General features: G+C 42.7%; 3 protein-coding genes and 1 pseudogene across 11 annotated transcripts; 2 read left to right on the top strand and 2 right to left on the bottom strand.

Moving 5' to 3' along the window:
- Window positions 1-36,563: 36,563 nt before the first annotated feature.
- On the top strand, window positions 36,564-42,931 carry LOC126998581 (WD repeat domain phosphoinositide-interacting protein 4-like). 2 transcript variants are annotated; one of them, XM_050860405.1, is made up of 8 exons: window positions 36,564-36,888; window positions 39,032-39,106; window positions 39,266-39,455; window positions 40,014-40,194; window positions 40,526-40,734; window positions 41,044-41,145; window positions 41,468-41,586; window positions 42,152-42,931. In XM_050860405.1, the coding sequence occupies exons 1-8, from the start codon at window positions 36,822-36,824 to the stop codon at window positions 42,259-42,261; spliced, it is 1,053 nt and encodes a 350-aa protein (XP_050716362.1). In that variant the 5' UTR covers window positions 36,564-36,821; the 3' UTR covers window positions 42,262-42,931. The 2 variants fall into 2 exon arrangements, with proteins under 2 accessions (XP_050716362.1, XP_050716361.1); XM_050860404.1 differs by having other exon boundaries at window positions 36,567-36,888; window positions 39,263-39,455.
- A 525-nt stretch (window positions 42,932-43,456) lies between these two features.
- On the bottom strand, window positions 43,457-53,841 carry LOC126998582 (voltage-gated hydrogen channel 1-like). 3 transcript variants are annotated; one of them, XM_050860407.1, is made up of 6 exons: window positions 53,679-53,841; window positions 52,066-52,243; window positions 51,372-51,566; window positions 50,810-50,945; window positions 50,330-50,531; window positions 43,457-49,957 (listed from the first exon to the last, which is right to left on the bottom strand). In XM_050860407.1, exons 2-6 carry the CDS (start codon window positions 52,234-52,236, stop codon window positions 49,924-49,926), a joined length of 738 nt encoding a protein of 245 aa, XP_050716364.1. In that variant the 5' UTR covers window positions 52,237-52,243; window positions 53,679-53,841; the 3' UTR covers window positions 43,457-49,923. The 3 variants fall into 3 exon arrangements, with proteins under 3 accessions (XP_050716364.1, XP_050716363.1, XP_050716365.1); XM_050860406.1 differs by lacking the exon at window positions 53,679-53,841 and adding an exon at window positions 53,507-53,661; XM_050860408.1 differs by lacking the exon at window positions 53,679-53,841 and adding an exon at window positions 53,357-53,492.
- A 2,663-nt stretch (window positions 53,842-56,504) lies between these two features.
- LOC126998688 (uncharacterized) lies at window positions 56,505-58,358 on the bottom strand (annotated as a pseudogene).
- Window positions 58,359-60,722: 2,364 nt separating this feature from the next.
- Window positions 60,723-70,791, top strand: LOC126998579 (dehydrogenase/reductase SDR family protein 7-like). 6 transcript variants are annotated; one of them, XM_050860400.1, is made up of 8 exons: window positions 60,723-60,823; window positions 64,994-65,135; window positions 66,655-66,767; window positions 67,512-67,684; window positions 68,021-68,240; window positions 68,340-68,424; window positions 69,230-69,390; window positions 69,689-70,791. In XM_050860400.1, exons 2-8 carry the CDS (start codon window positions 65,110-65,112, stop codon window positions 69,901-69,903), a joined length of 993 nt encoding a protein of 330 aa, XP_050716357.1. In that variant the 5' UTR covers window positions 60,723-60,823; window positions 64,994-65,109; the 3' UTR covers window positions 69,904-70,791. The 6 variants fall into 6 exon arrangements, with proteins under 6 accessions (XP_050716357.1, XP_050716356.1, XP_050716358.1 ...); XM_050860399.1 differs by lacking the exon at window positions 60,723-60,823 and adding an exon at window positions 61,490-61,698; XM_050860401.1 differs by lacking the exon at window positions 60,723-60,823 and adding an exon at window positions 61,781-61,802.
- Window positions 70,792-71,518: the final 727 nt, after the last annotated feature.

Raw genomic sequence — 71,518 nt, 5'->3', positions numbered from 1 at the left:
CCGTCCAGTGTCCGTCCAGTGGGTGGCCGGACGGCGACCATGATAAGATTCACACCTTGACCTCATACCTGGAGTCAGGCCAAGACGCCACCCATACGCCGACCGGTGACCGACAGGCAAGGACCAGTACGCGTCCTGTCGCAATGAGGGTGGTGGTGGTGGTGATAGTGGTGGTGGTGGTGGTGGTAGTCCCTCAATCACCTTTTTGTGTGCGGCCGCCGTGACGGAGCTGACGGACGGACAGCCGCGAGTTAATCAATCAGCGGCACACGTGGGAACCCTCTGAAGTGTGAGGGCTTGCACTGTACACGATTCTCTTGCCGGCATTAGACACGGACGCACGGATGGCTTTACACCTTGCACGTGTTGTAACAATGGGGAAGAGGAAACACTTGAGCACTTTATACGTACATAAATAGGGGTTCGGTCCATTTTTTCCCTATTATAATTTTCGCCATAGATTTATGTATTCACATCTAACGAATTCGCATCTAACGAGTGATTTTTGGTACCTATTACTCGTTAGATGCTTCTATTTACTCATCTTCATCTTTTTATCTCCGTCTCTTCCTCTTGCTGCACAATGAAATCAGACACGAATAGACAATTTCAAACGGTAAAAATAGTCTAACGAAAATGCGATATAGTACTGCCTAACGCATAAGACAGAAATAACAAAGAACAGCGATTAGCGGGCTTTTTTTTTTTTTACACCTTTTTTTGTTGCCCTTGAGCTGTTTCCTTAGCTGTAAAAAAAATATATATTACAGAAGTGAAGAAAAGAAAAAAAAGAACATCTCACTACCGTTTGACACACTCGACAAAAATACGCATCCGAACCTTGTTACAGATGTGGCAAAAGACAATCCTGACATCCAAAGACAATCCTGACATCCAAAGACAATCCTGACATCCAAAGACAATCCTGACATCCAAAGACAATCCTGACATCCAAAGACAATCCTGACTGTAGACCAATGTTGTCCTAAAAGCTGCTTCGGTTATCATGCCTAACTTTTCCAACCTTTCATGACACGGCCCGTACGTTAGGCGGCCTGTATCCGAGGTCAAGAACAAGTCCACGAACACTATATTTCATCACTAAATATATCTACGACCTTGACTTTAAAGTAATATCACAAACATATCACAAACATGCATCTCACCAAGTTTGTGTAGTACGTCCCGCCATGCAGCGTCAACAACACACACACACACACACACACACACACACACACACACACACACACACTAAACCACCCCCACCCCCACCCCCCATTCACCTAACCCTCTCACGCCGCCAAAATCCCGCAGTTCGTCCGGCAAATTCCCGCGGCCCAGCACTTCTAAACCGGCGGGATCACAGTCTCATACTCCCACACGGCGATAATCCTACAATTCCGAACCCACTCAATTCCACACCCCGGACACACGAGTGGGAACAACCAGGGGGAGGGCAGGGAGGGGCAAGTCGGGTCCCTGCGCCTATTAAGAGCGGCTGCACCACGTTAGCTCGGCCGCCGCCTACAGACAAAAGACTCGTGATTGACTTGTGTGAGAATGCGTAATTGAACTGGGGAGGAGCGTTTTCAGGTGGCGAGAGGTGCTGGGAAGGGTGTGAAGGGGACACAGGAAGGGAGGGAAGTAGGTATATATGTTGTGGTAGAGTGATATAGAGGTGATGACTTGAGGGAAAGGGAGAGGGCTCTTGAGTATAGATGAAACAATGTTCTTTAGGTGGCAAGAGGCGATGGGAAGGGTGCGAAGGGGACGGAGGAAGGGAGAGAAGTAGGTATATAGTTTGTGGTAGACGGTGATATAGAGGTGATGACTTGAGAGAAAGCGGGAGGGTTCTTGAGTAGCCTATAGAAGAAGTAAGTTATCCAAGTGGCAAGAGGCGATGGGAAGGGTGATGGAAGGGGACAGAGAAAGGTCAGTGAGTATAGAGAATGTTAGGGGTAGGGGTTAGGGATGTAGGAGTGATGAGTTGAAGGGAATAGGGAAAGCTTTGAGTATAACGGAAGAAAGCTTAACAGGTGGTAAGGGGTGGTGAGATGGGACAGGTGACGGAGTAGAGAAAAGGGCAACATTGGGAGATGGACAGCACGGACGAATAGGAAAAGGGTGGATGATGCTAAGCTGAGGAGAAGGAAGAGAGTTTGAGTCAAGAAGAGGAGGAAGGTTTCAGGGGGCAAGAGATGATGGGAAAGGTGACGAAAGGAAACGGACTGGATAATGGCAGTGGGCAGGACAGTGAAAGTATTGATGATGGGATAAGGGGAAGGATAACAATAAGTACCAAAGGAAGGAAGATTTACAGAGTGAGTGATGGAGGGACAGTATAGGGGTGAGTCAGTAATCCAAGCCATTAAACACATATCCAAGCCTTTTGAAACCCGAAAACCATACAGGAAACAGAGACACACACAGCAGAATGACATACACAGTAGTAGTACCACCAAAATAATCGATTTAAGAGATGGCTCACCGGGATACCATGCACTTAGCTTTTTCATCCTCCCGTAAAGCAAACACAAGCCACATTTAAACTGGATTAGAGCGAACACACGAGCCGGAGCAGCTTAAAACAAAGGGGGATACACACTGGAGGAAGAGGAGCAGGAGGAGGAGGAGGCTGCGTACATAGCTATCAGGGGGCTCGCTGGCTGGCTCGCTCCCTCACATCCCCCTTCCCCAACCTCCTCCTCCTCCTCCTCGCGGCTGGCTCGGCTCCACGCAGGCATAGGTAACGCGCTTCCCCCAGCACACACACACAACAACGCCTTCCTTCCCTGACCCTCCCTCGCCTTACACGCTTCCGCCAACCCTCCTCTGCACTCTATAGCGTTCTGGTCCCCTCCTTCCCTCCCTCCCTGCTTCGTACACAGTGGCGACGGGAATGGTTGTGGTGGGGTGTTTGCTACCTCTCTGTGTCTGTTTGTTTCTGTTTGCCTCTGTCTCTGTTTCTCTGTCTCTCTTGTTTTTTCTCTCTCTCTCTCTCTCTCTCTCTCTCACACACACACACACACACACACACACACACACACACACACTCCCCCCTACACGCAAACAAACACGCAAACAAACACCCACACACACACTAACCCACAAAAACAAACATCCTCCCCACATACAACATAAACACCCCAGACACACACAAAATACACCCCACCCCCATCTACACACACAAACAAACACCCCATTCCCCACACCCCCTCCCCGAACCCACCCCACCCACCCCACACACTCAGACACAGGAATGGTCAGCCAGCAAGTCCGACCAGGTTCAAAGCAGGCGCCGAAGGAGTGGCGTCCCCGGAGAACGTGGCTAAAAGGCACAGGCCGGCATTACGCTAAGCTACTTTCCTCCTGCTGCCCAACAAATACGGATTTCTGATTTATGCTTTATGGTACTGGGCCGAGGCGGTGGTGCCGGTGCTCCGGGACGCCGCGCGGAGGCCTCTTAGTCACCGCGAGCTGATTCTATCCCCCGTTAGTCCTGCCACGCGCGGGTCTTGTGCCGGGCGCTCTAATAGGGATTATATTGAGGAGAGCTATAGAGGCTGTGCTTGGCCTGGCTTGGTTTGGCTTGGCTTTATATGTGTGTGTCTACTCTCCCCGCCTGCCTCTCCATCACTGCCACCTGTTAGAGATTTTGTTGTGAAGATGAGAAGCCGTATGTCTACATTTGCATGGTTCTTGTACTGCCATGGTCATTTGGATCTCTCAAAGTCGTCACGATATAGAGTTGTTTATTGAGACTATCGTGGCCATTAGGTGCTCGCAGATTATAGTCACGAAAAATAAAGTCAAGTGCTGAGGCTATCATACCACCAAGTCCTTTTTAATTAAGCCATTCCCATGTATAGTTGCCTACGTGTTGAGACTGTCACGACCATCAAGTCCTCGCAAAGCTGCAAAGTCGCCCCTCATTTAAAAGTGAATGGAGAACATTTTCATCGTTTTTTTCTCTTTCTTCAGAAGCACCGTGTTGCGGGTGTTTATTATTAATTTTCTTTTATGTCCACTCCTTGATCTGCATCCTCCTATCAATAAAAAAAAGTGACGTTAATGATTATGACAAAGGAAGTGACGGATGCTCGGGACTGGGAACGGAGACGCAATGATATAATACTCGTGCGAGCTTACAGGAGCGATGTGGCTCGTGCCTCTGGCCTGGTGATGCGTGACTCCCTCTGTGAGCAACGCTATTTTTGACTCTTTCAAAATCTACATTACACGAATTTTCATGGTTTTTAAACCAGCGGCAAATCTCGTAAGTGTGCAGAAAGCAGCTTAAATTACTTTCTTCTCCCACCAGGAAAGGCAAGGGATGCGACTTATGATTTTTACTTATGAAAGAAACTAGAAGAAATTCGCAATACAAATGTGTATAATATATGAGCAGAATCAGTAACAAACTGTGTATACTCGTGTCTAAATATGTTGCCATGAAAACACAATGCAACATATTCATTAAATACATCATTCAGCGCAAATAATCATCATTCTTAAGCTGCACTCGCGCGCAAAACAAACAAGGACACACACACACACACACACACACACATATATATATATATATATATATATATATATATATATATATATATATATATATATATATATATATATATATATATATATATATATATATATATATATATATATATATATATATATATATATATATATATATATATATATATATATATATATATATATATATATATATATATATATATATATATATATATATAACCACATATACACACACGTAGGTACCTCCACAATTCGGCAAAGAATTGTGTTGTGTGCGGGAAGCGCAGCCTCGCCTCCCGTGGCCGCGGCTTCAAAATGACCAACATCAACCGGAATTCACAGAGGACAGTTGCTTCTTTGGACGTGGTTTTAGCGAGTGCGAGATGGCCTCCACGCTCAAGCCTCCGGGATTAATGTTCTGGTAAGTAGCTTTTCAGACAACGCTCCAACTTTCATGTTAGATTTTCATTACGGATTTATAGATACTCGGGGATGAAGCGTCGGACGTAAGCCGGCCTTGCTGTCTGCTTCATTAACGACTCGGCGCCGCGGCGGAGCTCGGGTCCCGGGCGACGCCGCAGAGCCGACCTTACACATACGGCTCTCCTCCATTCATGTTTACTTGGCCGGCATCAGGGAAAGCTTGGCATGATTCTTTAATCAAACTTTGTGGCATTTTCATTGTCTTACAACTTAAAACTAATAGATATTTAGAAGACTCGGAACCAATAGTTACGGAAAACAAGCAGCGTCTTATGATCCTTAGCAAGAACACACTGACTCCACAAGGCAAAAGGACACTATAATAGTATCCCGTTAATGGTTTAAGGTGCCGATTTCGAGCTATTTTCTTTTATTCAGTGCTTACATTCTCTCCTGAGCCTCTAGATATTTACTCTTCCTCGTCGTTGTAACTTATGATCCATCAATAACAAGCCATCAAATAATTTACAATTCTTTTGCACGGAACGTGGACCAAAGCCGATAGAACTGCATGACAACACATTTTTGGCGCAGTCTCGTGATCTGCAGGAAACACGACTACATTTTATTTAGATTGTCTGCGTGTGTTGGCGTGCATCCGGGTACTCCATCATGCATGGTGTGAGTGAATTGTTGATGAGAAAACTCTCGTTTCGAAGTAGCTACAACAGTGATGCAAAGATTCCGAGATAGCAAAGAGCATTGTTTCGGTTAACTGTGTAATGGCGTGTGTTACAGTGATACATCGTGACGTGGGTGAGGCGGTAACAGATCATTACGACCCAGAATTTTGGATGTCCTAGGTACGCAAGCCTCTCACTTAAGTAATCCACACAAACCATTTTGCAAACACTTGCATTCTGGAGTTGCTGAACATCATTTTGTCTCCAGTCTTTTCGAGTTTTCGTGTTTCATACTCGGCCCTAAACCTTGAATTTTGATCTGGTGAGGAGTTACATCCCAGCAGGTTCCTTCATAGGGGGTCATTTTTAATAGATAGCAAATTGTATTGCCCACAGGTTGAAGGGAAATCGACAAAGTGAGGCAAAAGTGCATTTCTTCGCCTCCGTAATAAAGGCGTATGTAGGCATGGCGCCGGACGCTTAACTAAGCTTCGCCTCACCACGCCGCGGCACGGGAAGTGTGTTATTGCTGGCATGACTAAACTAAAAAAATATCAGTTCACATTTTCGTAACGCTGACTTGGGCGAAATGGAAGGATACGGCAAATTATACTTATTACAGTAATAATAATAATAATAATAATAATAATAATAATAATAATAATAATAATAATAATAATAATAATAATAATAATAATAATAATAATAATAATAATAATAATAATGCTTCCTTCCGCAGTGTCGTTCAGCAATGTTCGGGTTTTTACAGGAGCTTTCCCTGCACAGTGGCTGAGTGTAGCGGCGTGAATTGAATGGTACGTAACATCGTCCTGCACCACACTCACCAGAACTTGCTTGCGAATTCTGCAGACGCCGTGTTTTAAGATATAACTTGAACTATGACGAGAGTATTGCTTCATTTTTGCTTTTGTCTCTGTGAGTGAATTGTCTGCCTATAAGAGAGAGTGCATGTTGCTGAATCGTACCGTAACTTCGCCCACAGCTGCTCTAGACCATGCTTACAAAATCCGGAGGTCTCATAGATGTCACGTTTTAAAATATTCCTTAAATTGTGACGCTTCCTCTGTCTCGACTCTTATATACAAACACTGCGTGGATAGATGCGCGTGCGTGTGTATGTAAGAGTGCAGTATAGTATAACCTCGCCCGGTACTCTAGCGGAATACGTTAACAAATTCTACCGTGCTTCGAGAGGCCACATTTAAAAATAGTAAATCTTAAAGAGTGACGTGTCCAGCGTTTCGAGTCTTCAAAGCGAATTTTCTGCACCGGGGAGCGTGTAAGCAGCGGCATTGTCTCGCGTGCGTGGAGTAAGTAACCTCGCCCAGTACTCCCGCGGAATATGTTTACAAATACTGCGGTGCTTAGGGAGATCAGGCCACCGAGCTACACACACACACACCCCTCGCCTTCCCACGGCCCTCCCTCGCTAATGCCAGCATGTTATTTCTTCTTGTTATTTTGTTCTGCGTGTGTAATCCAGAAGTCACAATCGTTGGAATCTCTGCTTTCTCTCTTTCCCCTCTGCCGGGGCTTAAGCCGGCGAGGAGGAGGCAGAGGAAGGGAGGAAGGATGGATGGTGGTGGTGGTGGTGGTTGTGGTTGAAAGGGTGATAGGATGACCGAAGGAAGGAAGAGGTGGTGGAGTAGAGAAGAAGGATGCTATGCTGGGGCAGGTTAGAGAATGTTGCGAAAAAAATTAGTAGCTGCAAAAAAAGAGGATGAATGGTGAGAGTCGAAAGAGTAGATACAGCAGCAGCAACAGCGGCAGGAGGAGGAGGAGGAGGAGGAGGAGGAGGAGGAGGAGGAAGAGAAGGTGGAGGAGAGTGATGTTATACGTGAACTAGGTTGGAGAATGCCCTAGACTAAAAGAGGAAAAGAACAAACACACACACACACACACACACACACACACACACACACACACACACACACACACACACACACAGATCCACCTTTACCGCACCACTTCCTCTCTACACACTACCTTCACTATCTTCTTTATTCCACATTATCCACTTCCCTACTTAACACTGTCTTCACTATATTCTTCCTTGCGCACTACCCAGACAGTCCCCATCCGCTTTCCACTTCAGGATGTCCCCCACCCCTAACCCTCTACCCAGCGATCACCTCCTTCCCGTCCCCGTCAGCACCTTCCCGTCAGGAGGTTCCCCGCAGCCACCACTCACTCCACTTCCCGCCGTCAGCGCTCCATTCTCTCGCCATCATTGCCGGTGATCCTGAGTAATGCTCTTACCGACTCCCCTCTCCCTCTCCTCCCTCCCTACATCTTCCCTCTCCCTCCCCTCTCCCTCTCTCCCTCCTTTCCTCTTCTTCCCATTCCCCTCCCCAGCGCCTCTTAACATTCCCTCTCACATCCTCTTATACTAAAAGCATAGAAAAAATAACATAATAATTCTTGTGCTCGAATTTACTTACTCGCCGCAGAAAAGCTGAGGTCGGATGAGAAATACCGAGCCTTCCCAAGCCTGGCGTAAAGTTTAGTCGTGGATTTTACTTTTTTTTTTTGTTTACTTATATTATCTCGGTGTACTGTGTTTTTTTTTTCTTCTATTCCAGAGCTGATCTTATCCTCCACAATATTCACGCTGCGTCCGCCTCGCTCGCTCGCCTTCCCTCCTCTGTTTTGATATTCCGTGTTTTTGTAGTGTATATTTTGAATGAATCGTTCCAGCGGCCTTTACAAGCAGGATATCTTTTTTTAATGAAGTATATATTTCGTGCGAACCACAGATGAATAGTAATTTGATATCAGGCACTCCCTTCTCGCTCCTTTTTCCCCTCCGAATATTCATCCTATTTGCTCGCCAGTATTCATGTGTGCAGCAAACGCCACAGACAGAAATGTTGTGCAAAGGCGCCAGCGTGTTGTCAAATATGTATGTAGGGATGCTGGCGGCGGGAGGGCGCTGGTGAAGGAGCGGCGCGGCATAAACTGTGTGTGTGGCGAGTGATTGCTCAACTGTGTGCTTGCAATAACATAAGCGAGACCTATTCGTGTGGGTGGCGCCTGATGTTTGTTTTTAAATTACATGGGGCAGTTCAAGGGAAGAATAAAGATAAAGTCCGTTAACGCTACTCCTGCAAACAGTTGGAGTAGCCGGAAGAGGGTCAAAATCGGATGGTTAGGTGTCTTGAGGCTCCCCTCTTGAAAGCGTTTAAGTCGTAGGCTGGAGGAAATACAGACAAAGGGTTTCTATCTCTATCATAGCCTGTCTTAGTTATACGAAGGAGTCTCAGGGCTGCGTTGGCACGGGATGTTAGTGGAAAGGTATGTCACCGACTGGATGGCGGGGGAACGGTGGACTAGATTTCTTGAAGAAGGTTTATGACGAGATTTGCTTATCAGAAGCTGATGCCTAACGTGGCAGTATGCCATCGTTCCAGAATCGAGATGCACCCTTAGTTCATAGTTGAGGAGATCCACGAAAATAACACAAGATGCTCCTGAAGAAAAAAAGAAAGAGGTTCCGCCAAATATTAACGAAAACCAGGTAATTTCTAAGTTTTTTGTTTTTTTTTCACAACAAAGGAGACAGCTCAAGGGCACACAAAAAAGGAAATAATAATATAAAAAAAAGCCCGCTACTCGCTGCTCCTAAAAAGAATCCAAAGAGGTGGCCGAAAGAGGTGTCTTGATTATCTCCTCTTGAAAGAGCCAGAGTGCTTTGAAGACGGATAAATAATGGCTGGTCCTGATGTTCCTGAGTTCCCCCGCAGAGGGGTGAGTGCAAGAAGATAATTAGTACGTCTAATAGTGATACGGACAGCCGAGGGTTGGGCTTGAGGAAGGTCTTGTGCAGCGGGAAGGAGGGCGGCATGCATGTGTAGCAAGCTCAGAGGAGCAAGAAGCATGAAAATAGCGATAAGTGATGATGTCAAGGGAGACACGCTGCGGCTAACAACACTTAAAGGAGGGGAGCTGATGAGGCGGAGAGCCTTGACTTCTATGTTTTGAAGATCTGTTCTTAAGCAAACCCCTTATGCTTTACGCGGTTGTTATATAAGGTATATGTGTTGGAGAAATGACTGGACAATCTCAAAGCACAAAACACGCGCCTTCCAAGACACTGAAGCAGCAACACATGAGAGCCGATATTTTGTGTATACTATAATAATATCATAATAGTATTACACGAAATAGCATTATTTGTAGGCGTTAGTCGCGGCACAACAAATTGATATTTAAAACTGCGAACACATTTAAATGCTTTCTACTGTAAAATTCCGTGAAAAATTAATTACCTGAATAAAAATCACACCATTACGTCCAGCATTTCAAATATGACGGCACATCAATATAAAAGTGCCGCGACTTTTTCCATAAAACCTGCTTATTAACAAGGAATTTTTAACGAGCCCAACATTAGGCGGCGGGGAAAAGGGGGAGAAGAAAGTGAAAGGCTGTTTTTATAGGAGAGATTAGAAGGCATGGAACGAGGGGAGAAAAAGAGGGGAAGAGGAGTAAAAAGTAATGCCTACGTAGGGAGTGAGAGACCGCAAGGAGGGTGGAGGAGGAAGGCGGATAAAGGAGAGGGAGGAGAGGTGGTGGAGTGGGCGGGAGAGAGGGGAGAGGAGGAAGGGAAACTAAGGGAGGGCAGAGGAGTGCAAGGGGACGAAAATGAAAGGAGAGGGAAGGGAGTACAGCGTGAAGGAGGAAAGGGAGGGAAGAGGAGGGAGGAAAAAGAAGGGAAAGGAAAGGAAGGGATACAATAATAGAAAAAAGAAGGGGAAAGGAAAAGAATGCAGGGGAGGGAGAGAAGTAAAGAGCAAGAGAGAGAGAGAATATAGGAATAGCGAAGAATATGTAGCAGAAAGAGGAGACGAGAGAGAGAGGAGGAGAGGAAACGGAAGGGAAAAGGAGAAAAAGAGAGAAAAGGATAGGAAACAGGAGAAAAGGAAGCAAAGGAGAGGAAGGGGGGAGAAGAAGAAACGAAAGGGAAGGAAAGTAGAGAAAGAGAGGAGTGGCAACGGGAGGAAAGGAAAGACACGAGAAGAGGAAACAGGAGGAAAGGGAGGAAAGGAGAGAAAAGAGGAGAGGAAACAGGAAGAAAGGAAGGAAAGGAGAAACACGAGGAGAGGAAACGGAGGGAAAGAGAGAAGAGGAAAGGAAACAGAAGGGAAAGAAAGGAGAGACACGAGGAGAGAAAAGGGAGGAAAGGAAAGACACCAAAAGAGGAAACAGGAGGAAAGGAAGGAAAGGAGAGGAAGGGAGAGCAGCGTGTGGGATCGTGAGTCCATTGGGAATTATTGTTGGCGGAAACGTCATCCTCTGGTTAATGTTTTATGAAAGTGGGGCGGGGCGGACTAGGCTTGGACGAAGGGGAGGAGGGGGGACTAGGGCTAAGTTGGGCGGGTGGAGGGAGGTACTGGACGGCTGAGGTTGGGTTGGGCTGCGTGGGGCTTGCGGTTGGGTTGGGTTGGGACGCGCTGGTGACACTTAGCGGCCATTTGCTGTCTGATTCCCTTGGCCCCGTAATCCCGTGTTGATGCGACGCCCCGACAACAACAACGTCGCAACATTTTATTACAACGAACCTAATGGCTGGACGCGTGGCTCCGTGTTGGCAGCGGCGGCGGCGGCGGTGGTGGTGGGGGAGATGGGGGGTAGTTTGTTCTTACGTAATTATGAAGTGACAAAGCAAGGTGTAATCCCGCGGTGAGTTGATGCATGTGAATGAATAATTTCAGTGTGTATATACATAAATAACACGAAAGAGAATATAAGAATGGTGGACTGTATGTATTAGAGAGAGAGAGAGAGAGAGAGAGAGAGAGAGAGAGAGAGAGAGAGAGAGAGAGAGAGATATGAAGAGGGAAAGGAAAAGAAGAAATAAAAGGATAGAAAAAGAAAGGGAAACGAAAAGTGAAGGGTAGTATGTATGTATGTATGTATGTATAGGAAGGAGGTGAGGTGTGTCTTACGAGAGAAAGTGGGAGACGTGGGTGAGGGAGGAAATTATTAACTGTCTTCTAGTTTCTTTTCATCTCCTCATTGCCTAGGTATCCACTGGCATGTACGTGTGTATGTATGTACGTGTATGTATGTATATATGTAGGTATACACAGCAGGTGAGGTGATGGATGGAGTCTTGTGAGGGATTGGGAGAAGGAAGAGAGTAAGGAAAAATGGATATCTTTTATTCTTTTTTTTCCCGTTCTTAATCCCTTGTTATGCCGTCCGTGTCAGAGCAAAAGTAAGGGTAATGTTAAGTGAAGGAGGTTATAAGTGCGCGTGGCCTCGGTGCTCATCTCCGTCGCACTGGCCCTTAAGTACTCCGCCTCGTCCCTTTCTATTTCCTAAGACACCAAAAAGCTAGTCATGTGTTTTACTCGTACCCTTTGTTGTCTTTTCTAAACGTCAGACTGGATCGCTATTACTCTTACTACTATTTGCGGGCTTTTTTTCACTATTGTTATCATTTTTTTTTACCCTTGAGCTGTTTCCTTTGCAATAAAATATATAAAAAATTCAAACATGCTTCAATGTATAACCAAAAAAATAAGGGGGAAGGGAAACGAGAAAAAATGTTAGCTTTGAGTCTATTTATCCCTCCCTCTCTCCCTCCCTCAAACATGCTTCAATCTATAACAAAAAAAATGGGAAGGAAAACGAGATAAAATGTAAGCTTTGAGTCTATTTATCATCAGAGGAATAGTGTTTCGGTGACGCTAACCCCGCCAATCGGTCACGGCGGATGGAAACTTGCAGCCGATTTTAATATCACAAAGTCATTTACCACGCCCGCTCATATTAAATTAACGCATTTATTTTCCGCGCTTTTTATCGCAAATACTGCCGGCGACAAAGGGCGAGAATGTGTCAGAAAATTATATTAACAAGTAACTCCTTTCTCTCTCTCTCTCTCTCTCTCTTTTTCTCCATATCTTCCTCCTCTTTTCTTTTTTTTCTTCTCTTTCTATTTACTTTTTTTATTATTCTACATTTCCTTCTTCTAATAGACAATGATCCTGACTGCCCTTGAAAATTAATAAATACACAAATCCCCTATATCTTTTCGGAGGCTTAGATTCTTAGGAGTATAAGCAAGAGATTCTAACAGGGCGGTTCATTTTCAATCATCTGGTAACTGTTATTTCAAGTTTAGTTTCCTACGGTGAAGCAATTCATACTCTTGCAACAGCACGTTCAACAAACTCAAGTGTTAGTGGAGCATTTTCTTTGTGTGTTCCTACAGATTCACAATGTTCGTTCAGCAGTCAGTCAGTCATTCAGTCACTCTCAGTCAGTCAGTTCTTCGGGTGTTGTAACAGACTCAGCTTAGGTGCAGTAGTCAGTAACGTTGCAGGGTAGTTAGCGATGTGCGTGTTGAATCAGTAACGTTGCAGGGTAGTTAGCGATGTGCGTGTTGAATCAGTAACGTTGCAGGGTAGTTAGCGATGTTCGTGTTGAATCAGTAACGTTGCAGGGTAGTTAGCGATGTTCGTGTTGAATCAGTAACGTTGCAGGGTAGTTAGCGATGTGCGTGTTGAATCAGTAACGTTGCAGGGTAGTTAGCGATGTGCGTGTTGAATCAGTAACGTTGCAGGGTAGTTAGCGATGTGCGTGTTTCATCAGACTCAACGTTAGCAGTCAGTCAGTAAGTTCATCGGGTGTTGTAACAGACCCAAGTTTAGTGCAGTGGATCAGTTCCGTTGGATGTTATGTAGTCAGTGTCAGCTCTTTTGTGTGTGACTCATAAACAAACAACCACAGAGATATGAGGTAAAACACAACAGGGAACAGAGAGCAAGTAGAGTCAATACAACACACACCAAACACTCACCAGGTAAAGAACACACACACCACGTAGATAAGAGGGAGCAGATTTCAACACAGGGCAGGTAGAATGATTTAAACACCTGGTAGACTCAGCAAAACACACATCAAACATTCACCAGGTAGATAAAGAAGGACGCACACCAGGTAGAGCCACAGATAAAAACACACCAGCTGCAACAGACTCAACGTTAGCGGGGTCATTTCTCGTTGTTGTCCCTCTTACGTATAGATAACCCCCCCCCCCCTCCCCTTCGCCTCCTAGCCAGCCGATTAAACTCAATACAAATCATGTAAAACCGCCTCAGTTTTGGTGCAGTAATAAGTTACACTGGGTGTTAATGTGTCAGCGCCTTCGTGTGTTGCAGTCATCTCTTTTCATCAGTGTTGTCCTTCTCGTGTACAGATAAACATCGCCCTCCGCCTGCCAGCCAGCCCATAACACTCAATATAAAACAGCCTCCAGCGCGGGCCCTGTAATGAATCGCCTCCCCTTTGCTATGCTCCACCTCACTTCAACCTTCAGCTTCCCCTCACTCTAGAGTCGCCTAGTTTTCAGGCCGAACGCTTCCCCTCAAAGCTTCCAGGACTCTGAGGGGAGGAGGAGGAGGAGGAGGAGGAGGAAGAGGAGGAGGAGGAGCAACCACTTCATCCACTGGAGAGCTTACGTTATCCTCGCCAACACCTCTGTTGTGCACGATGTCCAAATTGCAGGGGGCTCAGGGTTAATTCCCAATTGAGAAGCCACGGGCCCGGCCAGCTCTGGGGGATTAGCTCGAGTGGTGAGACGCGGCGATGGGGGAGTGGCGCGCCGGGCAGGTAGATGCGGCGAGCTGGTGAGTGGCGCTGCGAGGGGAGTGAAGGGGAGAGGGAGGGGGAGGGGAGAGGGAATAAGAGTGAGAGGGGAGGGAGGGAGAGAGGGATGTGAAGGATGAGGAAGGGGAAAAAAGGGAAGGGGAAAACAGGAAACGGATATTGGTGAGATAGATATATGGATAGATACATAAATAGATAGATAGATAGATAGATAGATAGATAGGGAGAAGGGGTGTGGAGGATAGGGAGGGAGAGTGAGGGACGGAAAAGGGGAGGAAAGGGAAAGGGAGGGGAAAAGAGTAAAGAGATGGTAGGTAAATAGACCGATAGACAGAGTAAGAGAGATAGATAGAGTAAAAAAGATTGAGGTGAAAAGTAAAGGAGAATGGGAAGAAAGATGGGGAGGTGAAGGGGAGGAGAGAAAATGGGAAGTGAATGCTACAAGGGAGGAAGGAAAGAGAAAGAGAGAGGAAGAGAGAGAGAGAGAGGAGGGAGGAAAGTGAAGAATACAGCATAAGGAAGAATGGAGAGAGAGAGAGGGAGAGAGAGAGAGAGAGAGAGAGGGAAAGGAAAGGGGAAGCGAAGGGAAGGGAAGGAAGGAAAGTTGGGAGCGGGAGAGAGGAAGAGAGAAAGGGAAAGAGGGAGACAGAGAGAATGGCATTGATAGAGAAATGAAAAAAGCGACCGAAAGAACAACGGATGATACTACACAATGCAGGAAGGGAATGTGTTGTGTGTGTGTGTGTGTGTGTGTGTGTGTGTGTGTGTGTTGTTTTAAGCCTACACCAAAGCCACGTAACTTGGTAAACACACACACACACACACACACACACCCACACACACACACACACACACACACACACACACACACACACACACACCAATCCCCCTCCTCCTCCTCCCCACCCACCCCCACACACACATACAGACTCAGAGCAACCCACAACACCATCTATATACCAAACCAAAACTAACTGCCTGCCTCTTTCTGCATGCCAAATAAATTACCGTTTTATCAATATGCTGCCATCGCTTTGAATTCGGCCTGCAAGCTCGGCGTCAACACACACACACACACACACACACACACACACACACACACACACACACACACACACACACACACACACACACACACACATCTCTCTCCTCACTCACTCACTTCACTTGCACACACATTTCTGCTGCCTGGCCTTGCTCGGTCCTGGGGTGGCGGTGGTGGTGGTGGTGGTGGTGCATTTCTCGCGCTCTGCTGCCCTTCTATCCCACGCGAAGGGGAAACTCTATGTGGAAGGCGAAAAATCTTAGCCCTTGATCCAGCCAATCACCAACCTCCATTGCCCAATACAACCAATTCTTCTCGCGCGTCCGATGGAAAAAGTGATCGGTGAAGTGTGTTTTCCTGCCGCCTGTCGCTTGCTGCTGCCCCTTACTTCACCCTCCTTATACTTCCCTCACCCTCCTCCTCCTCCTCCTCCTTCCCTGCTGCATAAGGGTTGTCCTCTCGTTCTCCTTAATGCTCTTTTCGCCCTCATCCACCCATTTGCATCCAGCGTAGTTTCGGAGTGTCATGTTAACAGGCAAAAGTGTGTGTGTGTGTGTGTGTGTGTGTGTGTGTGTGTGTGTGTGTGTGTGTGTGTGTGTGTGTGTGTGTGTGTGCGTGTGTGTGTGTGTGTGTTTTCCCGTGGTCATGACACTCACGATGGAAAGAGGGACGTGAATTCTCAAGGGTCAGGTCGGAGTCAGGTCAGAGTGTGTGTGTATATCCGTTTTGTGAATGTATGAGAGTAAGAATCGGGAAAGAGGGAAGTCATCGAGTTAGGTCAGCGTGTATGTTACTCTGTTTGTGAATATCTGGGAGTGAATATTGGAAAGAGGAATGTTAAAGAGTTAGAATTGCTTGTGTTACTCTCTGTTTATGAATATCGGAGAGTAAATAACGGAAAATAGGGTGATTAAAGAGTTAGGTTACGATATGCTTCTCTGTGTGTTTGTGAATGTCTGCCAGTGAATATCAGAAAATGGGATGTTAAAGAGTTAGGTCAGCGTTTGTTACTCCGCGTTTTTTTTTTTATAGCAAGGGGAACAGCTCAAGGGCAAAAAAATGAAAACAACAACAAAGAAAGACAGCTGTAAAGACGCTACTCCAAACAAAAGCAATAAGAACAAACGAGAGGTCAGGACAGGTTTGTGAATGTCTGTCTGCCTTTAACTACTCGCCTCTGTACGCCCAGCCTGGCCAGCCCTCGCCCATCCCACCGTCTCTCCAGCTAGGATTTGCTTGATCCCAAACACTTGATCCCTGAGTAAAATGTCACAGGATTTCCTACTACTACACACACACACACACACACACACACACACACACACACACACACACACAGTCGACGCTAACGAAATTACTGCGTCATCGCTGGTTGTATTCTCGACACATATTTTGTACGACAACGGTTTACGCTAACGAAATTTCTCTGTCATTGTTGTATATCCGACACTTTATTATACTGGTTCATATTCTTAAACGTTTCAGGCTTCCATTACGTCTATTTCCCAAAGCCACAGAGAAGATTAACCGGACTTTCATGGGTGACTTAAACATTCAGATCGTGTAAAACTATCACCAGGATCACAAAACAGTCCATGAAAAGCCAATCAACTTCCACGAGAGGCTCTTCAAACAGGCGAACTGAGGGGCCGCGGCGATCAAGGATAAGGATTTCTAATATTTGAAACTTAGGACTGGAAAGGGAGTGAGTTTTGCGTGCCTGTAACATCGTAGCATAACCCTTCGTCTTCATCGCCTTCTGGTTGTTGCTGTTGGTCCATAAAGGAAATGACGTTCGTGTGTGTATTTCCTTCCCCCATTGCGACCTGTAAAGCTATTGGAAACCCTCCGCCAATCATCTCCACGGATCTTTCCCGCCTCGTTGTGATTGCCTCGGCCTCTCGTCATGGTCTACAGACTCTACACATTTACAGAGAGGTGTGTTTCCTGCACTTTCCTGCCCACCTGACTGCTTTACACCACACAACTCTTCCTCATCTGCCAACTCTCTCCTTCTCCTCCTCCTCCTCCTCCTCCTCCTCCTCCTCCTCCTCATTCCTCCTTCCTCCCAGCATTCCCCCTTGAAGTCACCTACCACTTCACCATTCCTTTAGTTTTCCCTCCCTTTTCCTCCTTTCTACCCATACCATCAGGTCCTTTCTCACATCCCTTTCTCCCCTACCAGTCTTCACTACCTCCCTCCTTTCCCTCATTCTATCATTCCCTTCCTGACTTACCACTCATTCTTCCCTTCATCCCTTCCAACCACTACACCCCATCCTTACCTCTTTCAATCCTCCCCCTACCACTCCACCTTGCCTCCCCTCCCACACACACCCATCCTTACCTCTTTCAATCCCTCCTCTACCACTCCGGCTTTCACCCCCTCCCTTTCGACCCCCCCCTCTCACGCAGAAGGGTGCCAGAGCCGTCCTCCTCCACAAATGGAGTGGCAGGATCCCCGCCAGATCCTCCCACCCGTTCCGATGAATTACAGGAGGCGCTGGATGCGATCATATAGACATTAGGCTCAGGGCAATTACACCGAGCGGCCGCCGGGATCTGCCAGGGCCGTCTGCTGCCTCTCTCCGTTTGTTGACACCCTTCCCTGCCCCTTCGTCCCCTCCCCTCGGCCTCCTGCGGTGCCTCCTCCCCTCTCCTCTCTCTCCTGCCTCACTCAGCATCTCAACCCTTCCCTCCCCTCCCTGCCTACCTCTCTCTCTTTCTCTCTTCCCGTTTGTTGTCACCATCCCTTCCCTTCCTTGCCCTTCCATCTTCCTTCTCCCTCGCCCCTCACCTCCTCCCTGCAGTAGTCTCCCCTCCCTCCATGCATCATATCACCCCACCCCTTCCCTCCTTACCTACCTCTCTCCCCCTGTCTGTTGCCACCATTCCTTCCCTTCCCCTTCCTCTCATCCTCCTCCCCCTTCTCCATACCCCCTCACCTCCTTCCTTGCCCCCCCTCGAAACCTCTCCCTATTTGTTACCCTTTTCAGTCCTACCTCATAACTCCCTACCCCCCATTCTCTGCCTCCCGCGCCTGCTACTCCTTTAGTCTCCATTCCCTTCCTGCCTCATGCCGGCACTCCCTGCTCCTCCCCTTCGCCTCATATCGCACCCCCCCTCCGCTTCTTTCTCCGTCCCCCAGCCTCACTCCCGCCCTATTCTCCCACCTCCTCCTCCCCCCCCCCTCATCCCTGTGCTCCGCCCCATCCCTTCACCCCTTACCCTGTCCCTTCTTCCTCCCTACGCCCCATCCTTCCTCATATGTATCTTGCCATATACCTATTCCCTATGTGTCCCGCCCCATCCCTCCCCCCCGCCCCTCCCCCCTCCCTCCCTGTGTACCCAGCCCCATCCCATCGCTTCCTACCTCCCTCCTTCCAAATGTATCCCATCCCTAAGTCCCCATCCTTCTCTCCTTCCTGTGTACTTTGCCCCATCTCCACCCCCTATGTGCCCTGCCTCATCCCTTCCCGCCCTCTCCACCTGTCCCTCCCCGCGTGCCCTGCCCGCCCCTCACGAGCCCCACACGAAGCACCGCCGCCAATTAATCTCCGTGAACCAGCATATTAACGCCGGTCAATTGTGTTTGGACGGCGTGACCCAAATTAATGCACCGCCATCACCTGGATTTGCTGCTGCTGGTGTTAATGCTTGTTTGCCCCCCCGACGCCACCGTGCCGCCGCCGCCACCGTCACTGCTGCTGTCATCCCCCCCCCCCCTTTCCACCCCATGTCAGTCCTCGGCTCAGGCTCGTGTGAAGTGCTTGGTGTGTGTGTGTGTGTGTGTGTGTGTGTGTGTGTGTGTGTGTGTGTGTGTGTGTTGTGTTCTTCTCTCTCTCTCTCTCTCTCTCTCTCTCTCTCTCTCTCTCTCTCTCTCTCTCTCTCTCTCTCTCTCTCTCTCTCTCTCTCTCTCTCTCTCTCTCTCTCTCTCTCTCTCTCTCTCTCTCTCTCTCTCTCTCTCTCTCTCTCTCTCTCTCTCTCTCTCTCTCTCTCTCTCTTTCTCTCTCTCTGTATCTCTCTCTCTCTCTCTCGTCCTCTAACCCCCCTCTCTCCCTCCCTAACCCCCACTCTCTCTCCCTAACCCCCTCCTCCCCCCCCGTCCATTCCCACCCCCCATCGTCGTGGCCTGAAGCTTCACGTTGGCGGTAATTCGTACCTCGACTCCTAAGGGGGACCCCAAATTGGATCTCCTTTAAGGGCGTCTCGAGCTGGATGGTGACAGGAGGAGGATTGACCAAATTATGCCACGGGGGTGAGGGGGGGTATGAGGGGAGGAGGAGTGTCGTCTCTCTCTCTCTCTCTCTCTCTCTCTCTCTCTCTCTCTCTCTCTCTCTCTCTCTCTCTCTCTCTCTCTCTCTCTCTCTCTCTCTCTCTCTCTCTCTCTCTCTCTCTCTCTCTCTCTCTCTCTCTCTCTCTCTCTTCTCTTCCCGTTTTCCTTCCTTCCTTTTCTTCTTCTTCCTTTCCTTTATTTCCATTCTTATTCTTTTTTTTCTTTCTGTCCTTTCCTTTTCCTTCTCTTCTCTTCCTATCCTTTCCTTTTCTAGATTCTTATCCTTCTCATTTATCTCTCCCATCCATCTTCTACCTCATTCCTTCCATACCTTTCTTCTCCTCTTTGCTCTTCCTTTTTTCCTCCTCCATGTCAAGTGGCTAAACGGGCGCCTATATAGTTACAAAAGGGCAAGTGGTCACCTTAATGATCGCCTTTCTTCCCCTTGTATCTTGTGCCTAACCAAACTTTGCTTCTTAAACGCAATATCCTTCGTTCTTGTGTCCTGATCCTAACCTAACCTCGCTCCTTAAACGCAATATCCTTCGTTCTTGTGTCCTGATCCTAACCTAACCCCGCTCCTTAAACGCAATATCCTTCGTTCTTGTGTCCTGATCCTAACCTAACCCCGCTCCTTAAACGCAATATCCTTCGTTCTTGTGTCCTGATCCTAACCTAACCTCGCTCCTTAAACGCAATATCCTTCGTTCTTGTGTCCTGATCCTAACCTAACCCCGCTCCTTAAACGCAATATCCTTCGTTCTTGTGTCCTGATCCTAACCTAACCTCGCTCCTTACCCGCTATATCCTTCGTTCTTGTGTCCTGATCCTAACCTAACCCCGCTCCTTACCCGCTATATCCTTCGTTCTTGTGTCCTGATCCTAACCTAACCCCGCTCCTTAAACGCTATATCCTTCGTTCTTGTGTCCTGATCCTAACCTAACCCCGCTCCTTAAACGCAATATCCTTCGTTCTTGTGTCCTGATCCTAACCTAACCCCGCTCCTTAAACGCAATATCCTTCGTTCTTATGTCCTGATCCTAACCTAACCTCGCTCCTTAAACGCAATATCCTTCGTTCTTGTGTCCTGATCCTAACCTAACCTCGCTCCTTAGACACTATGGCCTCCGTTCTCGAGTCCTGTGCCTTGTCTAACCCCCACTTCCCTGCCAGCACTTCTTTTCCCCTTCCTTTTGTTCCCCTTCAACTCCAACATTTAGACCCTATTCTCTTCCTTTCTTTCTACTCTTTCATTTCATCTCACTCACCTCAATACCATCTACGCTTCCTTTCACCTCCCTTTTTTTTCCATTCAACTCCAGCATCTACCCTTTTCATTCCCTTTCTTTCTTATACTCTTTCCATCTCATCCCAGTCCCCTCAACACCACCTATGCCTCCTCTCACATTCCTTTTCTTCCCTTCATTTGTCCCCTTATTATGCTTCGTTCATGTCAAGGCATTTAGTTTAGTTTTGCTGTTCAAGGGAACGAATCAGTAACAATAGCTTCCGAATTCCTTCATAAAGCATCCGATATGATGATGATGATGATGATGATGATGATGATGATGATGATGAAATAATAACAACATAGTCAGGAATGTACTCACTTCAATACACCGATGTTTCCTTCCTCCTCCTCCTCCTTTCGCAATCTGTCGACAATATCCCAACATTAGTAATAATAATAATAATAATAATAATAATAATAATAATAATAATAATAATAATAATAATAATAATAATAGTAATTGTCACGTATTTAGCTAATAATATTTTCCATCTGTGTTATCAATGAGAGTAAAGAGTATTTGTACTAAGAAAACTCAGACACACCAAAAAAAGTAACAAAATTCATACAGGTATCACCAACTCATTAGACACACACGTACAGATTAAGGCATATCAGATTAATGATATATCCATCTCTTTGATCGTATAACCACCTATAACAATGACGAGCTCTAGGTCTTATTTACGTGGAGAGATTGCATGCACCCGCTTTCGAAATCGGAGCCTGGCACTTGTATATTTACCTATCGACCTACATATCTACCTACCTCCTTTCTCTCCCAGTCTTATTTCATGGCCCCCTTTCCTTTCATACTCTATTTTTCTTTCTACCCCTTCCTTTTCCTTCTCTTCCCTCTTTTTCCTTTCCTTTTCGTACCCTTCTCATATATCTTTTTTTTCAGAGGCAGCGGAAAAAGGGGTGACGAGCGACAGGGAAGACGGTGCAACTGCCCTACGAGAGAAAGGAGATTCAGGAAAGGTTCTTAGATACCAGTCGAGTAACAGCAGGATGCACGTAAGAGGGCGATGGAAAACGGAACACCAAAAATAACACACTTCAGCGATGAAAATAAAAATCGCAAAGCCTGAAATTGTTATGAAACTGAAGAACCAAGTACAAAGTAGAGGGAATAAAGATAAGATAGAGATTTAGGCGGGCAGTAGACATCCGCAAAGAGCCCCGCAGAACGAGTCAGGACCATCATAGCATCTGCACCACGGAGCCGAAAAGAGCTGAAGGAAAGGAAGAAGAAAGACAAGCCCGACGGAGCAACGGCCTTCATCTCGCCCGCTGAAAAGTGAACCCATAAAAATACTTTCGAGTTGCGGCTCTTCTTGTGGCTGTCATCCGGCGGGAGGGGGTTGGAGGAGGGGGGGAGGGAAGGGGAGGGGAGGAGAAGGAGGAGAGAGAGATAAGAAGAGTGGGAGAGGGAGGGAAGGAGAGTGGGAATGTAAGAGCGAGAGGAAGAGAAATGGAGAAGGAAAGGAGCGATGGAGAAGAGAGAAAAGGGAAAGGAGAAGGAACAGGGAAAGGAAATGAAGGAAGGAAGAGGATGAGGGAGAGGAAAAGGAAGGAAAGAAAGAGGAAAAGAGAGGGAATAGGAAAGAAGAGAAAGGGAAAGGGAAAGGGAGAAAAGATGAGCAAAGAGAGAGTGAGAAAAAGCAAAAAGAAAAAGAAGGAAAAGGAGAAAAGGAGAGAAAGGGAGAAAGAGAGCAAGGGAGACGGAGAGGAAAGGAGGGAGGGAGAGAGAGCCAGCAGAAGGAAAGAGCAGCTACCTACCTATCTACCTACCTACTTACCTACCTACCAGCTTGAGAGAGAGGGAGGGAAAAAAAAAAAAGAGGAAGAAAATTGTTAGCTTTTAATTTGCTCGGTGATTTTTGAAGTTGCCTCGATCCCATTTGTGGCGATGTTCATCTTTTTGGCGGCGACGCGACGCTGCGGGGACTCGTTAGCTCTTCGCCGCGTATCAAAGGCAGAAGAGAGAGGAAGAACGAAGACCGACCAAGAGACCGACAAACCGACCGACCGACCGCTATATACTCACCCTCCACCCGCCATCCGCCACCAACTCCTTCCTTTGAGCTCAGAATGTTGGTTTTTAATTTCCCAAGCCATCAGCTGCTTCTACAGAGACGGGCAGCAGCAAAGCGAGACGATATGCTCCGCTGGTCATGTCCTTCCCTCTTGTGGGCTCTTGAGGGAGGCGAAGACGCGGGAGGAAGTGGGCCGCGATGGACATTCTGACGGACGATGGACGGGACTTGGCTACCCATCAAAACGTTAAGTGTGGACGCTGGAAGGGAGGGAAAAGGTACTATTATAGGAGACGACTTTATGGGTGAACAGACTCCTCTTTCTTCTTTTTTCTTGTCTTTCTTCTTCTGTTAAAGGCGAAAGGAAGAGAAAATGAGTGGGAGAAAAAGGAAAGGACAGAGAGAGGGAAAGGGAAAGGGGAGGAAATGATGAGAAGAAGAGGGAGATGGAAAGGAAGGGGAGAGAGAGATAAGAAGGTTGGGAGATGGAAGGAAGCTGAGAGGCAAAGATGAAAAACTGACACAGATGAAACTACCGTAAAAGAGTTGCAAGGAAGGAAGGAAGGAAGGAAGGAAAAACGGAAGGAAGGAAGCAGAGAAAGAAGAAGACGAAATTTGCCTACCCTTCAAAACGTTAAGTACGTATAGATGTCGAAAGGAAGAAAAAATTACTCGGTGGCGACTTTTTTAAAGGAGAACAAACTTTATTCCCCTGGACTCAGTGACGTTGTTAAGTGGTAAGTGTCTCTCCTCTTCCCTACTGACGGACGGGACTTAAAAATCGTGTTCAAGTATGTTAAAGGGAAATTAAGTGAATCTGTTTGGTGGTGAGCGATCGTTTTCTTTTTCTTTGATCTCAGGGTGGAGGCAGCATCGAAATATTGGGTAAAGTTGAAGAGGAATAACAAATTGGTGAAACCGATCAAGATATAATATAGTCTCTCTCTCCCTCTCCTTCCCCTCATCCCCTTCCCTTCCCTTCCCTTCCCTTCCCTTCCCTTCTCTTCTCTTCTCTTCTTTTCTCTCCTTTCCTCTCCTCAAGTGAATGAAGTCCTGTTCTCTCATGTCTTGTGTCTCTAACCTCATCTCAACCCTATCATCCGTGCTTGTCCGTTCTATCTTACATCCAAACTCCTCTTTCTCCCAACTCCATCCCTTCTCTCCCTCCTCTATCATCTCCCCTTCTTACCCACTACTTCCTTTCCCCCCCTCCTCTCCCTCCTCTTCCCCCCTCCCCCCACTTCATCTCGGTGGGCGGGTTTCTTCGAGATGAGCATCAGTCCTCGGGATGAAAAGGTATTTCTTTTGCGGAAATTACTGCAGACGAACATATTAAAGGCATCTTCAAAAGAGACACATTTCCCGGGATTAATATCACAGAGAACCGGAGCAGCAGCAGCCATGGCGGGAGGAAGGCTTCTCGTATCTCTTCCTCCTCTCCTCCTCCTCCTCCCCTCGTCGTCGTGTTCCAGATGGCTTCCCCGGGTTCCTGGAGTGGGGGAGTACGGGAAGGGAGGGGAGGAAGAGAAGGAGTAGGAGGGAAGGAAGAGGGGAGTGAGGGGAGGGAGAGTGATGTGAGGGGAAGGAGAGGAAAGAGAGAGGAGCATGAGGAGGAGAGGGGTACAAGAGGAAAGATAGATAGCTGGGAGGTAAAGAAGATGAAAAATGTGAGAAAGAGAGAGGAAGGAAATGTAAAGGGAGGTGAGGAAGGAAGGATGGATGGAAGGAAGGAAAGAAGCAGAAAAAGAAGAAAGATTAAAGCAAGAAGTTTTGAGGAGAAAGAGATATAGATAAACAAACAGAGATGGATAAATATGAAATGCAGATGTGGAAAATAATAAAAATGAAAATAAAGAGATACTAAGATATTACAGAATGAAATAAACGACCCAATAAATGAATGATGCAGACAGGTCAACATAGACAAATAAGGCGTAAGTTAATAATAACCATGAAAGAACCTAGAGATTATATAATGCAGTCTCTCTCTCCCTTCCCTTCTCCCCCCCTTCCTTCCTTCCTTCCCTTCTCTTCTCTTCTGTGCTCTTCGCTTCTCTTCTCTCTCTCTCTCTCTCTCTCTCTCTCTCTCTCTCTCTCTCTCTCTCTCTCTCTCTCTCTCTCTCTCTCTCTCTCTCTCTCTCTCTCTCTCTCTCTCTCTCTCTCTCTCTCTCTCTCTCTCTCTCTCTCTCTCTCTCTCTCTCTCTCTCTCTCTCTCTCTCTCTCTCTCTCTCTCTCTCTCTCTCTCTCTCTCTCTCTCTCTCTAATGTCTCCAGGCGCCGCCACAGTACATTGAGACGCCTGGATCCTGCTTTTTGTGTGTGTTTAATCGCATTACAAAGAGGGAGAGAGAGAGAGAGAGGGAGGGGGAGGGAGGGGAAGGGGGGAAGGGGGAGGGGGAGGCGTGAAGAGAAACAGACAGGTTGAGGTGTGGTGAGGGGAGAAGATGAATGTGGAGGAGGAGGAGGAGGAGGAGGAGGAGGAGGAGGAGGAGGAGGAGGAGGAGAAGGAGGAGATGGGTAAAGGGAGGGAGGTTGAGGAGAGCAGTGACATGTGTAAACGAGAAAAGGGAGAGAAAGAAGGAGGAGGAAGAGGAGGAGGAGGAGGAGGAGGAGGTATGATTGTAAAGTGCCAGGATTGAGGAAGAAAAGAACTAATGATACACATCCGTCTGTCTGTCTGTTTATCTGTCTTTTTATCTATCTGTCTGCCTGTTTGTCCATCTACCCGTCTATCTATCTATATATCTGTCTCTCTATCTATCTATCTATCTCTATTTCATTAAGCGCCAAGATATGTGGAAATAGTTAACTCCACATCGTTCCGTAATATCTTTTTTGAAGGGATTATGTTGAGAGCGAGAGTAAAGGAAGGAGGGAGGAGGAGGAGGAGAAGGGAGAAGGAAGGAAAACGTAATGTCCAGGAGGAGGAGGAGGAGGAGGAGGAGGAGGAGGAGGAGGAGGTTGATCTGAGGGATGATCTGTCAAAAGGAGGTCCGATAGTTGATGAAAAGGAAGGAAAGATGAGACGGGACAAGATAGGTAAGAGTGGCCAGATTTTAGAGACAGATAGATAGATATATAGATAGATAGATAGATAGATAGATAGATAGATAGATAGATAAACAGATAAGTAGGTTAGTAAATATAGAGGGACACAAATGGAAAGATATAAACAGATAGATAAATAGAGAGAGAGAGAGAGAGATGTTGCTGGGATATAAATGATATTAAGAGGACGAAGAGGAAGAGGAAGACGATGAAGATGAAGACGAAAGGAAAGACGAAGATGACGAGGAAGAGGACGAAGATGAATGGAAAGAAGAAAACGAAGAGGAAGAGGAAGACGAAGAAGATGAAGACGAGAGGAAAGACGAAGATGACGAGGAAGAGGACGAAGACGAATGGAAAGAAGAAAACGAAGAGGAAGAGGAAGACGAAGAAGATGAAGACGAGAGGAAAGACGAAGAGGAAGACGACGACTAAAAGAAAGACAAAGATGACGAGGATGAAGATGAATGTGAAGAAGATGAAGATGATGAGGAAGAGGACAAAGGTAAAGAGAAAGAGGAAGAGGATGAAAACAAAAGGAATGAAGACGAAGATGATGAGGATGAGAAAAGGACGATGACAAAGGGGATGAAGACAGAGAGGATGATCAAGACGAAGAGGAAGAGGAAGAAGAGGAAGAGGAAGCGTCTGTGTCCTTGGGTGTCCATATTTAAACGTAAGTAATTCATAACCGCTTAATCTACATCCTCTCTCTCTCTCTCTCTCTCTCTCTCTCTCTCTCTCTCTCTCTCTCTCTCTCATTCATATGCAGGAGAAAGGACGAGTCAATCAGCATCCTGTTACTCTCCCTCACTCACTCGCTCACTCTCTCACTCACTTTCACTCTCACTCGCTCACTCACCCTTCCCAGGCGTCGTGGCAGCCCTTCCATCCCTAACACTCTCACTTTTATCTTCTGCAAATCTGTGTGTGTGTGTGTGTGTGTGTGTGTGTGTGTGTGTGTGTGTGTGTCAGTGGTTTATCTGTTAGTCTGGTTGTACACACACACACACACACACACTTCACCCCCCCCACACACACACACACACACACCTCACTCCCCCCCCCCAACCCCACACACACACAAACACTCCACCTCTTAACAAACACATACGTAAACAAACATAACATCTAACCCTTTATACACCTCAACACACACACCTTCCCGCATCACCAAACACAATCTTCTTTAGTATTCCTTAACCTTCCCTTCCTTCACCACACACACACGCACACACACACACACACCTGCGTCTGCCCGTTCCTTCCTTCCTTCCCTGCCTTGCCTTGCGACGTAGCCAGACACGCTCCGACAATTTCCTCGGCTAATTGTACGTCACTTGGATCGAGGCGACTAAACGCGTTAGGTCAGATTTGCCTAATTGCGTTGAGGAGCGAGAGTGTCGGTTCGTGGGACAATCATTGTCTGGTTAATGTGGTTAGGACGACGAGCACAACGACCTGAGGGAGACGGTGAAGGAGGAGAAGGAGGAGGAGGAGGAAGTAAGGGGGTAGGAGGAGGAGGGAGGAGGAGGAGGAGGAGGGAAGGAAAGGGAGAAGGAAGATTAGGATAAGCATGAAAAGGAGGACACTAAGACGATGCAGATGAGAAGAGGAAGAGGGAGTTAGGAGGCACAGGAGGAGGAGGAGGAGGAGGAGGAGGAGGAGGAGGAGGAGGAGGAGAATAAACATGAAAAGGAGGACACCATAAGACGATGCAAATGAGAAGAAAAGGAAGAGAGATAGAGGAGGAGGTGGAGGAGGAGGAAGATTAGGATCAGGATGAGGAGGAGGAGGAAGATGAGGGCACACATGAAAAGGAGGACACTGGAAGATGATGTAAATGAGAAGGGGACTAGTGAGGGAGAAGGAGGATGAAGATAAGAACACAAGGAAGAGTAGGAGGGCGAAGATGGTAAGGACGAAGAAGATGAGGAGAAAGTGGATAAAGAAGCTGATGATGATGAGGAGGAGGAGGAGGGGCAGGAGGAGGAAGACAAGGCTGATGAAGAAGAAGAGGATGTATAATGACAGCAGAGAAGAAGAAAGTAAAAGGGAAATGACGTAGGAAAACTAGGAGGAATAGAAAATGGAGAACCGGACACAAGAAGAAAACTGGGGGGGGAGGACGATTATGGTGATGACGATGATGATGATGATGATGATGAGGAGGAGGAGGAGGAGGAGGAGGTATAGTCCTTCCGCAGACGCTCCAAATACTTCCCCTTTTGTCCTAATACTTTCTTTCGTTATCTAACAATCCAACAATCTATTTCTGACTTCAAGTACTTTCTTAGCTGACAGTCCAATCGTCTATTACCAAGACTCCAAACAGTACTTAACCTTGCTGACATTTCTATAGTTTTTTTGCTTCTTTTCTTCTCTTCTTTCCTCTCCTCTTCCCTTTCCCATGATCCCTTTCTTTTTTTTTTCTCCCCTTCTCTGCCTCCCCTCACCGATCCTTCCTCCTCCCCTTTCTTCCTCCCTGACTTTGCACCCCTCAACCTCCTCCTCCCTCCTAGACCTCATCCCCTTCCTCTCCCTGCCTCCCTAGCCTCACCCCTTAGCTCCTCTGCGCCCCTTCCTCCACCAGGCTGCCTCCTCCCTCCGCGGCCACTCGTCTGAGCCGCCTGTGTGTGTATGGATGTCACCACACTGTGAACATTGCCGGCATTTTCCACAAACCGAAGCCAGACCCCATTGTCATGCATGAAAACACCGGCCGAGGGGATGTAGCGAATTGTTTTTGTTTTTTGACACACACGCTTGGGTTTGCCTGCCTGTGTGCTCTGGAATACCACCACATGACCTTGTTCCTTCTTGCCTTCCTTCCCCCGACAATGGAAATACATAGAAGAGGATAAAAGCGAAGAGATGATCACCTCACCATCTCTCCATGCGTGAAAGAATCTCGCTCTCCCATCTCTGCCTTTACCGGCGTGACAGTGATGTGACGTTGACGAACATCCATTCTGACTGACAGGCGTTGATCAAGAGAGAGAGACAGACATATAGGTGTGAATAAAATGGATAAAGACAAGTTATTAGATTCGGGGTGAGCATACATAGTTAGATAGACGAACCAAAAGAAATATAAAAAGGTATAACAAAAGATGTGTGCGTCAATAGCTACCAGGTATTATGTAGTGGTAGTACAGATGCCGGTAAAAGTACGACTAGCGGTGAACACTAAAAAAAAATGATGATAATAGTAATAATAAGGGAGGAGAAGGAACCAAACTGTAAAAATTTGTCCACGCTCCGGAACAAACACGAAAAGACTTCTCTAATAAGCTGAGGAGGTTCCGGGGTGAAAGGGCGGAAGGTCAGAGAAATGAAGCGATGCGGCGTAGAATATTACGCCGCCACTCTGATCACGGGGACAGGTGAATAGATACGGACAGAAAGATAGATAAAGTTAGATAGATAGATAGATAGATAGATAGACAGAATGATACATAGATACAAATGGACATGGAATAGATAAATAAATCGTTAATATAGATGGATACAAAGATGGATAGATAGATAGATAGGAGATAGATAAATAGATAAATAAATAGATAGATAGATAGATAAATAACTGAATAGATAGGTAGGCGTGTGTGTGTGTGTGTGTGTGTGTGTGTGTGTGTGTGTGTGTGTGTGAGTGAGCGTTCTTGTGTAAGGGGAAAACGAAGGGCAAGAGAGAGAGAGAGAGAGAGAGAGAGAGAGAGAGAGAGAGAGAGAGTGGGTGAGTGAGTGTATTGTAGGAATCAGTCGAGTTAACGGTCGGACACAGGCGAGGGAAATATTGAAATGGAGAGGGGAGGAAGGCATGCAGGCGTGGCTAGGCACAGAAAATAGAAAGACACGCGCTAATACAGTTAAGAAATAGTTGAGCTTTGTGTTTTGGCCGGAGCAATTGACTTCGGGGCCAACTAACAGGATCAATGTGTGTGTGTGTGTGTGTGTGTGTGTGTGTGTGTACAAATTCTACCCATCTTCCTATTTCGGGTTTTCATTTAATTTCAACGTCACAATACCTGACCACAGAATTACCTCTCCCCTGTGACCCCTTCCCAGCCCCCTCCCCCTCCCCCTCCACCGCCATCCATAGCATCTCCTTGTCTCTCGCTTCCTCCTTCCCCACTACTCCTCCCTCCCCACACCCTCGTAATTCCGTCCCCACCCGCCTCCTCCCCCTCCTTCCTTCCATCCCCTCACAACTCTATCAGTGTTGTGTGGTAGTCGTCTATATCAATTGATAGGGGCCCCAGGGATGCGTGTCTTACAATAAACTCATTCTTCGTTACAGATGAGAAGAGACGGACGGCACATCCCTCCCGCCCGGTGCGGCAAAACATCCCGTCCAGACAACGATGTAAGGATCATTTTTTTTACCACTTACGAGGAGACGTGTTTGCTTCGGTCACCCGTAAAAACCTGGCACATAAAGCCCGTTTTCTCTCGTTCCAGCGCCATACACTTGTCTTTCTCCTGATAAACCACCTGTTGAGGATTTTCACAGAGCTTCGGATGGTTTTCCTTCTGCGGTTTCTCTTCGTTTTCCTTTTCTCGCCTGACGTCTGACTTCCGACACCACAATAACGGGCTCTGTAGTAATGAGGTGCACCGCGGGCAGACGGGCGAGTGTGGCTAACCTCCGCAGGCAACACCCCCAGCACCGCCCCTCCCCCTGTGTTGTGCTCGCCCCCGGCCCTGGATCATAAGATTACACTTCCCACTCGTCTGTGACAAGATGAGAGCCGCTTGATGCCTCCAAGGAAGATGCCGTGATTGTACATTACCACATGTTTGTCGTCTAAATTTTCGCCCTCGCAGATGGACTGAGGTTCCGGCAGGGCAGGAGAGACGTGCATAGGAGTGCCCAGCCTGGGTTCCCCTAAACAGTATGGAGCAATGGTCTTCAAACTTTTCAGGATGGGAATCAGTTTGAGTTTATGCATTATCATGACACCGTTGCAAGGACGTCATTTCCAATGCCAACTTTCGCCTCGGAACGCAGAGATAGCTCTATCAAATCATGAAGTTAAGCTCCGGTGCATTTTGATTCACGAATATTCTGTAAGTCAAGTGGAGACCTGTGAAAGTATATCTCAAAATGGCGTGTTTGGATATATAGGGACATGCAGCACAGGCAGTGTGTGCTTCCGAGACAATACTTGGACTATATAAGCGGAAGGAGATGGGCACTTTGTATAACATCCATGATAGGATCCTGCATTGCATGGTCTTGAGCATAGAAATACATGGTTATACAAGGACCCTTGAGTAAATTATATAGAGGCGTCTCGACTGGAGAACATAAAAAATTCTCAAAACTCTTGCACTGCACGGACTTAGGAGCAGTAATACATGGCTCAATAAAGACGTGACCAAGGGCAAGGACGCCAGGGGGCATACAGACCGATGGACACCTGGCGCGGAGGCGTGGGGAAGGTGGCGTTACAAGAGTCCGCGGCCTGCCACCCAAAAATTAATCACGGGATCCATTGAGGCCAGTAATAAGGGCGAGATTGGGAGCGGGCTCAGGACACACGTAGGGGGAGAGTCGAGCATCCCGCAGGACCCCCCATCCTCTACAATGTTCCCTCCCTTTGATGAACCCGGCCGCCACGCCAACCCTCGGGGCGTAACCCTCCACCCAGCCCTGCACGACTCCCGCCCTCACACTCACGACTCGGAGACTTGAAGGTCGCCAACACGCCCCTCCAAGCTGCGTCCCGGAGGATAAAGAAAATAAGTCAGGAGTGGAAATTCCTGCCACCGGAAGGTATTCACCTCTATTATCTCCGCCGCCCCCCGCCGTCCTTTGAACAAAGAAAAGTGTGCTCCCGCTCCTACCAAGAATCTTGTAAAAACAAATGACAGCGCGGCGGTCCGCTAGTGGTCACTGACGGAAAATTGCGTTTTACGATGAAAATGTCGCCTCAGTAATGACTGTTCATAGATAAAGTCACCGTTGTTAAAGTACGTAATTAGAGGCGGGTGTGAGCAGATCGTAGGTGGCCTGTACAGCAAAGCCTCGCCGCCAACAAGATAGTGACAACATCGTTTGTGGCGCCGTGACACCGCATATTTTATCCAACTGAAATATCGAAAACATTGGGAGAAGATACACGGCAAGTACAAGTATGTGCACAAACTGAGAGCAATTTTGTCTTTTGTTCGTTACCTAATGGATAATGTCAATGGGAATTTCAAATTTCATGCTTGATTTTCTTTAAAAAAAAAAGGCTAGCATAGGAAAGGTTTAGCCATCTATAAACTGAACAATAAAATTCAGACATTCGCATTTCCATTATCTGAAAATGATTTAACATTATAAACATGTATTGCATCCTGACAATGAACCAACGCCTCACTGTGGCTATCAACGCTGAACCACTTAAATTATCCTCAAATTATGTTTCCCATTGGTGAGGTCTCACCTTCATTATGCGGTTCAATTTTGATCCCCTTATCATTGCTCCGTAACCTTAAACGAATTGCCAATGAACTAGTTCAAGTTTTTGGCGTTGCTTACGTATCCTATTCAAGAATACAATTTTAAAAATACATAAATGGATTGAACATGTATCACGGCGCCACACATGGACTGGAGCCATCCATCATCACTCCTTTTATACTTAGGAACAAGGAAAAGATAGCTATTTCAGGGGGAGGGGTTAAAGAGCATCATAGGTTCATGAAGTGTGTGTGTGGCGGGGGGGGGGGGGGGGTGCGAGCGAAGCGAGCATGCACAGTTTTTTCTTCAAATAAGCACTTTTAGGGATATTTTGAGGCCGATATAGAAAACCTATGGGGTGGGGGGGCTATAGCCACTCGAAATTATCGCCCTGATATCATTAGTCTACCGCTCTGCAGTGCAGGTGCTATGGTTAGCGTGTCTAGCTACAAATCTGCTCTAATTCGAATCCCATTCCGGTTGGTCGGCGTGCAGCTCACCCAGCTGTTCATCCTCCCTTTCGTGTTGATAAATGGGTACTGTATATTGATTTCCTGTTCGAATAAAGGGAGTCATCGCGAGTGGCCCGAGGCTGTCCTAAAGACCATCACAAATGAACTCCGGGAGGTGGTATGAGCCAAGCCAGTCATCCTTTTCCAGTGTTTTTTGTATTTATATTATCCTTTTCTGGATGTCCTGTGATGGTTTGGATGAGCCCCCCTTCCCCCAGAAAAGACTCACTCATATTTTTTTTATGGTGGTGTTCAGGCATAAAGGTGAATGATGCGCTTTTCTTATAATATTTTATTTTTAATATATTTATAATTTTTATATAATTATATTGTTCTTATTTATTTGTCAATTATTTAATTTAATTTACTTTAATCTAATTTTTCTTTTCTTCTTGGTGTTTTCTTTTTCTTTTCACTATTTTCTATTTTTATCTGATTTTCTTGATATTCTTTTAATATCATCCTTTTTTATGTTCCTTGGTCTGGATAAGCCTCTTTCACCCCAGAAAAGACTCACCCATAATTTTGGATGTTATAGTTAGGGCCGAAAGGTGGATGATTTGTCTATATCTTTCCTTTTATCGATGTTGTGATTCCGTATTATCAGTTTTTGGTGTTCTTTATCTATATTTTCTTTCTTCTTTTATTCTTTTTCTATGTATTTCTCCTTTAGTCTGGTGTTGCTTTTGTTCTATCCTCTTTCTTTGGTGTTCTCTCGTATCGCCTTTTCTTGGTCCTGTGTACAGGTACGGGTAAGTCTCCTTCACCCCAGAAAAGACTCACTCATACCAACACACAACACCACACGCCTTAATGCTAGATTTTTTTGGCTTTTTGTCTCTTTGTGATTTTTTTGTTCATTTTTGTAGTTGATGAAATGACACGATATTTTCCTTTTATCGATGTTGGGATTCTGTATTATCATTTTTTGGTGGTCTTTTTTTTCTATATCTTCCTTCTTCTTTTATTCTCTTTCTATGTGATTCCTTTTCTGGTATTGTTTCTATTTTATCCAGTTTTCTTGGTGTTCTCTTCAATCGCCTTTTCTTGGTGCTGTTTGCTGGTAGGGTAAGTCTCCTTCACCCCAGAAAAGACCCACTCGTCCCAGCATACAACACCAAACGCCTTTTTTATTATTTTCTATATTCTTCTTCTTTCTGGTGTTGTTTCTGTTCTATCCTCTATTCTCGGTGTTCTCTCGTATCGCCTTTTCTTGGTGCTGTGTGCTGGTATGGGCAAGTCTCCCTCACCCCAGAGAAGACTCACTCATACCAACACACAACACCACACGCCCTGATGCTAGATTTTTTGTCTTTTCTGATTTTTTCTCTTCTTTTTGTAGAGAAGACACGATTGCCTTCAGTATCTTCCTTTTACAACGTGTAATGAAAGTGTCATTACCTAGGTCGTCTGGTTATTAAGATAGTACTGTCTTGCTGGCCCCCCCCCCTGCCCCTGGACCCTCGGGATCTCCAGCACCGCCATGAACGCCCCGGGGGAGCCGAGGCGCTCTGCCGGGACTCCTGGGCCCTGCGACGCTCGCCAGGAAGACCTTGGGGCCCCTGACGCTCCCCAGCCCCGCCGAGGAGGGTTGGAGCAAGATTTGCCTCCTAAAACCACCAGACGGGAATATTAAGTTAATCGAAATACCGTGAAGGCGCCGATCACGGAGTTTGTCGGATCCGGGATGGCAGAACGAAGGGCCGAAGGAACGTGACAGATCATCCTAAGAAATGATCTTGGGAAGGTTTTCGGGGCAGTATCTGTTTCCCTCTTTCCTTTTTGTTTCCCTTTTTGCTTATTTTGCATTTTTTTCTCTCTCTCTCTATCTCTCTCTCTCTCTCTGGCATGTTTAGTCCAGTTCATCGCATTGTCACAATTGCCACACTTCACTTCATTTCTTAAAAGTCGATGTTGTTTAAGCCAATTGATCACAGGCAAAGGATCCTCAGTCAGCAGAGGGAGCACGACAGACTTGAATGTGTCACGGGCCATGTCGAACTACAGACTGAATACATGAACCCAGTGGTGTTAAAACTGATCACAAGTTGTGTCAGGTTAGTCAAAAATGTTTAGGTGAGGTCAGGTCAACTGCTGAAGTTTTGATCCCCTGATGTCAGGTCTACCGGTGAGGTTTTGTCAGGTTAGTCAAAAATGTTAAGGTGAGGTCAGGTCAACTGCTGAGGTTTTGATCCCCTGATGTGATGTCAGATCTACTGGTGAGGTTTTGGCCGCTCTGTCATCAACTGAAGAATTGCACCCCCAACTCTGCCCAACTGAAGAATCGCCCCACCAATTGATTTCTAGTTTTTTTTTCTGATAGATCTTATCGTGCTGTTCATCTTTACCTTACAACAACTTCCTGCAACAATGGCTCATTTCTAGAAAAAAAAATAGTATTTTTTTCACTTACCCTCGCAGCCGCGGCCAGCCCGAGAAGTGACGACGTCTTCTTCCTATTCTTTGGGCCGTGTGCTGTGTGGTGCCTTCTTGTTTTGAGCTGTTCCGCTTTGTATCGCTTCCTAGGTCCTCCTTGGTACTTCTTTACATTTAGATACTTCACTACGCACTCTTAGTTACTTCACTACGTACACTTATATACTTCACCCTGTCCTGAGTTGCAGTATTTTACTTTAAGGACTAGTATTTACTCTATCTCTGTATTCATTCCCATCTAGTGCTTGGGCAATGTTCTCCGTCCCCACATTTTATTGTCTTATTGTCCAGGGGGAGGTACCGCCCCCTCCCTTGTTGTGCTTTCCTTCCTACCATTGTATCTTTTTAGTTTCATGGTGCTACCTACACATGTATTAATAGTTGTATAATCACACTCTGTCCTGCCTGGGGGTTGGGATGGCATGTTCCTCCCTTCTCCCTTGTTGTTTACCTGCAACAATAAACTATCAATCAATTAATCAATGTTTGTATACAAGATGGCGCCACTATAAACACTTGCCTGCGCCACAACGGGACCATCAGTGTTGGGCACCGCTAACCGAAGTTAGCTTCGCTAACTGGTAATCCACTGACTAAAAAGGTACACATGTACTAATGGTTGTATAATCACACACTGTACTGCCTGGGGGTTGGGATGGCATGTTCCTCCCTTCTCCCTTGTTGTTTACCTGCAACAATAAACTATCAATCAATCAAAAAGTTAGCTTCGTTTACGCTAAACCGCTAAACTGATAAAGAAATTAGTGGAAGCTAACGCTAACCGCTAACTTTTTATATGGATTCAGCATCGGTTTAGTATTTTGGCTCTAAAATCCCCTCTGTCCGTTAATGAGCAACAACAAGAAGAGAAAGAAGCCTCCAGTTTATCCTAACCGAACCGTGCCCACCACTAGGCCCTATCAAGAGAGCCTACCAGCGCCACAGGCGAAAACGTAAATAATAATAATAATAATAATAATAATAATAATAATAATAATAATAATAATAATAATAAAGAGAGAGAGAGAGAGAGAGAGAGAGAGAGAGAGAGAGAGAGAGAGAGAGAGAGAGAGAGAGAGAGAGAGAGAGAGAGAGAGAGAGAGAGAGAGAGAGAGAGAGATTTACACAGATTCACATAGATACTCAGACCACACAGACACTTATTTTTAGTTTTGGGGTTGACACCCAGGCACCAACATCTTCCTTTGTATCTTCTCTCAACAAACAGCCATCGGCACATACAATACAAGCCAAGGCAGGGCCGAGGAGAAGGCAGGAGAAGAGTAATCAAGCAAAAAGAAAGTAAACCACCAAACGAAGCCTCCATGAAGGGACCCGAACAACGTCAACACCACCATAACAAAGACAGCCCTGAGACGGAGTTAAGGAGGACCCAGCCCAGCCTCCAGCCCATGCCCCCTCCAAGGACCCTCCCATGCTGCTGAAGACCACCATGACCACCAGGGAGAAGGTCCACAGCCTAAGGTTCAACCAGGATCATGGTGAGAAGGTTTAAAATGGGTTGTGCTGTGAGGGAGCCAAGTTTGATATACTACGATGACATTATTTTGGGTGTTTATTTGTTTTATTCCTGCTTCTTGTTTTTTGGGGGTGTTGTTTTTGTTTCATGTAATAGTTCTTTTCAGTTCAGTTGAGTCTTATAAGGCCTACTTTTTTGTGTGGAGAATAGTTTGAGAGGACCAAATGACTGGTACATTATTTGTGGTATTTATTTATTTTATTGCTGCTTCCTAATGTTTGGGTGTGTTGTTTTTTTCCATATAATAGTTCTTTCCATGCGTTTGAGTCTTATAAGGACTCGTTTTATTGTGTGCAGAATAGTAAACAGTATATGACCATGACAAAAAGTTTACATAGATTTACATAGAAAATCAGACCACACAGACCCCATGGTCCAGATTAGGTGGTCTGTCCTTAAACCTAAGTGATTTTACATTAATCAGAAGGCTCCAAAACATTGGATTTCTACTCTAGTTGATATTAAGTTGAAGGAAGTGACAGTCGAGCTTTTTTTTGAAGGAGTCAATCGTGTTACACTGGACCACTGATGGTGGGAGCTTATTCCATTCTCGCACTACAACGTTGGTGAAGAAAAATTTGGTGTAGTCTGAATTTACTTGTCTACATCTGAGTTTTACGCCATTGTTCCTCGTGCGCAAAGTGTCATCGATCATAAACAATGTTGATCTGTCTACATTCGTGAAACCATTAAGTATTTTAAAACATTCGATCAGTTTTCCTCAGAGGCGACGTTTCTCAAGAGAGAACACGTTAAGGGTGGAAAGCCTTTCTTCGTAGGATTTGTTGCGCAAGGAAGGGATCATTTTCGTTGCCTGACGCTGAACACCTTCTAATTTAGCAATATCCTTTGCATGGTGGGGAGACCAAAACTGTACCGCATATTCCAAGTGGGGTCTGACTAAACTATTGTAGAGCGGGAGTATTACATCCTTATTCTTGAATAAAAAGTTTCTTTTAATGAAGCCCAACATTCTGTTCGCTTTATTTGCTGCATCGATGCATTGATGTGAGAATTTGAGGTTTGAGGCGATTTTGACCCCCAAGTCCTTGACGCATTGAACGCTTTTGAGTTTAACGCCACGCATTTCGTAATCGAACTTCTTATTTCTCGTTTCAACTTGAAGGACGTGGCACTTGTCTACGTTAAAGGGCATCTCCCATCTATCTGACCAAGCTGAAATTTTGTGCAAATCCTCTTGGAGGCTTTGCCTGTCTTTGTCAGTGATAACCGAGTTACCGATCTTTGTGTCGTTTGCAAATTTACTAATGCGATTATTGAGTCCAACATCCACGTCGTTGATGTAAATAATGAAGAGCACTGGGCCAAGAACCGAGCCCTGAGGGACGCCACTAGTGACCAGCGCCCACTCTGAGTTAAATCCGTGTTGTCTGTTGCTCAACCAATTTGCAATCCATTGATTTACTTGACCGTCAATACCTATTTGATTTAATTTGTAAAGTAATTTATGATGTGGGACTTTATGAAACGCTTTCTGGAAATCAAGATAGACTACATCCAGTGATTTGGTTACGTCATAAACAGTGAAGAGGTCGTTATAAAAGGTTAATAGGTTCATGGTCATATTATAGATAGTATTCATTTCCACAACAGGCGAGGTCTCAGAACACTTATATGAACTCAAAAGACATCAAATGGAAGACAAAACCCACCAGAAATAAGAAGCAGCAATAAAGGAAGTAAATGCCAATTGTTTTGTTAGGTGTGACTATTTACCTGTCAGTGCCTAGTGAATGAGTTTAATGTTGTGTAGTTTTTTTACCGAGCAGCTTGGTAAATAACTCAAATGTCATGTAGCTATGTACCGAGCAAATCTGCAAAATCACTCGAATAGTAACCTAACCCTTCATAATTAGGTAAGAACTATTTTTTTAACTAATATTTTCTCATCCAAGCTTAACAAATAGTAGTAAATATGTAGTCAAGCTCTGCCACCCCAAAATACCATTCACGCCTTCGTATTATGGCTTATGGGTGAAAAAACATTCCCTTTATAACATGAAAGTGCACAAGGTTAGAAACTAAACTAAACTAACCTAAGCAAACTGTTATACTACAAGTACACTGTTGTTACCTCTTTACAGGCTGCTTTATTTGTTGTATGGATTCAGGCGTGAGGATATACAATGTGGAGCCACTTGCTGAAAAGACACATTTAAGTAAGTTGTGTTATTCGTCCTGTCCTAGTTAGATTTGTTTTGTCACAAATATTTTACTTATCAACCTTTCAATTCATTCTGCCATATCACACTTGTTTTAATTTTACAACAGATACACCTTGTAAAGAAAACTATCTAATGCAATATTGATTTCAGAAGAAAATGTGGCCGGCAGTGTTGGCCATGGGGAGATGCTGCATCGGACAAACTTGATAGCAATGGTTGGTGGGGGTGCTGTCCCAAAGTATGCAGACAACACTGTCCTCATATATGATGACTGTAAATCCAAGCTAGTCCTAGAATTTACTTTCTCAGCCCCAGTGTTGGCTGTCAGACTCAGGAAAGACAGGTAAAAAGTTTTCAGAATTTATAGTCAGTTCTCCACCAATGCATTTTTTTACTACCATGGATTTCACCACCATAGTTCCTCCAATTATATTCATGTTTAAAACCTTCCATGGAAATCTGGGTCGCCATATGTTTTTTCAACTGGTGTATGGCCTCACCGTCTTAATGTGCCCCTTCCCCACACATAATGTGCTGTGAAATCTCTTGTGGGGAGTGGATGCTGATGGTTAGAATAGTTATTAATTTTTGTTTATACAGTACATTTGGATTCTCACTAATAACGGAGCTGTCACGAGAAATTAAAAGTCAAACTCAGCAAGAATAAGGTCATTACATATGAAAGAGCAAAAGATAAGGCTATTGATTTTGCAAAGCCTTACCCTCATAGTTCATATTCTTTACATACTGTTGTCAGTGTTTCACAAATTATATTCTAAAAGTTAAGTTCTTCACACAGTGAATAAGTAAATCTTTTTGTATTTTAAGAGCATATCCGTTAGAATTTATCAAAAGTATTTTCTTATTTTTCTTGAAGATCTACATACCCTTATTATTTCAGATTAGTAGTGGTGTGTCAGCGACAGATCCACGTATTTTCTTTTCCACATTCTCCTCAGCGACTCTTTACTTGTGAGACTCGGGACAATCTGCTGGGACTCTGTGAAGTATCCCCACTCCCATCTGCTGACAGACATATATTGTGCTTCCCGGCACACAAACTTGGTGCTGTACAGTTGGTGGTATGTATAAGGATGTGTTTATGCAATATTTCTATTAAATAATCAAAGCAATTATAGTCATTAGATAAAGTTATCATTCATATATCAGAAGTGTTGTCATCCTCATAAGAAGGCTAAAGGTGATGGAGTGAAACTTTCCATGCATGCCGTGTGCAAATTGGCTGTAATTTAAGGAAATTTACCATGTATTTGAAACAGATTTTTATCCTAAAATAAAGCTTCTTTGAGGGATATTGTATATCTCGCCATGCACTGATAAGAAAATAGGTAATTACATTATAATTTTCATAATTTTCAGTAAAGTGTTTACTTACACTAACATAATTTTCAGGACCTTTTGACAACTGAAACAACTGTTTCTCAAGCTCCTTTTACCATCCAAGCACACAAGAGTGAATTAGCATGCTTGAGTATCAACAGAGAAGGCACATTGCTGGCAACAGCCTCCCTGAAGGGCACACTCATTCGGGTGTGGGAAACTGCCAGGAGGGTGTTGCTGGCTGAGCTAAGAAGAGGCTCTGACCCAGCCACTGTGTATTGGTAAGCTACAACACCAGGATAAAAGTAGTTAACCAGTGAATGCTGAATAAGTGTGAAAGAATCAAAACCTGAATATAAAAATAGAATTATATAAGTGGAAATATCAAGGAAGCATTTAAATGATTGCAATAATCTCGTGGTCATATTTGTGTGGTCCATGCTATGCTTGATAAACACACACATTAAGGCCCTATGTTGTGCATGACCTGGCTAGGCATCTCTGTATGTATACCATGATGGTTCTAAAATAGTGTATAGTTAAAAAACTACAAAGGAGTGAAGATTATAACCATTAATTTATCTCCACAGCATAAACTTCAGCAGTGATAGTGAATTCCTCTGCTGCTCCAGTGACAAAGGCACAATCCACATATTTGCACTCAAAGACACTCGCCTGAATCGACGCTCTACGTAAGCTTTTGATAAATTTGTTGCCCAGCAAATTAATTTTAAAATTATATTGGAAGTTTAGGATTGAGTCATCCCAACTTACCAAAAAGTCATTTGTATTTGCAAAACCTGCTGGGCAAAAATTATTGCATGTTAGATGGCAACGAGGCCTAGTTAAGATGGTAATGACAAGTGACCATTTAGAAAAAAAAGTGGTATTGGTTCTGCTGAGCTAACATAAGTGGTGGAAAATTAATCTGAATTAATTCTAAGTGCAGAGAATTTTATTAAGTTACTGTCATCCACACTGTAAAATTGATAATATATAAATTTCTATTTCCAGGTTTTCAAAAATAGGTTTTCTAGGAGGATACATGGAGTCACAGTGGGCCTTAGCAAATTTTACTGTTCCTCCTGAGTGTGCATGCATATGTGCATTTGGAGCCAATTCTACTGTATATGGTGAGTTATGATTTTGTATCGTAATCCATGAAATATAATCAATGTTTGTTTTTTCCAGATAAAAACTCATCAGTTTTACAAAGCCACTTGTCATGTTATATGCCTAAGTTTCTTTAAAGAATGAGATTGTGTACTGGGAACTTAATTACCCCTGCCTTAGGTGACTGGGAATCATGTGTCTAAATGGGAAATGAAAACTAGGCACATAAAGCAAGGTTAGGTTGAATTTATGATTATGATGGGATTCCAAGCTTAAACATATATATTGCAGTTGTGCTCCACCTATCACACAAACCATATCTCCTAAGTCCACAAACTCTTCCACACATTAAAAAAACTCCTCATCAAGGTCAGTGTCCACATCGCTTTCCCTTGTACCTTTTCCACATACAAGTACCACATTCATACTGCAACATTCTGGTGCCTACCTCTAAGTTCACTTCACCTCTTGTGTACCCACATTCCACAACCATTGCAGTGTAGTGTTATTCTACATTTTTTCAGCAAACTTCACGTGGCCACACACCTTGGGTTCACACAATAAACTGAGTTTGTTTCCTTTCAGCAATATGTGTTGATGGGACTTTCCACAAGTATGTATACAAAGCAGATGGTACTTGCAACAGAGAATCATTTGATGTCTACTTGGATCTTGTTGCAGATGAAGAGTTCTAATGACTTAATGTGATTAAAAACTTACACAACAAAATGTAAATAAATAATGGTTGTGAATATGCATAAAAGTTTTGACTCAGAATTAAGTGCCAGTGACTGGTAAACTAACATTAAATATGCAGCTCATGAAGTAACCATTTTTTTTTAATATACTGCCATGTTTGTGTTGTGATACCTAGGGTCTTGTTAGTTTATACTGAGACAGATAAGGCCAGTTGCAATCAGAGGAACCAAGGAGAAATGTTTGGGTTTGCTGACTTCCACTATGTGTAATATTGTCAGTGAAGAAAGTAGAAAGTCAAGAGTTCTACTTAAGTAACTACAGCATGCATTGTTCAATGAAAATTAAAAACATTGCATGCAATTCTTATAAATGAAATAAAATTAACAAAAAGGCAGCAATTAATTATTTCATATGACATCACTAAATGGTTATTCATCAGAATGTTTTCCTCCCATTTGAGGTGCAATGGGACCAACGTGGGAATCAAACTGAAGAAAATATTGTTGACCTTTGGAGTTGTTGAATTATTAACTAATTCTGAAGCTCAGAGTTACTATTTTCAGGTTGATGTAAGGCTACAAGACAGTGTAATTATAACTTTGTATACTTATATATTTTAGCTCATTTTATTATACTGTAAATGAAATGTCAATATTATCTTTTCTATGTGATTGTTTTATTTCTATACAAAAACCTGTTTTAATGTAAGGACCCTGTTAATGACAATTCTCAGACACACCAATGTGCACAAGGTGTTATTTTTATTGTAATTAATAAGGGTGGTCTGTGGCCCAAGCTCACCTCAAAACTGAAATTTCGGGGGTTCCTGCGAGGCAGAGTGGAATCTTCATTACATCCTTTCCTGTGATACACAGCAGCCTGTATACACCAGGAATAAGTCAGGTGCTGTGGCCTACATCCTGGGGAGGCGACCCTCCCCTAAAAGTTCTGTCACAGCTTTTGCCTGTGAAGCCAAATCATGGGGACAGACCTTGCTCACACAGGGCACCCACGGGTATTTTTAAAATGACCATGATGCTTCCTCTACATAATCCAGCTAGGAGCCTTTATCTTAGCAGCATTTGTACAGTGTCAAAATGTCATAGCAGTTTTTTTTTATCTAGAAGCATATGACAATCTGCAGATATATCTTAAAACTACAATCTGTAGGTATCAAAGGAAACATGGGAGTTTTCATTCATAGATTTTATATCTAACAGATTTCCAAGTAAATGTAAGGCTTTCCCCACGGCATCGTCCTCAGCACCACTATTTTTGACAACAATCAATTGTTATTTCCACTTTATCTCTAGGTGGACAACTAAATATGGCTTCCACTTCACCACCAAAATCTACCCAATGACTTTCTGTAAACATATTATCTCTAAATCTACACTCTACCTCTACAATACTCCCATCCCATATCAAACCTCTGGCAAGTTTTTACGACTGTCCTTTCTATCCCAGTCACACCTGAAAAGCCCATAAATCGATCATCAGAACCAGCTCTGCACCACTTACAACTCTTGAAACCTTCCATACTTTCAACTTGTGACAGAGCACTGTACTGTCTGGTGCTGGGACATTAATGCAGTTTAATTTATAATGAATGGGATAGGAAACAGGATTTATGGTTTCAAATAAGAAATTATACTTAATATGTACTGGTACAGCATACAGATATAATAAACATAACTCCTATACAAGCAATAATTATATTTCATGTAAAAAGCCAAAATAAATAAAAACTTATGACTGATTTGGACATTTATTTGGTGTGGAGTTTTCAGCATCTAATGGCTGGATGGCAAGTGCTTCACCACAGCATTACACTGAGGTCCTAATACACTAATGGGCAATACAGTTTCAGACCCAAGTTCAAATGCTGTTCTCTTCTGATGGAGCTGACTCATTCTTTTCAATTTCCTATGAAAATAAGTCTGTAAAAACTTGTGATTTTTCTTTCTCCCATAGCAACTGCTATAAGATTTCCTTTCATTTTTTATCATTCTTAATCCTATTACTTCAGTATGTTCATACAATATTACAGCACCTAGATTAGTGATTAGTGAGGTATGATTGAAATGTAGCTAAACACCTCTAGCAGCTACAATAAAGTTAGCTCAAATGTAAATAAACAACCCAATAGCATACAATCCTTGTTTGACATTCAAAAATAAATGTTATAAGTACAGTACCATAACGTTATTGTACTTCTGCTTGTATTAGTACATTTTTTACAGCTCTCAATGGGATCACTACATATGTAGTGTTAAAATATCCCTAAGCATTTATATATTTTTATACTTCTTGCAGCACCAGTGTTAAAAGTTAAAAAATCAAAATATGCCTGATATTCTGGATAAGTAAGTAGCAAGCCTTGATATTTTCATATTTTTAAAGCACCTGTCCCTAAAGGAACAATGTTACTTCTACATAAATGCAGTGTGTTTGTACATTAAAGTTTCCTGGTTTGAAACTCCACATTCTCTGTGGAATTGATGTTGACTTTCCTGCACTTAACTACACTAATCATGAATGGCACATGCTAAGACATACAACCAACCAAGAATGGCACAAGCTAAATTTAGGTGACTGAGTCTCATAATCTACATTCTATTTACAACACACATAACAAAGAATGGGAACATGGAAATACAGATCCCAATACTTATACATGTTAAAAAATAATGCTGTTAAAGCAACTATAAAAAATAAACCATATATAAGTACATGAGCAATGTTAAAAAGGAGATTCAGTGAATACATGTACTGGATTGTGTTAAATGGACAGAACAGAGACACGCCAGTCCTAGTCGACAGACCAACTCGGTCGGCTAGATTTCGATCACCAATAGTCAGTCTGTCAGCACCCTCCTACAGGTCGCCTTTGGCAAAGGCCCATGCTCCCTGTTACAGGGAGGGAGCGATCAATTTTTGGAGGAGGAGGAGGAGTGGACAGAAAATGGTAAGACTCAAATGAATCATGATGTCTAGCACATCATGATACACCCTCTGCAACCAACCATACAAAATACGAGTCTTCCCTAAAAAAAATGGTTGACAATACACATTCCTGCATCAAATTAGAGAACAAGTAAAAGAAGTAAGCAGCAATGTGTATAAATATGGTGAATGTCAGACCCCAATCAAGGCCCAGATTCACAAACTTTACCAACCAACCCTTTGGTACCTCCGGTATCTTTCAGACTCTGCATTCATCAACATTCTGGTAACGAGTCAGTAAGAATTACCCTTGCACCCAGATGTTGCACTCAGTAGCGAATCATGTGCAAGTTTTTATACTGTATCTTAAGCTTTCATGTAACTTTAGTGAAGAAATACAGACTTCAAAATCAAAACATGTGTTTTGTACAGTGGTAAACACTGTTCTATAAGTAATAATAAGCAGTGCAGTCCCTCAATAAGATGCATTTTGATACTATAGTTCACATATCTGCATTAAACTATAAATATCTATCATTTGAGATTTTCTGCTTGTTTCTTTACATTCTTATATTCCATATGGAATTACTCAAAGGCTGGCAACACCTGTAGTGATGATAATCACAGGGCTAGCATTATAGAAGCAAAAGCAGCCAAATTTCACCAGGAACAAGCTCCTTACCCCTCCCAGGGGTCAGTGAGATGGTATATAACTGGGTCTACAACATTACAGATCAAAATCATGGTCACTCCAGTTAAAAACATCACCTATGACTCATGCTGACAGCTGTCAGCTATAATTGCCCTGCTGCAGTGCCATTAAATTTGAAATACCCTACTCATCGTTCTTTCCACAGCAGTAACTAATGTGTATCAATTCCATTCACTACTAAAATTATCAGTTGGTTATTTCCATCTAAAGTTATGGAACAAGTATAAGTAGAAAATTAAAAATGAGGACAACTCATCGCCGCTGTGGCTACTCATACGCTACGCCACTTATTTCATATTTTCATGTCTCTCTCCACTTCTTTCTAGCATTATTATACATTTTGATACTTATACAACAACGAAGATAATCACAACTGCATTATCATGTTCAGAAATGACCGATACAAGCAGTTAGATGGCAGAATAATCCTGAGGTGGCAGTGTTTATCCAGCTTACCAGACCTCCAGTAGTAACTCACTTATGGGTTTTCAGGGCAGTGGTAAATTTTGGCCTTAAAGGAGGCTCAATAAATGCTTGCTGAATACAGATTTATGGAGTGGGCGGAGGTACTGGAAAACTTGCCAATGAGAGGTCAGTTACATGGTTTCATGAATCTGGCCCCCAGTGGCTGATCCTTTGTGATTGTCATTAGGTAGTTTAGAGTCAGCAACATGTCAACCAAATGGCCCTAATTTATCATTTTAGAATGAACAGAGCATCAGGAGGATAGGGTATCCTTCAAAAGGTGACACTTGAAACATTAGCACAAGAACAGGTTGGAAATAACCAATAGCACTTAAAAAAGGCTTGATAGCAAACACAGGCCTCAGCTCTACACAGTACACATTACATTCAATGCTGATGAATAAGTTACATTCCATAGTTTCAGAATAATGGATGTCTTGTCAAACTGAAATCATGGCACTTCAGTACTACCCTCACTGCCACACCAAATCCCACACTATGACCATCCTCATTGGTTCACTACCACCCTGTGAAGCCCCCATAACCATCTTCATCACTTCACTGCAACCTGTTGCATCCTATCCTGTGTTCTGATGAAATGGCATCATGATAACAATGTGGAGGAGGAAAAAATTGGGCATTCAGAACATACACTAAAAACAGTGCAAGAAATGGTTATAACTGGAGGATGAAAAGGTTACAGATGTAGAAAAAGATGATTTACACAGAGCTCCATTATGATGCTATAGAGAATGCCCTTGGTAAGTAAATACCACTGAAGGCAGAATCCTTTTCTTGAAAGAGAAATATTTTAGCGGTCAGGTCCTTACTTAGGACAAAGACCTACAAAACATCATTCATCAACATGAGAAGATCCCATTGATTATAAATATGAGATTCATACAAAGTGATAAAAAATAAGGTGGGGATTCGACGGGCAGTTTTAGAGGCTCATTTTGCTAAGTTTTCTACTTCAGTTTTGATCATGAATTCTCATATCCTACCTGTCCATTTCTCACTTTTCTTAAAACTAACAAAATATAAAAAATGACCACGGTTGTTTAGTACAGCTTCTCCACTGCTCATTTAATCTATATTTTCTTCCTGTTTTACCAAATAAAACTTCCATGTAATGTTGTAAATGACCGTGATAATCACCTTTTTTCCTTGAGGATGTGTGTGTGTTTATACAAATGACACATCAGAGCACAATAACAGTTCCTTCCTGCAAGCTGCACGTGTGGCCTATGGGTTGTATACAGCCCATATGTAGCTGACTTCCGGCAATGCATCTAAAATGCTTCTATAGTAAATCTTTATGCTAGAATTAATGTAAGGGAGTTGACTTACAGTAAAATTAATGTGTATACAATTATTTAAACAAATTCATCCATATAGTACTTATTTACTATACGTGTCAGCTTATAAGAAAATATTTGTAGCCTAAATATACCTTAAAATTAGGGGTTGTCTTCTATACCCAGGATTAAATGCAAACTTTAAAATTACATGTCCATCATATGTGTCCATTTTTAATCAAATATTTGTAGCCTGAAAACATACCCCTTAAAACTAAGGTTTGTTGTAGATACCCAGTATAAAATACAAACCATACATGAGGTGGGTGGTTCAGACATGGACCTAGACAGTCAAAAGTTTCTCTACATGGCTAGGGATATTATTCAAACCTCTCATCTCTAAGCTGACAAACTCCCACAGCACCAGATATTATTGCTTCAATGCATTTGACAGATCACAAGCTCTGCACACTATGCATAATGCACCTGACTTTTGAAATAAGAATGAATAAATTAGCTAAAGTAACCAAGTTGTTCCTAGTCATAATTTAGAGTATTCTTGTTGCTGCTGTGATATCGAATGGCAAACAACAGACTAGGGATACCATAACAATTACTTTTCACTGTGCACTGTATGCAAACAACTAGAGATTTTTTTTTAGATTTAAGGGAGACTTGAGGATTACGAATGCATCTCTGTAATCTACTGAATGCCATAAAAGGTGACTAGAGGAGATGTAGCTCCTAGCTTACAAAATGCTGGAGTTAGGAATGAAATTCCCAACTATTTTTTCACGAGAACACTTGTCAAGATTGTCACAACGCCCATTTTTACTCCTTACCTTACCTATATAGGAAACAGGGTCACTAATTATACTTAGTGAGATTAGAATGAATAATACTATAAGTACAATACCTAGTGTACCTAAAATTACTAGATCCTTATAAATTACAAAATCTTCTCAGTTTTTGGACAGTGAAGTACAAACTATGGATATAATGAAATACATAAGAATCAGCAGAGCACTTCATCTTTGACCTTCATCATTCATGAATTGATGTGCAAAATACAATGCATCCTTAACAATGCATTTCTTCTCAGAACCAAATGAATTCAGCAGCTTACAACTGAATAATAATAAACAATGAAGGTAAAATATATAGAAAAATAATAAGGAACAGAAACAACCTTTAGTGAATGAATCAAAGATCTGAAAACTCCTGGACTAATATTCACAACACTTATACACTTAATTTAAGAGAATGGTGATGATACCATGACCTTATTGTGCCCCAGTAGCTAAAAATGGCACTGTCCACAATAGGGCACAGACATCAAAAGGTCAACCACATAAATATGGCCAAGCCCTCTGTGTGACAATGACTGACTAACAAATGGACTAAGCAATGTAGCTCTATGTGTTGGTTTGAGACTCACTTTAATAATAAAAAAGTCACCAAGGACTTCCTGAGGCAGACTGGTAACACACCATCTGATGCACACCAATGATAATGCATTTTTAACAGCCGTTTTTTTATAAGATTTAACCCGGTAGCAGCGACGGGCCAAATTTGTGGGTTTACCGGGTACCAGCGACGGGCCAAATTTTTGGCTTGATAAACCACCCAAAATAGAGAATGCACCAATTGATTACAAATGTGTTGTTATCTATTATATAATGATTTGTGTGAGTGATGATTTTTTTCTCATTAATTCGCTTAGAGGAGCCTTTAAGAAGCGCTGTCCCCGCAGCTACCAGGTTACGATTAATTTTAAAAGCAACAATAAAATTTTAAACTACATTGTGTTCATGTTAACCTTGTAGCACCAACAGATGCTATTTATATAGCTACCACATAAGTACATAAATGTAAGTATACGCTTTTAGAACATCACATTTAAAAATCCTTCAGCACAGAGGAGTAAAGGATACATCCACCATCAGTGCTAAATGTAAAACTGACTCTGTTCTCCCATTTTAGAAAACAAAAGACATCATGCATACTATTATAAGAAAATAATTAGATTTGACTATTAAGAAAATTCACAATAAAGACAAAAAATATATATATTATATTTATATAAACTACATCAGATATGATAAAATAAATCACTTACTTTTGAGTTTTTAGTCAGGTGATCTGATGAGTAACCTTCACAGAAGGCCCCACCAGAACAAAAATTTGTACTCTCAAGTTGGTGGTCACACTTGACAAGCACCTGAAGATATGCTGCCTCACTGCGGAGTCACCTCGGCAGAATCAGGAGTGCTGCAATAAAGAGGAAAAAAGTATGTTATGCATTATTAACATTATTATATTATTACAGTAATTAAGTGACAAGTTTGCAATAGCTACTTCGTGCAGAAAAAATTACCATTTTGCAAACTCTTTGTGAGTTTAACATTATAATTAGTACATATTTTAATACTCAAAACATTTCCTTTTTACAGCAAGTGAGGCTGGTTAATGGCAAAAATAAAAACAAAGATTGTCCATAAAGTACTGCTCAAGCTAAACTTGTGTCATACCGTCACCATTCCTCTTTATATCTACTTGGCTTTATATTAACAGAAATTTTAGAGGAAAGTAAAGACCGAACAGAGATAACATTGAAAAAAAAGATAAAACAAAGGAAATTACTTTTCAGCATTAAGAGGACTTCGGTATTCATCTTTGAATGAGATGTTGTTTTCCATAAGGAGCTCCTGAAGGTGTTTAATATATGCTTCCTGGGTATAGTTGTGCTCACGATACTTCTCCATCTCTTGCTCCACTTGGAATCTCATCTCTCTCTCTCTCTGAACCTTCTTGTCTCCTACCTTCTTTATTTGTGCTACCATGGCTGAAAAGAGAATTGAAACAAATAAATAAGAAACAAATATTAAACTTATGTTAATAGGTCACAGATTCCTACAATAATTGACTATGAAACTGAATACTGAATCAGTTATCATCCTTTTCACTCTGTTCATGATAATTCTTCAGTCCATATCCCTCCACACTCAATTCACTAATACCCTTATAGTTCTTTTATTTTATATCTTTGATGATGAAACTAAACTTAATAATAAAATTTCCACTAAATAAATGAGGTTCTATCATAGAGTGCAGAGGGCTCACCACGCTGTATGTGGACGACTCTCCAGAGCCGCAGCACAATCATGAAGCCTGCGCCAGCATGTGCATCATGAGAGTGGAGGTAGACAGCATCCAAACAGAAACACACAATCACAACAACTGCATCAAACACATCTCCCTGAAACATTCATTGCATTGTTTTTAATCATCATGGGAACTAATACTCAGCAGATAAACCAGGAACAGATATAGAAATTTATTAAGGACAGCAAGCGAGTTCAGCACATCATGGGCAGTGGTAAGCAATGAAAGATCGCTTAAAAATGCCAAAATTCATCTTATGGGGGGGAAGGAGGGGGGATTCACTTTGACTTCCCTTTTTAAACGCAGGCCTGGTTATCATCATTAACGCTATTGCCAGTGACCTGCTTCTGTAACTGCAATGTGGAGAGGAAAATGAAGCCTTATGACTACTTATAAGAGTTTTGGGCAAAAGTAGCTGAGGGGAGCCCATTTTCCTGACTTAAACTCCTGCAATATAGTTATATCTCCATCACTTCCCCATTGTCTCAAAGATCAGCAAAGATCGTTTCACAATTCTTACCTTGTGAGTGAAAAAATCCAATTGGTATGCATACAACTTGAGTCCAATTTCCACAACAAAGAGAACCATTACGCTCAGGGACAAAGCATGGAAGAGGAATGGTAAAGGCGACTCCGAGTCCCTTATTGCTAGGTCCAGCATTAACTCTGTGATGACAAGCAGTGTGTCTACAATCACCAAGCCAACTAGCAATATCTGAAAGTTTATTATCAAAATTATTACTCAGTATATATTCAAAGAATTGGGAAATCTTTTTTCACTACAAAAATATCCTGAACAAGCATTTAAAATATATATAATAAAATCCATTAGCAACATATACCGGTATTTACTTCATGACTGTACAGGCAGCTCAGCTGAAAGGTTATATCATTAAATCAAATCATAAATTAAGCTTAGGGAGTCATAAATACATAAATATTCATAAGAGTGAGCAAGAAAATTAAGGAGTTAATATGGGTGAATGAGGGAGAAATCAGGGTCCTGGAACCAAAATCTGCTTAACATATGCTACGAAGGGTTCCTACAATGAAATTTCACTATATAAGCTTTCTATAATTTTGCTATAATTTCCCTAATATAAGAACTATATAAGGTAAAATGGGTTTTTACCAGTGTTGATTCCATCACTGCAGCCCACGATCAGTGCAATGAAAGCATGGTGTTCGAGGCCCTGATGTAGTTTACACCTTACCTGACAAGGAGTGGAACGCAGGTATTGCTGTAGGTGCTGCTTGAGGGAAGTCCTTGATCGCAAGGAAGCGTCATCTGAAGATCCTGATTTCAAGCTGTGAGTATCTTGTACTGAAGTAGAAGACTCTGCCTCAAGGCACCCCTCTTCCAAATCATTTTTTAAGTTTGCCATACTTGGGCTGTGGAAAAATCAATCAATCAACACAACAGTGCCATACTATAAAATGTGAGTCAAAGTAAATATGAGAATATGCCTTTGGGTTGATAAGAACTCAGGACTGTATGAATGAAAATGCAAAATGGTTAAAGATATGTTAAACAGGAATTACCAAGACCAAGATCATTATAGGATGTAAAACATGGCATCTTCTTAAATGGTGAGAGTTAGATCTATAATTGAGATGAAGTGGCACTGATAGAGGACCTGAGTCAATGCTGCGATTATATAATTTTTCAGGTTTGGTGCATATTTTTGACAAGAAAGAAAAAACATTACACACATTTTTTGTGGGCACAAACTTATTGCTACTTATGAACTCTGCAAGTGGTACCATACATCCACAAAGGTAATCAATAAGATGACATCAATAAAACAATGTTAATGGGCCTGCAGCTGCATGCCGTGCTCATTTGGTGCTTTAACGATGTTGCTCTGCAGATTATTACAGATGGGTTAATTTGCTAATTGCAAGGTGATGGGTTACTATTTCAACAGTGATAGGCTAAATTTATCAAACAGGGTATTACCTAAGCTGTAATGGTTATTTTCTGGTGCCAATAAGTTACTAATATAAGTTAAACTGCACTAGCTGCATTTATGGTTAAATTTTACATATTTATATGATGAATAGTTTTCAACCATTTGTGCCTTCAAATTATATTTAATTGGCATGTATTTTCATCCCTTATCTATAATTTGAAGAAGCACATTTTATTATGAAGTGATGGAAGAATATTATACATTTACCTATTTTAGTTTGGTATTACTACTTCATTATGGTCACCCACAAAATTTAAATATTACAACCATTATCATCTTCTGGATCTGGATCTGGATATTAATGCGCAGGGCACCCATCAGGTGCATAATACACATATTCTGGAGTGTTTTAGGGGGCATCATGTTTACTAAGCAGTGCCCTGAGGTGTCTGGTGTGGGCACTGTTTTAGAGTAGGGGGAAGCCAAAGGAGAGAATTGAAATGTCACACACTCATTGCATTTGGCAGTTTCCCGCCTAATCTACATGACTGCAGTTTTCCAGCCTTAAAAACCTCACACCCTTATTTCACACCTCTACGCTATTTTCGTGGCCAGGAACAACCCCGGCAACAGGTGAGTGGCTATCCCTCCATCCCACCGTCCCTCCATTCCTCTCCACCACACTCCACTTCACTCCACTGTCACGCCACACTTAAAACGACTTAACCATCTTTTAACACACCTGTACATACATAGATTTCACAACCAGGTAAACCCAATCAACAGGTATAAGAAGCAAGCCTCTCTCACTCCCTCCCTCACACCTCTCCACCTCACTCCACTGTCAAGGCACAACCAGACAATTAACGCCACATCCTCCACACCATCCCAACGTGCAAAAACTGTCCTCTTACCTTGGGCAGACGACGCTGTGACTCTAAATTTAGCCGCCACCGCCTCCTCTTGCAGCCCTGAGTGAGCCCCTCCTCCTTCTCCGCCCCTCGACCAGCTGATTGAGGTGGAGGGCGTTGTTCTGCCGCCGTCACCTTGAATGTTGCTTTTTTTCCCCCTTTTTTCTTAGTTTAGAGTCATTTATGTACGCTGGGACTCTTAAATTTGGCCGTCTTGAAGCCCCTTCCTCCACTTGGCACTTTAATTGGGTTTCAAGTGCTATATATCGTGCCCCTCCTCCTCTTTCAGGGATGGAATGAATACCAATACAAATACAAATACTTCAAATTCCAACTATATATATATAGGTAAAGGAATTGTTGTAAGGAAGTTGTTTTGCTTTATTTTGTGTTTTCTTACTTATTTATTGTTATAGAGCCAGTTATGTACCTGCGGACCTATTAACACTGGTCCTCCTCTCCATCTCTCAAACACAGATATACTAGCTTTAATATGATTGGGGTGCCTATTAATTATAGTTCTTCCCTGTGGACTCTGTGCCTCGCTCTCAAAGTTGGCAGACTACCGACTATATACATTTTCAAGCAGGCTATTCTACGTAATTTATGACCCTTGCATCAATCCACACATAGGTATCCTCCTCCTCCTCAGAGAGAGAGGGAGAGAGACTTGATACACTCCTCAGACCTTATTGTCACTTGTTCCTTGTCACTTGTCACACTTGATACACTTGTCACGTAGCCTCTGACAAGTGTATCAGGACGGGCAGTGTGAATATGACCTTCAGGAGCTATAGGCGACATATTAATTTGTTCCTCTTTTCCGACAAGGTTTATATACGTGAGGAAAAATAAATTTGTTGGTAGAATAAAGACATTTTTCCCCAAGTACTGCTAATAATGAAATAATCGAGCATAAGAATCCATGCATCCATCACATCAGCATAACTCAGAACGAACACGGTCGATATCACGGAGTCTATACGTAGTTCGTGGAGCCTGTCGTCTCTGGCTACTCTCTGCACAGGTTAATTAAAGGTAAAGTTGGGGGATACAGTATATAGCTGCGCGTGGTTTCAGTGGCTCCAGTAACTTATCTGGGAAGCATTTTATGAATTCAGATGTTTCATTGAGACGCGCTTGAACAATATTACTACAAGGACATATATAGTAGAGCCTTAATTGGTAGCATATGACAGGGGAACTTTTTTTATTAGCTTTTTGTAGGATGATGAAAGATTTTTTTTTTCAGCACCGTTATTCCCTGTATGAGCTTTCGTAATCAAAGTTATAAAAAATCCTTGAACAAGTTTTATTAATTGACAAATGAAAAGTTAACAAATATAATACCCTTGATTATTATGACAAGCAAGGAGTCCAAACATTTTTTCCAGTTAACTTAATGTACTACACCATGCACTTGTAGTATAACAAACAAAATCCTTATAATTACCTCGTCTAAACCAAATGTTCGCAAATTCAATTGTTTTTGCTTCTATTTATTCATTCCATATACATGTACTATCGTAAGCATTGCTCCTCAAGACACTCAAAATCGCCGGAGACGAAATTTGGCAAGGTCGCTTTTCCTCCCCCTCTGTCCCCCTGTCCCTCCTTATATCCCTGGGGACGGGAACTGTCAGGCGAGTCCAGGTGTGTGTGTGTGTGTGTGTGTGTGTGTGTGTAGGGGAGAGAGAGAGAGAGAGAGAGAGAGAGAGAGAGAGAGAGAGAGAGAGAGAGAGAGAGAGAGAGATTTACATTTACATAGAAAATCAGACCACACAGGCCCAGACTTGGTGGTCTGTCCTTAAACCTACGTGATTTTACATTAATCAGAAGACTCCAAAACGTTGCATTTCTACTCTAGTTGATATTAAGTTGAAGGAAGTGACGGTCGAGCTTATTTTTGAAGGAGTCAATCGTGTTACACTGGACCACTGATGGTGGGAGCTTATTCCATTCTCGCACTACAACGTTGGTGAAGAAAAATTTGGTGCAGTCTGAATTTACTTGTCTACATCTGAGTTTTACGCCATTGTTCCTCGTGCGCAAAGTGTCATCGATCATAAACAATGTTGATCTGTCTACATTCGTGAAACCATTAAGTATTTTAAAACATTCGATCAGTTTTCCTCGGAGGCGACGTTTCTCAAGAGAGAACATGTTAAGGGTGGAAAGCCTTTCTTCGTAGGATTTGTTGCGCAAGGAAGGGATCATTTTCGTTGCCCGACGCTGAACACCTTCTAGTTTAGCAATATCCTTTGCATGGTGGGGAGACTAAAACCGTACCGCATATTCCAATAAGATTAAAGGGAAAGGAGAATTGGAGTGAAGGAGTGAAGGCTTCTTCTTCTTCGTTTTATTATAATTATTATTATCATTGTTATCATTATTGTTATTATTATTATTATTATTATTATTATTATTATTATTATTATTATTATTATTATTATTATTATTATTATTATTATTATTATTATTATTATTATTATTAATATTATTATTTTTAGAAGTAGTAGTAGAACGGCATCACTATCAATATCATTACCTTCATGATTTCTCTCTCTTATTCCCTATTCTCTTTCTCCTCTTCTTCTTCTTCTTCTTCTTCTTCTTCTTCTTCTTCTTCTTCTTCTTCTTCTTCCTCCTCCTCCTCCTCCTCATCCTCCTCGCTTCCCAAACACACACACACACACACACACACACACACACACACACACACACACACACACACCTGGACTCGCCTGACAGTTCCCGTCCCCAGGGATATAAGGAGGGACAGGGGGACAGAGGGGGAGGAAAAGCGACCTTGCCAAATTTCGTCTCCGGCGATTTTGAGTGTCTTGAGGAGCAATGCTTACGATAGTACGTATGTAAATAGAAATACTTCATGAGCTTGAAAAATTTGTAATATTTCCTTGGTATAGCATACCTTTACAATGTTATGCTTATATATGCGCCATGCAATAAGGTAGTCTGCTCCTGCCATACTCTCTAAGGGACTGGAAACGTCTCGTCCACACACTGGGAACATGTTATCCAAAGTTCTATACTGAGGATGTGTACACTATCGTAACTCACGTTGCCGATGCGCCAAGGGTAGCCTCGATACTTTATTGTGCCGTTATACAGGTCAAGCTGCTCCTCGGCGAGGGACACGGTGTTGGAAACACAGGTGTCGTCGGGGGCGTAGAAGGGGAGACAGTTGTCTAAAGGAAAGACACGCAGAGGTCGCCTGTCGAAAGGTGCTCCCCACCAATTTCCAGCCCCGTCATCTCTGATCATGTTGCCGACGCTAAGTATCCTTTCTTTCACTTGAACCTTGTCGAAGCGAGCGCCGAGAGAGCGGCCATCGGCATAGGTGATGATGAGATGGAGCACCATGAACTCGACATATTCTGTTATATGTTGGGATTCCCCCGCCCACCACAGCTGCCACATGCCGCGGCAGGTGGTGGAAAAAGAATACGTCATCTCCCCTTTAAATAACTAGGTATATCCATCGTACAAGTTTCTCCTCTCCCAACAGGCTGAGGGACACTGTTCACAAAACGTGCCCCAACAGTTGGGGCGCCCACACTCACCGCATTTTCTCGTTTTCATCATGCAGGAGGCGTAGCAGGTGGGAGGAGGTACTACCTCATCTACTTCGAACTTTTCGTAGTAGAAGTAGCCTAGAAGGAAACAAAGTAAGTAGTGGTGGTGGTGGTGGAGGTTGTGAAAGTGATGGTAAAAAAAAAGCCAACCTATGAAGGACTCACCTGGTTTGTTGAGAAGCACGGTACGCCTGCCGCTACTCCTGGAGACGCAAAGGTCGTGGCTGGTGAGGAAGCAGAGCCGCGTGCTGGGCTGCAACACGAACGAGGTGCAGGAGGGCAGGGCAGCACACCGTGTACTGCACTCCAGCACCATGCGAGGCCCCAGCGGACCTCCTGCGCGAATACACACATAATTACTTGGCATGACACACACACAAAAAAAAAGAAAAAAAATCATCGGTGCATCGCTCAATTGGTTCAGACAGACCTAGAGCTCTAGACTTGTATTTCGTGCCTGTGTCTCACTTTGACAGAAACTTGATTTCTATATCTTCTGCATCAATTTTTACTCATGTATCATTATTCCCTAAATACTTACTTTGTGGAGAGTTCGTGCTGGAACTCAATGTAAAGGAGGAGGTGTAGCTACTCTTATCAATCTTAACTCAGTGTTTTGACTTTGAGTCATCTTATTATGCATGGTCATATAGGGTACTCCTTTTTTTTTTTTTTTTACCTTCTACTCCTAAATCACTTCTAACTACTCAACACGACATATTTTCTATCTAGTATAACCTTGCCTTTTCAAATTCATGACTTGGCACTGCATGACCTGGCTAGCATACTATTAACACAACCTAAGTACATCCTCTTAGTAAAACTAAAGAAATAAATCCTCGTCCGCCTCGCTCTGCCCTCCCGACCCACCTGCAACCGTCTTAAAGGATGTAATGAGAAAGTCTGTCACGGCAATATTGGGCACCACATTCTGGTATTCGACGCCCGAGACGCTAAAAGTGACAGCAGCAACACAGAGCATGGAGGCACCCGCTGCAACCTCCATCCACATCCACCGCCACCACATGTCAGCCTGTTGATTGGATTGTTGCTACTTGCTACGGTGCTCTTGTTTTGAAGTTTGTCACGCTACTGCAGGAAGCAAGAAAAGGAAAAGTATTACACACGCGCGCGCTAATGAAATCGATGTACAAATTGGATATGTAGTTTTAAGGAATTATATGATGAAATGGGATAAAACACAGGACATGCGAGCTTGACTTGATCCAGGAAAGATACATGTAGGCAAGTGCAAAATGGAAAGGAATAAGAACATGGACATACCTACGTACTCTGCCTCAGCGTCTAAAAACTGAACTGAGTAGGCTACATATATACACCACCACCTTTTTATTTATATACGTACTACAACCGTTACTATGTGTGTGTGTGTGTGTGTGTGTGTGTGTGTTGGGCTCCACGTAGACAGGTCAATGGTTATTTTCTTCTCGTGATATTTATTGGTGTTAGGGATATGAAATGTACGTATTTTTGGGAGTGTTGAGAACAGAAAATTTATGTCTGCTATTGACTCCGATAATTCCGTGCTCTCATTCTTTCTTCATTTCCTTTACCCGTTCATTATTCTCCCAGCTGTGACCTGCCCGGCAAAAGGCTAATGTCGACGCACTAATAAAAAAAAAGGGTCCGTCATGTTTTGAAGTAACAAAGCTGAATAAGAAATAAGGGAGAAAGACCATTAAATTACTACGCCCTTTACATCCATACAAAACAACAATAACACTCACTCACATCCACACCCATTCACCTAACCCCCTCCCCAAACACACACGTATACGGTTTCAAGGAGCAACACATTGAGGTCATGAACAGGTTTCGTGCTACAGTGATTTAGGAGGGCCATGATAGATATAGGTATACGGAACGACCATATTATACAGTATAATCAAACTCCCATAGCCCGCTCGGGTCACAGTCATAAATAACCAATGCTATGGTCATTATATTCGACTAAGGAATAAATCAAACCTTTCAGTACCCGTATATAGTCATAGTAGAAGTAGTAGTAGTAGTAGTAGTAGTAGTAGTAGCAATCCCTTATAGGAGATTGGAACTGATGTAAAAGTCATCGAACTCAACTTAAAAAATGATAATCTCGCGACAATATTTCCTAGCGCCGTTTTTAAGCTGAACTCGAAAAGATATCCCACCATCAGTTTTAATATTATACCCTACACGGCTGATTCGGTGCAATGGCCAGACTTCTAATTCCTCGGACTACGCCATTAGGTACGCGAGCAGAGGATGGTGCCAAAAGTAGATGTCTCGCGTGCAAAATGGTCCTACAACGTGATCTCAGAGACGTCCTGAGTCACGTAAGCTTGGTGAACGATTATTTTCATCTCTCTCTCTCTCTCTCTCTCTCTCTCTCTCTCTCTCTCTCTCTCTCTCTCTCTCTCTCTTAGTTAGCAGTATAATCCCTCTCACGTTTTAATACACGCATTGCAAGTCACGTCTTTCCCGCTGCGGATGAAAGATAAAAAAATTCGACTACGCCAAACGATGTGGCAACTTCTGTTCCACATATGACTCTGCAAGTTAATAAACGTGACTCGCTTCTCCAAAGCACTCACGTCCCTCTGCAAGACGTGCTATGATGAACTCTGGCACGTACGGCTCATAACTGAACTGAGACTCGCGCGTACGTCACTTTAAATCCCATTAGTATGAAAGAGTTTCCTTTTTTCTTTCTGTCTTTGTTTTTCTTTGTGTGTGTGTTTATATATTTGCGTTGCTCCAAGGCGGCAAGTTTAGATATTACTCAACTGCGTATTAGTAGGTACTATTATAGCTGGCGTACGTCGCAGCACATCGAGGCGTAATGTATTAAAAACACACACACACCTCCTCCTCCTCCTACTACTACTACTAATACTATTTAAATGCACGCTATATGTCACTATTAGTATGTATTGGGGACGCGGTGCAGCTCACTACTACCTAGCTGAAATAATAAGCTGGTGTAGGGGATAAAGGAACAGTTGGGGCCATACTATATATGACTGCGCGTAGCCTCGGTGCTCATCTCCGTCGCATTGACCCTTGAGCCTGTGCTACGTGGCGACTCAGCGCTCAACTAATAATAATAATAATAAAAGAGATAGAGATTACACAAAGCCATCAAACTTATCTGTACAAAACAAAGAGTCAGCGTAATAGAAAATACAGGCGTGGAGTGAGGTGTGATGGTAGGCCTATTGTGCAACCTTTTCAAACTTACGAAAAAGATAGATATGAAGAAGATAAGACACACTGACGTAAATATAGTTATCTCCATGGTGAATCAGCCCACGCCCCCCCCCCCTCCCCACCAGCTACACACACACACACACACACACACACGCAATTAAAGGGGGACACTACAAAGCCAGCCCAGCCTACCTACTATTATCGTATCGGTGGAGATAATGAACTGTCAAACGAAGCAGCGGCTTATGGAGAACCTGTTATCGGGTGAGATAAGAGGCGAGCAAAATAGACTATGTGGAGTTATTCACCTCTAGAAAGCAGTCTCGTACGTATAGTGTGGAGGTAAAGTTCTCGTCGCTGATCTCAGAATATATGCATAAGTTCTTAACCCCGTATTAATTTTGGCTAGTAGTGCTTGTGAGTGTCTTGATTGACTAACTGATTGATGGTTTATCGTTGCAAAGGTTCGTAACAATTAAAGGATCGAGAAGGGAGGAATTAACTTGCCATTCCCACCCCCATATGCAGGCAGTAGGCTAAATAATATGATTTGCAATAATACAAGAAAGAAACATATGTACCGTACAATATCCATATCACTATGTGGTGCAGGAAATCATAACATCCGGAAGATGATATAATAGAAAATAGGAAAATGAAGGAAGCTAGAGTTGCATGAAACCAACAATTAAAGTTAGTAATAAGTAACTTCCTAGATTGGTAAATGGCTGATTAATGATAGAGGTGGTATATGCCGTCTCAGTCCCCTCTTGAAATTATCAGGTACTACAATGATGGGTGACAAGTGCTGTATTAAAAAAAAAAAAAATAGTACGGTAGCTGTACGTAATGAGATCAAAGGAGCAGATACAATATTAAGGGACTGCACTCAGGAGAATAATAGTGTGGGGGCAAATGCAAGGTAGGTACTCTCTTAAAATACATGAAAGTGTAATGCCAGAAGGTTAAGTATGGAATGTACTGTACCTATACACAGAATCACAAAAGTAGTATAAGTATTGATTGATTGATAGTTTATTGTTGCAAGTAAACAACAAAGGAGAAGGAGGGGAGGAGGATCTCGATGCAATGTTACAGGTCAAAAGAAGAAGAAGAAGAAGAAGAAGAGGTCAAAAGAAGAAGAAAAAAAAAAGGTCAAAAGAAGAAGAAGAAGAAGAAATTGTTTATCAATCACCCGCCTCTGCAACGGTGCAATGGTGACTGACTCCCTTCATCCCGCCCCATATAATAGTTAAGCTGTATCAACACTCCCACAGGATGTATAGTAGTCAAGAATAGAGGGAGGGAGGCATTCTGCAAGGCCTGTAGAGAGCTGTTTGTTTATCCGGGAAACCTTTTACTTGTACCCTCCCAAGTCCCAACCCTTTGTCTAGTTGCTAACAAAGACAGGCTCACGGGGATCAGTATTAACCCCTCTGTGTGTGTGTGTGTGTGTGTGTGTGTGTGTGTGTGTGTGTCCCCGGCTACGTGCAGGTGACACAAATGCAGGCTCTGTGTCACCAACAAAAACTGAGGTAATTATTCAGAAAACCTTCCTCAGTTTTTGGTACTTCCTGCAATGGTGTTTGAGGTGGTTGCGTTAGTATTGCTCCAGAATTACACCCACTTTTTTTCCTGGTAAATCTGAACGTGCTAACTATGGCAATACTGAAGATCGGGACCAGTCTTGATCATGATCTTGTTAAATAATATGTAGGGCACCTATACACACATACGTATTTGGGTTGGGTGTTGGGGGGAATGGCGAGTCGAGTGTGCAGGAGAGGGAAGTGAACCATGTACCTTCACCACTAATCCACTTCCTCTTCATACTATACCCTTGATTAAAAACAACAACAACAACAAAAAAAAAATTGCACGTGTCAGAGGTGTGGAGTCGGAGTTGATTAAAATATCTCCAACATCGACTCGTTTACGATGCACGTATGGAGTATGCATCTCACGTGTGGAGGGGCTCCACTCACACAGCTCTTCTTGACAGAGTGGAGTCTAAGGTTCTTCGTCTCATCAGCTTTCCTCCTCCTACTGATAGCCTTCTTCCTCTTAAATTCCGCCGTGATGTTGCCTCTCTTTCTATCTTCTATCGATATTTCCACGCTGACTGCTCTTCTGAACTTGCTAACTGCATGCCTCCCCCCCCTCCCGTGGCTCCGCTGCTCACGACTTTCTACTCATGCTCATCCCTACACTGTCCAAACCCCTTATGCAAGAGTTAACCAGCATCTTCACTCTTTCATCCCTCACGCTGGTAAACTCTGGAACAATCTTCCTTCATCTGTATTTCCTCCTGCCTACGACTTGAACTCTTTCAAGAGGAGGGTATGAGGACACCTCTCCTCCCGAAATAGATCTTTCTTTCGGCCACCTCTTTTAATTATTTTTTTTGGGAGCAGCAAGTAGCGGGCTTTTTTTTTATTATTGTTTTCTTTTTTTTGTGCCCTTGAGCTGCCTCCTTTGTCGTAAAAAAGAAAGAAAAAAAATGTGATATGTGGCTGGGTGTGATATGGAGTGTGGTGTGGGTTTTGATTTGCTTACCACTGTACTACTACACAAGGGGGGGAGGGGGAGCGGGATGGAGTCGGAGTTGGAGTCGCAACTTTAAAATTTCTTAAGTTGAGTCTTGAGTTGGAGTCAATTTTTTTTTGTATCTGACTCCATACTTCTGGTTAGTGTTGGTGTGTTGTTGTGACAAGTGGGTGTGTATTTATTTTCTGAATGAGTGTTGTACTGCAGTCTAAAATCTGTTGAGGGATGCTGTTCCAGTCACGTATGGTGCGTGGAAAGTATGAGTGCTTGTGTCCGTCAGTGTTTGTGTGATATGTTTGGTATAGTATCTTAATCAGTATCTTTCATTTTCTTTCATTTCTCTTTATTTTGAGCTTTTTGAATCCCACTGATAGCTTCACAAAATGAATAATAATATGGTTAGGAATGATTTTAGAAAATCTGAGTGAATAACTATTTTTTTGGGGGGGAGATGAAGGTAGCTTTTGAATTATCAGCAATATCAAAACCAAGTTGGTGGATCCTGTCATAAGGCACTTAGGATGAGAAGGGAGCCTGCATGGAGATTTGCTCAGAAGGACCCTTGGGGTTAACATCGTTGGGTGGGTGAGGTGACGCTTCCCCCCAGGCATATGCCTCCACTGATTTACTGATTTCTCTCCTTGCTGTTTTCCCTATTCACCATTTTATGCTTCCAACCTGGCCTTACTGTATTCACTGCATTCTCCATTACATGACACTGAGTACCATTAAACTCTGTGTTCTGCAACTATTCCTAGTCATGCAGTTTTGATCATGCTTTTCATGTTGTCAGCCGTGATAGATATTTCATTGAAAGTTTTGAATTTGTTTGATTTAGTGTAAAACATTCACATTGACTCAGCATATCATTAACCTAATTAGAATAGGATTAGGGTCAACATTGATCCCCAAAGCACACCATTGGTCACTTTCTTTCTCCTTGATGAGGGCTTGTCTCTAAAAACTCTTCTCATTCGCCTTCCCATCAGATTGTTTTGCATTAAAAGTTTTATTCCCCTCTTAAAAATTTCTTCTCCAGTGATAAGTTGTCCTGTATGCTCATTCCCAGGTCCGTATCTTTCTTTGCTTTATTAGTGCATTCTGTCCCCATCTTTGCCTTCTAGAGTTCATCTCCATGGCTACATGATATATGACACTCTTCTACTGCTGCTTTCAATCCTAAAGTTGTTTAATGCCCAATTTTGTAAGATCTAACAGCTTTGCTCTTTTTTCATCAGTTTCATATCCTTGGCAACAAAGTTTTTAATGTGGTTAACCAAAACATTTAGCACATCATTTACACACATTTGATACTTTTTTGGGGTTGACACTAATCCATGAAGTGTGTCACCCATGACTTCTGTCCATGTCAAGTGTGTATGAGTATCATCATGTAGCATTGCACGTGCTCTTCTATCTAAGGCTGAAATTTTATTATTCTTTTCCACAGAAACTTCCTGCATGAGACACCTCAATACTCTTTTAAGTTTAGGTAGAGGCAATTGTTTTTATATATAGCTTTTTAAGAGGACCATGAATGCAGAGGTAGAATATAGGAAAATATTATATAGAAAGAGAACTTGTAGCTAATTAAAAACTAGTCGCATGTGCTTCAATGAGTGTATGTGATTAGTGAAAGTGAAAGTAATAAATTATGGTGATGTCCTTGGTATTAAGCATCATTGGAAGCAATAAAGCAAAGCAGACAGGAAAGCTCAAGTTCACATGACACCCTTTGATGGAGGAACCTAAAAACTCTTACTGCGTCATATGGATTAGCCAGAGGGTGTTAGTCAGCAGAACTAATCGAGTGTTGCTTTGGTTTCACTATCACTTCATGACCTACATTTTCTTTCTTTTTCTGGTCATTTTTCCTGCAATGACCAATTCATCTAAAAAATATTGTGGTTATCCTGCTTTCAAGATTTAATTTTTGAATTCACACTGATCTTTATTGTTCTACAGAGTGACTAGGCCAGTGCGATGGAGGAGTCTACCATGGCCAGTGACAAAGACAATGGTGATGGAGGCATATTCACCAATTTTTACAGAGCGATAAGGCACACATACGGGCTGGCATCATGGAGTTCTATTCCTTGGCTTTTGGGTATGACTCAGTACAGTGTTTTGCAAAAGTAAAACGATTACAAGTTTCAATTTAGTTATGTGCATGAAAGAATTTAGTAGACAAATGTATTAACTAGGGTTGGACATCTACTTAACATACAAGTCTCTGTTTGCATCATACTTATTATGGGCTGTGTGACATCATTAAAACATCAAATTTGATTGTGATCATACATGATGTCAAGTGTGGGTTGACTCTGAATGGTGTGTTAATTTGGCCTATTTTCTTTGTAATTACCAAGTTATAGGGTGCAAGATTTAAGCTAAGGCCATATTTTCATCTATCCAATTTTAATTTGCTCCCTTCCAGTTTTCATCTGGTCCTATCCAATTTACCTTATCTAATTTACCATGCCACAAAGATTTTTTTTTATTTATTTATTTATTTTATTTTTTTATTTATTTATTTTTTTTATTTTTTTTGTATTTCGTTGGGGATATACCCCAATGGAGGAAGGCGGTGCATGCCGCGCAACCCCCCAGACGGCTGGTTGAGAGATGCCACAAAGATATTCAATGTCCTCAGAATTTCTCAGATTTTTCATAAAAGATGAATCTTCACTTTTTTGTGTGGATATTGGGTCATAATGATGTTGAAGGGACAATTTTGAATATTTATATATTTATTTGTTATATTTTTGATCAGCTAAATTTGTATTTATTGGCTATCCTTAAATTATAAATATGTATTTATTTAGCAATGCTCCATTAAAACAAGTAGTCATGTCACTAATAATCAGTGACTCCTTATGATAATTTTTATATTTAGCTAAAAACGTAAAAAAAAAAAAAAAAAAAAAAAAATGCATATATGGCAACTCATGGATGATGAGCAACATATAAGTGACTTTCAAGTTACTCCAACACTCAGTTGAGCTTTGGATTCTGGAGGAGCACCAGCATCATGGATATACTTGGATCTACGTTCGTTATTGCCAGACCGTCATCCATTGTGAAGGCAATAGGAAATGGTAACTGTGTTATGTCATGTAGTTTCTGTGTCTGTGCCCTGACTTGGGAGGTGAAGGTGTCCAGTTATATAAAGTTTTGTAAAGATGTAACTATGTTGTGATGTTTCAAAATTCAAAGGGAACAGTGTCTCAAAAAGGGCAGGTAAGGATGCAGTTCTTCTGGAAAATCTTCATTCTGTAATTCTGTAATTGACATAAGCAGATGAAGACAGTTTCATAAAAATACTTAGCTGAGGAATATTGCTGTGAATATATAAATGTTCAATAAAAATAGGAATTTCATATAATTCACATATATGACTTAAAAGTTTTAATTTTAGCAGCCAAAATTCACTAATGAGAACATCAAAAGAAACACACTGGGCATGTTGATTGTGCTGAGAGGGAAGCTGCCTGTTGCTAACATACTTGTCACACAGTTAACCTTGTACCCCTAGATGTTTGTTTAGAAAAGTTTGTGTTTTGTTGTGTGTGTCAACATGTTCCCTGGCCTCCAACTTGTCTGATGTGAATTGTCTACATTTGCAGGCTGGGCAACAATTACAGTCATGGGTCCAATCGTCGCTGCCAAGGTTGCATATCGAACTTTACAAGTTATGATAGCTCGAGCTTTTTCAAGCGAAAGAGCTCTGTGTGGGAAGGTTAGTGCAGCTGTTGTAATTAGTGCATATGTTTAGTTTGTTTCCTTCATCATAAAAAGATTGTGAATGGCTGTTATTAGAGTATATCTTTAATAGCAACACCTTCAATTTCACAGGAAATAAGGACCAAAGGATTTTAACAAGATTTGTGGTAAAAATTACTTGGCCAGATACATAACATTGCTTAGAAAATGCAAGTGTTGTCCAAGCATCACATCACACCATCAGTTTTCGCTTTGAACAAGACTAACATGCTATATGCTTTCAGAGCCTGATTCATTTTGAAAAAAATGTCAGAATCTACTGGTCTAAGTTGCTCAAGTGTTCTTGTTGATAAATCATTATTTAATAAACTTCAAAGTATGTACTGTCGTTCCTGTAACTGTAGAGGTAGGCACCCAGAGACCTGCCACTACAGGCACAAGCCGTGTCCAGTAAGCTATATGTGAGAGACGTGAGGGTGCTGCAAGCCTATTGAAAACCCCTCTGTGTCCTCCCAGTTCTTTTCTCCTTTTTTTCTCAATTATCACCAGAGCATAGTCCCGTATGCTCTAAAGATAAAGCCTTGCCATACGACCCTTCTTGTCATAGCTCACACTACTAACACTTCATATATAGTTCATTTCCATTGCATATATTCATGATTACTATGCATGTCTTTAATATATCCTGAGAAATTGCATTGTAATCTCCAAAATAGGAATTTAAAAAGTTAAATAGGACTTAATAGGTTTTGAGGACCAGGGTCCTCTCTGCAATATTTATCCTTTCAGGTTATCTTGATCACGGGTGCAAGCTCAGGCTTGGGTGAGGCTCTGGCCCATGCACTCTACAGGCGTGGTGTTCGTTTGATTTTGGCCTCGCGTAATACAGAAAAGTTACAAGACCTCAAGGAGACATTGCTAAAGACATACAAGGTGGGAGTTTTATTTTGAGTAATGTAGCTCATCCTTTAGTTGTCACTGGTACAGGGCATGTTTTTCCTATTGACATTTTGCATGCTGCAGGAAGTTAGGTTATCAAGGATGTGAGTAATGAAAAGATTTTTAATGAATGGTGATCAAAACTACAAATATTATTTAGGCACCAATGGTTGAGGTGAAGGCAACTTTTACTGTGCATCTGGCTTGTACTTATAGAAAACTAATTGTACCATGAATCTTTGTTTAAGCATCATGGCAAATGTGAATAAGCACAGTTCTGTGTGTACAACAAAAATATTGATAATTCTGAATGGAAATGTTCTTTTTCAGCCTCCAGAGCTTCATGTTCCTACCATTATAAAACTGGATCTGGAAGATCTGAATAGCATCCCATCTGTTGCCAAAGAGATTATTACCTCCCATGGACACATAGATGTTCTAATCAACAATGCTGGCATCTCCTACCGAGGAGTAGCAGTGGACACTGACATCAGTGTTGACATCAAACTGATGGTGGTCAACTACTTTGGACATGTGGCCTTAACAAAAGGTTAGTAAAGCATTATGTAATTTACCTGCACTGTTGATGAATTTGTTTTAAAGAAATTACCATTCACTATGTAAATTGCTGAGCATTTATCATTTCCAGCTGTTCTTCCATATATGATCAAGAGGAAGATGGGTCACATAGTAGCAGTCAGCAGTGTCCAAGGCAAACTGGCCATCCCATACAGGTGAGGCAGCACTTATTTTGTGATTCACGTGATTGACAGTAACCAGAGTTACAAGTCAAAAAAGCAGTTGTCAACATATGTATTATATTAACACTGTCAAGTATGAGAAGGATTTAGGCAGAGCTTGATAGAAGGTTTGAGTAATAAGACTTGCAAAATACAAGAAATATCTTTATCAACACATTGTAACCATGTGTTACATATCCAAGAAGCCATAGGTGAAGAAGCGTTACTTTTATAATACTGGCAGTTGTGATATTGGTACTGGACAAAATTAGTTGTTGGTAGTAAGAGCAGTACTTCCCAACTGTAGTTTTTTTTTTTTTTTTTTTTTTTTTCTCAACAACCTACACTAAACCTTTGATATAAAAAGTATTGTTTTGACTCAGAGATGTAAATTTAACCTCATCAAACTCTTAATTGTGGGAGCAGTCATTGCAAGGGTCATATAGCCTTCTTGCATCCACACCCTATGTTGCTGGAAAAGATGCTGCTGCTACTGATGAATGATGACAGTTACTTGTGAAGAAATTGAAGATGACTTTACTTTATTTATTTTTAATGCATGAAGTGAGTGGAAATCACACAGCTATACCTCATTCCCACCAGAAATAGAAAATGGTCAACTTGAGCCAAAAGAGAAAAGTTAGGAATTTATTGTCGGTATAGTGCATGTTAAGTGATGTTTTCTGTTAGTTTTCTATTGTGTCATGGAAATACCTTTTATGTTGATAATGTTTTCAGTTACTTTTTTTCAGATTTTTCTTTGCATTTATGTTCTGACTCTACCTTCCACCCCTGACAGGTCTTGTTACACTGCCTCAAAGCACGCCACACAAGGCTTTTTTGATTCCCTTCGAGCAGAAGTTGCTGCAAGCAAAGTGAAAGTGTCAGTCATTAGCCCAGGATACATTGCTACCAATCTTTCTCTCAATGCAGTCACTGGAACAGGATCTGTATATGGAGGTAAGAGTGGAATTTCTTATTTTAGATTAGTATTACAACATATAGAAACTCTTTTGGTGGTGGTGGGGTCAGAGTGGCAGGCTTAGACTCAACCAAAGGCAAGTTCTTTGTAGCCTCAACACTTGCCTTAATATTAATCATTCGTGTTACTTTGACAAAATTTTACCTTATAGATCTAAAAAGGAATTGTTTGGTGTGAGTGCATGTGTTTTTGTTGTGTATGAGTGTATGCTTGTGTACATGTGTGTGTGTGTGTGTGTGTGTGTGTTGAATTAAAATTTGTAACTTGTCCCCGTAGAGATGGATGAAACAACAAGTGCAGGGATGTCTCCCGAAAAAGTAGCAGACAACATAGTGAGGTGCTTGATCAATGGATACGAGGAACTGCTGCTTGCTCCAGTCTCCCACCAGCTGGCAATCATCCTCCGTACTTTGGCTCCTTCGCTGATCTTCCGTATCATGAAGAGACGGGCCGCAACACAGAGGAACAACTATGTGCACAAGAAAGAATGAGGAAGATGAATAGCAGGTTAAAAGACATTGTATCTATTAGTTTACCCCTGTATATTCTTGTGTATCATTTATTTCTAATTAGATGTATATAGTAATTTTTGTACTTTATTATATATTATTTAATGGAACTTTTAGCATATTTAAGTCATTATTATGCTTCTGTTTGTGAATATTTGAATTTCACTCAGTAAAGCTCAGAATACTGATCCAAGGACAGGGATTGGGAACCCATTATGCTAGAGGATTTTTTTATCCTTCAGAGAAAAAAAATTCTTACTGAGACTCTATGCAGAAATTTGGCCCACAAATACAGAAATCTATCTCAGAAATAAGAAAATACTTTTAAACAACTAAACTAAATATATGAATTTACCCCTTTGATGCCTAAAGATCTCATCAAAGTTAAACAAAGCAATTTAATGTTGCCTCAAATAGTGTCATGGTATATGATTCCCTCATTCGGAAGAGGTGAATAATAACTGATGAAGGTTTGAGATGCTCCTGTGATGCAGTGGACAGTCTTTGCCCTCTTAGGCTCTGCCAGGCAGGCTGAGGTTCAAGCTCTGGTCAGGCTGGAAGGAATTTCCACCAACAAGGAACAGTTACTGTTCCACCTTACGGAAAGGGTATGGGTGTATCTGGTGTGTAAAGGTCCCAGCAGTACCCATAGAAAAGCTAACAAGCTCTCAAAGCATTCTCAGGAGGATTCTGGCTTGTGATCAAGAGTCCAGCACAAGATCAGACTGGCAAAAAAAACTGCCCTGAAAGAGCTGCATGCAACTCTGGAGCTGCAGGTAACCAACCCCTGTCCTAGGAAGTGCAGTAGCCCGAGTGCAATAATATGTAGATATCGGCATTAATAAAAAAGAAAATTTGATGCTAAAGAGAGTAGAGACTTTCATTGTCCATGTTTTCTTTCATTTAACTGTTGTCATACATACCAAAGTTACCAGGTGTATGTACATTAACTGTGATCGTCATCAAGTAAAATCATAAAAACTAATTTCCTCTAATATCCCAATTTTTTTTTAGAAGTGTCTTTTACTTGAAACTTCCAGCAAAGAAAATGATCTCCCTAAGAATACAGTAATAATTCTCAGTATATACAAACATTCATTTTGTATTATCAGAGAAGCTATAATAACTCAGTACCTGATACCTCTTGAAATGTAGACCACTGTGCAGGAATCGAACCTGGGTCTTCAGATTCAAGGTGGGCAGCATACCAACTGGACCACCGATGAGCAAAAGGTCACTATTGGAGAGGCCACTTAACAACACTTACCCTGGCACCTCAGCCCCTCCTGCACCCCACTTCAGGATGCCATGAGTCAGCAGTGTGGTGTACTGTGTGTCTCCAAAGTCCTTGTTCATGGATGGGATGCTGTAGGATTCAGTGAGGTGAGGAGGCTAGATGAGGCGTTAATTATGTGCGCTGTTCCCTTTTCTACAGTTTACATCTTTCATTGTCTCCTTTTTCTCTTATATACTCCCTCAGATTTCCAGTTTACAGCATCCCTCATCCTATGTGTCTGGGCAAGCATCAAAGCTATCCTCACACATAGTACTACAACTACAGGCAGCACAAAGGCAAAATGATATATACTATAAAATA

This window comes from Eriocheir sinensis, chromosome 14 (assembly GCF_024679095.1).
Source record: "Eriocheir sinensis breed Jianghai 21 chromosome 14, ASM2467909v1, whole genome shotgun sequence".
NCBI lineage: Eukaryota > Metazoa > Arthropoda > Malacostraca > Decapoda > Varunidae > Eriocheir > Eriocheir sinensis.
This window is presented reverse-complemented; position numbering and strand designations above follow the sequence as displayed.

Excerpts from the sequence above, each read along its gene's own strand:
- LOC126998579 (XM_050860396.1), top strand. The coding sequence starts at position 65,012 with ATGGAGGAGTCTACCATGGCCAGTGACAAAGACAATGGTGATGGAGGC. Across the intron at positions 65,136-66,654 it reads TTCTATTCCTTGGCTTTTGG|GCTGGGCAACAATTACAGTC; the intron begins GTATGACTCAGT and ends CTACATTTGCAG. Across the intron at positions 67,685-68,020 it reads CATTGCTAAAGACATACAAG|CCTCCAGAGCTTCATGTTCC; the intron begins GTGGGAGTTTTA and ends GTTCTTTTTCAG.
- LOC126998582 (XM_050860406.1), bottom strand. Across the intron at positions 50,946-51,371 it reads TGGATTTTTTCACTCACAAG|GGAGATGTGTTTGATGCAGT; the intron begins GTAAGAATTGTG and ends TGAATGTTTCAG. Across the intron at positions 49,958-50,329 it reads AGTCCTCTTAATGCTGAAAA|CACTCCTGATTCTGCCGAGG; the intron begins GTAATTTCCTTT and ends TCTTTATTGCAG.
- LOC126998581 (XM_050860404.1), top strand. The coding sequence starts at position 36,822 with ATGCTGCTGAAGACCACCATGACCACCAGGGAGAAGGTCCACAGCCTA. Across the intron at positions 39,107-39,262 it reads TGCTGAAAAGACACATTTAA|AAGAAAATGTGGCCGGCAGT; the intron begins GTAAGTTGTGTT and ends TATTGATTTCAG. Across the intron at positions 40,735-41,043 it reads GACCCAGCCACTGTGTATTG|CATAAACTTCAGCAGTGATA; the intron begins GTAAGCTACAAC and ends TTATCTCCACAG.